Raw genomic sequence first — 72,089 nt, forward strand, 5'->3', positions numbered from 1 at the left:
CAGAAAATATGAAAACATATTTAGAAAGAGGACATTTGGGCAATTTTTTGGTACCAAACTTGCTAATATTTGCATGTTGTAGTATGAAGATACGAGCAAATGTTTATCATATTGGAAAATCGTTCTTTCAACCGGAGAAACAAAAACACAGTAATTTTCCTTATCTCAAGGATTTTATAATGTTTTGATTGAGTTGATACCCATATCATTACTGAATTGTCACATTGAAACTCCCCTTTTCATGCTAAGTCAGAAGACATTATGCATGAATATAGCGCATATGCAAAAATGGTTAATGGGAACAAATCAGGAACATTGTCAAATTGAAACACTATTCCCAACAACTTTTTTATTATTTTGTTCTTCCGTAGTTTGGACTTTTTGTTTGTTTTGCAAGTAGTCTATTCGGAATATGTTCAAGATGTCCATCATATAATTCGCACACTCGCGTACTCTGACAGTGAAGTACTGAATGACGCTTCTGCAAGTGGCTCTTTCAAGTTTTCTTATCTCACTCTTTATGTTTTCCTTCAAGTCGGGTATGCTGCGAGGTTTTGTGCTATACACTCGGTCTTTGAGATAACCCCACAGAAAAAATCAGGTTGACTTAAGAGGCATTATCTGTTATTTTGGAGAATTTTTTTAAAATGTTTGCCACGGTCAAAAAATGGATTTCCTTTAAACTTTCATATTTGATGCACCTTGACCTGAAACAAACACACATGAAATAAATTTGGGAAAAATATCCCCGTTGCCATGGTAACAGCCAAATTTTCATTTTAGGCCTATTTTCACAATTTTGGCATTTTTCAGCAGTCAATTTGTCAAGTTTTGAAGCCAGTGTTACTAATATACACAATATAAATATGATTTTTTCTTTATAAGGTATGAATAGGTCAAACCTTAGATGCCGCATTGAAAGTATAAAAATAATCACCAGATGTCAGGGTGGGTTATACCATTTATTTGAAATAGGGGTGTTTTTCAATTTTTCAAAGTATGAAAATATACCAACTTTGTATAGCTCATAAACCATATGGTAGTGCTCCGATTTCAACATCGACCACAGCATGTTGAGATGATACATTGGTCTTATGAAAAAGTTACATTTGAGCTTGGGGAAAACACATCTGTATATACAGTGTTGCCAGACATTTTCCTATTTTTCGAAATTCAACACAAATCTCACCTTAAGTTAAATGATGTGAAAATGAAACATCATCCTTTCAAGGAACATTTATTAGAAAGAGAGTTTTTATTCATATCAAATTTGATCAGTTATAATGGTCAGTGTTGTTCTAAACCACATGGGTGTTGCCATAATTGGGGTTTTATTGTGATTTGTGGATATTTTCAACTTTTTAAAAGTTATAAAAATACCAAAATGCATTTCTATAATAAAGAAAGAAACATCGACCTCGTCATGTTGAGATGATACATTGGCCTTATGAAAAGTTATTTTGATCGGGGGGGTAAAACATCAGTTTATACAGTGTTGCCAGATATTTTCCTATTTTTTCAAAATTCAACACAAGTCTCGCCGTAAGTTAAAAGATATGAAAATGAAACTTCACCTTCATATGGAACATATCTTTTTAGAAAGAAAGTTAATTTCATATTCAATTTGATCATCTGGGATGGTCAGTGTTATTTCTAAGCCATATGGGTGTTGCCATAGCTGGCGTTTAATATGACAATATTTAGATATTTCCAGCTTTTTACAAGTCTTAAAAATAGTACACACCTTTAAAATTATTGTGGAATGAACGCAATATTAAGGTTAAAAATTGACCCAAGAACACTTAGTATGTGAATTTAAATTTTAAATTTGAGTTCGGAAAATATTGCCTTCTATACAGTATTGCCAGATATTATCTCTTAATTCAAAATTCAACGTATGTTGAGCTTTTTTCAGCTTTTTTTCAGCTTTTTCAGCTATTTTTCAGTCTTAAAAATGCCAAAATACAATGGCATGCATTCCTAAAATAAAGATGTGAAAATGAAACATCGACCTCATCATGTTGAGATGATACATCGGTCTTATGAAAAATTTACATTTGAGCTTGGGGAAAAACATCTGTTTATACAGTGTTGCCAGATATTTTCCTATTTTTTCAAAATTCAGCACTAGTTTCACCTTAGGTTGAAAATGAAAGTTTATTAGAAAGAAATTTACTTTCATATTAAATTTGATCAGTTGTATAAATGGTCAGTGTTGTTCCAAACCACATGGGTGTTGCCATAATTAGGGTTAAATAGCGAGATGTGGTTATTTTGAACTTTTTACAAGTTTTAAAAATACCAAAATACCAATATATATGCATTCCTTAAGAAATATGTGGAAGTGAAACATCAACTTCACCATGTTGAAATGATACATATTTGGTCTTATGAAAAATTTACACTTAAGCTTGGGGAAAACATATGTTTATACAGTGTTGCCAGATATTTTCCTATTTTTTCGAAATTTAACACAAGTCTCACCTTAAGTTAAATGATGCGAAAATGAAACTTCACCTTCACAAGGAAAGTTTATTAAAATGAAATTTACTTTCATATTAAATTTGATCAGTTGTATAAATGGTCAGTGTTGTTCCAAACCACATGGGTGTTGCCATAATTAGGGTTTAATAGTGAGATGTCGATTATTTTATAAGTCATAAGGGTTCAAATAGCGACTTTTTCACATATTTTTTGTGGACCTGAGAGCACATCAGACATATATTGAAATTTGCGATATAATACAAATTTTATGGCAAATAATTAAATATTGATATTTTTGAAATTTAACAGATCTCAAAAGTAAATTGTATAAATTTAGTGATATGTACTTAAAGTGTATGTAGCTGGAATGAAAAGCCGTCCATATGGAAATTTGACCTTTCGTATTGACACCTAAGGTCTTTTGGGGACAAATCTATATCTTCACTATGAAAGGTCAAATTTTTCAATTAACATTAATTAATTGATTAGTGGTCGGCTTTTCATCCCAGCTACATACACTTTAAGTACACATCATTAGATTTATTAAATTAACTGTAATATGTCAAAAAATAAAAAAATCAATATGCATAATTTACCCTAAAATTTTTATTGTATCGCAAATTAAAAAAAAAAAATTATTTTATATCAGAAGGACATTCCTGGTATTCAAAATGCAATTTGGTATGTCTGATGTGCTCTCAGGTCCGACAAAAATACTGTGCAAAGGTGGGTGACCAACCCCTTAAAATACAACACAGAAAACATCAAACATGTATACTTTAAAATATATATAAAAGCCATAATGTTTTTACCAATATACACATACTAGCTAGGCTAAAATAAATTAAAATAACATAAGATTGTTACATTGCAAAAAGATGCATATAGGAGTAAGATAATGTTTAAATTACGCCTACCCCATATTATTAAAGCCCACATCCCAACTATACTTGCAAAAAAGGTATGGGGAAGAAATGGGCAAAAAAATATATAGATCCAGCAAATGTCTCGAAAGATATGAGAATAGTCAAAGACAATAACGCACAGAACCTTTTCACAGCCAGACAAATTAATGTCCAGTTACCTTGCCCGAGAGGAGCTCGCAGGAGAGTCGAAAGTATGAAGAAGAAATGACCATTGAAATGTTGCATGATATTGTTGCTAATTCTCTGTCATTCAAGCATCCCCTGCTCATTGATGACATGAATTTGTATGAGCTTGTAAAAAGGAAGCAACTAAAATTAAGCTTTCAAGATTGAAGGAGATTTATATGAACACTTTTGCAGATACTTGCAGGGTTAAAGCAAAATAAAAAATCACCAAATGTTGATAAAAGTTGTCTGAGGAAATATCCGTTTCAAGTAGAAACAGAGGACTACTGGGCACAGTATACCTATGACATGACCCCGGAGGGGTTCTCCCTGGTTAAAGGTATACGGGGATGTGCCACGGTTTTGGGGGTACCTTAGCAATTTTGGTATGTCGATTGGTGGGTTTGCAGTGGAGACAATACACCAAATTGGGTGCATTAAGGCAAAAGTGCCCATAAAAGCGCCAAATTAGGACAAATTTGTGTGCTTTTGGGTGTTTTTGTGAAAAATTGGAATACTATAGCTGTAACTTTAATAAGGTGTCATTTTAAAATTGAAAATGTATCCACATTTCACTATTAACTCCATTTATAGTGGCATCATCCATGTGGTTTATTCATGGCAGCGATTTAAACAATATAAATCCTAAAGTGAGACATACGTTGAATTTTGAATATATGTGATAATAACTGGCAATACTGTATAGAAGGAAATATTTTCCGAACTCAAATTTAAAATTTAAATTCACATACTAAGTGTCCTTAGGGTAATTTTTAACCTTAATATTGCGTTCATTCCACAATAATTTTAAGGATGTGTACTATTTTTAAGACTTGTAAAAAGCTGGAAATATCTAAATTGTCATATTAAACGCCAGCTATGGCAACACCCATATGGCTTAGAAATAACACTGACCATCCCAGATGATCAAATTGAATATGAAATAAACTTTCTTTCTAAAAAGATATATTCCGTATGAAGGTGAAGTTTCATTTTCATATCTTTTAGTATATCTGGCAACACTGTATAAACTGATGTTTTACCCCCCGATCAAAATAACTTTTTCATAAGGCCATTGTATCATCTCAACATGACGAGGTCGATATTTCTTTCTTTATTATATAATGCAATTTGGTATTTTTATGACTTGTAAAAAGTTGAAAATATCCACACCTCACAATTGAACCCCAATTATGGCAACACCCATATGGTTTATCTGGCAACACTGTATAAACTGATGTCTTACCCCGCCCCCAGATCAAAATAACTTTTTCATAAGGCCAATATATCATCTCAACATGACGAGGTCGATGTTTCTTTCTTTATTATAGAAATGCATTTTGGTATTTTTATGACTTGTAAAAAGTTGAAAATATCCACAAATCACAATTAAACCCCAATTATGGCAACACCCATGTGGTTTAGAACAACACTGACCATTATAACTGATCAAATTTGATATGAATAAAACTCTCTTTCTAATAAATGTTCCTTGAAAGGATGATGTTTCATTTTCACATCATTTAACTTAAGGTGAGATTTGTGTTGAATTTCGAAAAATAGGAAAATGTCTGGCAACACTGTATATACATATGTGTTTTCCCCAAGCTCAAATGTAACTTTTTCATAAGACCAATGTATCATCTCAACATGCTGTGGTCGATGTTGAAATCGGAGCACTACCATATGGTTTATGAGCTATAAAAAGTTGGTATATTTTCATACTTTGAAAAATTGAAAAACACCCTATTTCAAATAAATGGTATAACCCACCCTGACATCTGGTGATTATTTTATACTTTCATTGCGGCATCTAAGGTTTGACCTATTCATACCTTATAAAGAAAAAACCATATTTATATTGTGTATATTAGTAACACTGGCTTCAAAACTTGACAATTTGACTGCTGAAAAATGCAAAAATTGTGAAAATAGGCCTAAAATTGAAATTTGCCTGTTACCATGGCAACGGGGATATTTTTCCGAAATTTATCCCATGTGTGTTAGTTTGAGGTCAAGGTCCATCAAATATGAAAGTATAAAGAAAATCTATTTTTGACCGTGGCAATTATATTCTCAAAATAACAGATAGTTCCTCTTAAATCCGGAGAATGAGGTGGCCAAGTTTGATCAGTTTTGAGGAACATTATTTTTCATGGAAACGATTTTCAAGCCATTGGAGAGTCACTTTTGCGGGGTGTGGAGTCGCACCGTCCTGTTGAAACCATTGTTTTGCTCTGCTACCCCCCCATTCCATTCAAGCGCATTCAAGCGATTTGTTTTTGCACAGTGCTGACATTTTGTATGCACGTATAAGTGATAAATGGCGTTGTATCAACATGACTTACAATATTCAACAACAAATTCACATTCTTTGGTTTTATGCCGAAACGAAATCGGTCAAACTTACTCAAAAGAAGTTCAACGAACATTATCAACTCACTGGACATGCTCGAGCACCATCAAAATGCTACATAAAAACATTGTCAACAAATTCTTTAAGACAGGATCAGTACGTGATTCAGTGCGCTATGGACGTAGGAACACGCGGCGATACACGAAACATTGATAAAGTAAGACGTGCTGTATCGGCAAGCCCAAGAAGATCTGCGAATGTTCAGAAAAGGAATGACTGCTGTATGGTACTACGCGTTATGTGCCTATACATTCATCTAACATTATTTTTAAGTAGGAGGCACGAAAGGGGGCAAGTTTGGTACCAAAACAATTGCCCAAGTGTCTTCTTTCCAAATATGTTTCCAAATTTTTTGTATACCATTTCTTCTTAAAGATACAAAGGTTTAAAAAGGTATCGAGACTTTTGGGACACCCTGTATGAGCGAGCAAGGAAGGTTGTTTGCATTTGAAGTGTCTTTGTTTAAAAATATTGTCAAATTATATTTTTGTGCCATTTATTATTTAGCTTATGTATTTTTATCTGTGCAATGTATGTAATTCAGCTTTTGGCTGCGAAATGCATTTTTTTAATAAACCTTGAATGAATGAATGAATGAATGAATAATGAATGAATGAATGAATGAATGAATGAATGAATGAATGAATGAATGAATGAATGAATGAATGAATGAATGAATGAATGAATAAACCTTGAATGAAATGGATATCCTTTGTAAACTGAACATAGTTCTTGTGTATCAAAGTATTTTTATATTTATTGTGCAGAACACGTGACACGTGGATATTTAATATATATAAACAAAATCAGCACTTCATGTTTTGATTTATGGATAAACAATTTTTGGTGATTTTTGTGCAGGTTTGACCAAAAAAAGTAATTTTTGCATGGGATTTTTTTTTAAATAACTTATGCATCATGGAGGTGTATCAATTTATTAAGATGGAAGTTTGGATCAAAAAAGTCAATCACAACATGTTTCTGTGACCTACGGATTTTGACCTTTGACCGCATAAAATTCTTAAGTAGACATAAAATGCTTGTTTTAGCGATTTTGGTCATTTTTGCTAAAAATGGGCCCTTTTTCACAATTATTTTTAGCAATATCTTGCATTAACAAATTACACTTTAAAGTATTGATACACATGTCTTCTTTACTTTTACTGGAAAATTTGCAATTTGCTCAATTTTACTGGGAAATTTTGTTTGCTTTAAAATGAGCATAATTGCCGTTGTCATGGAATTTCAAGTTGCCTTCTATTAAAGAAGACCTGTATATCAATAATATAAATTGTAATTCTAATTTTCGCAATACAAGAAATTGCTCAAAATTGTGAAAAAGGTCCATTTTTGGCCAAAATGACCAAACTCACTCAAAAAGTGCACTTCATGCCTACTTATGAATTTCAAGGATGATAGATCGTTTATCTGTGTTATTTTTGTATATAGTGGTTCCTATCCAAGGGTTGCTTTCCCTGAACTCCTGGTCCTGCCTGAACGTTATTATCCAGATCCAGGTCTTCGCCCACCTGGTTCCACAACTTGTACAGGATGGTAAATCGTTCATCTGTGTTATTTTTGTATTGAATTGTTGCTTTCCCTGACCTCCCGGTCCTGCCTGGGTCCGATCAAGGTCTCAAATACATTCGCCCATCTGGTTCCACACAAGTACAGAATGGTAGATCGCTATCTATATTATTTCTGTACGAAGTGGTTCCTGTCCGTGGGTTTGCTGTCCCTGACTCTATACACATTCAGGTCCACATTGGCTCTGAATGCATTTGCTACATAACATTGGGCATTAACAGTCAGGAAGCTAAATTGCATGTTATCCAACTGGTGATATCAACACAATACTGATTTAGATCATTAGATTTCCAGATGGGCACGGAAGTTTGTGTTAAAGAGGGATCCAGTTGACCAGGCAAACTTTCAAGGACAACCCAATTAAGTAGGCTTAAAATATAATCAAGTCAATGTTCACCTCTATACCACCAAACTTTGTACAGCTCCCAACTTAATGTCTTTTCCAGATATTTATAGCGGCCTTTAAGCTGGGTTTTTACCCCTCTGTAGGCAGCACATTTTTGTTTTTTACACTAGGTATTTAGCCGTTTAAAAATAAATTATATGTATTATTGTTTATTTTAGTTGGTGTTTTTTTTAATTGGCCAAAGTTGTTTTTTGTTTGCTCATATTTAGTGGGTGAATTGTTTTCAATAAAATTTCAGCGTCTCTTGGCCCTTGGAAATCTGACGATGTATCCCTTACGCCTTTTTACTTTAAATTTAATTCTCTCGCTAAATTAAATATATTAATTTTCATTTTTTAGAAATGTCAGATAATATCATAATGGAAGAAATATGCACAGCCTACTATAAGGCCAAATAAAAAAAATCATTAGATTTTTTTCATTCTTTCAAAGAAAAAAAACCCGGAAAAATTGAAAAAAAAAATAATGTAAAACACTAAGAGTAAACACGTTTGTGAAGCTTGTCATTCATCCAAGTACAATAAATCATAATACTGACTCACTGAGTCCAGTTGTTTAGTTTTATGATTCCAATTTTATGTTTATAACTATAGAGTAAACACTAATTATTAAACATGACACAACAAACGAGCGTAGTGAAAACGGATGGCGTTGCTTGTATATGCACAACCAAGCCCATAATTTTTATGTGTGAATTGTGTATAATTTGTGTCAGTAATGCATTGAACTGAATCCGCCCAATACTCCTCTGCCGGCTAAAAACATGCGCCGGTGCTGTGCTCGTCGGCTTCGTGGGTAAATTTGTTGCGATAGTGGGTGTAACATAGTAGCAACCATGGAAGAAAGAGAAGGAACCACAACGAACGCATTCACTTTGTCCACTCCCTTTACCGACATTTAATTGACATTGTTATTCATGAGGATTTACTTTGATCAATAGAGGCCTTGCATGTGACGTATCATCCCGTAAATATGGCGGACTACTCAAATGCATTCAACAAAAGCATGATTGCAATCTACCGTGACAGTTCGTCTCGCTCATATAACCCTGCACTACGATCGAATAGGTTGATGACAACATTTGATTGAATGGACTGCACTCCGCCATAACTACGGTGAAGGACACCGGTTCAAATCCTTTGTTTGGAGCCAATCGATAAAAGAATGCAAGGCCTCTATACCCCGCGTTAAATAGGTGATTGGTATTGTACTCCATGTATTTGCATGTCTTCTGGAGCGTGTCTGTAGGATGATTTGAACTAATGACCTTCCGTGCAAGTACCCTATAGGATTTTCTCTGGTGACGTGATCATCGGTCATTGATGGCCTACATCTTTTTCTTCCATTTTGCCCAATTTTCCCGAACTTTGATGACTTTTTTCTCAGAGTTGGCAGTCTTTGGCACTGAAACGAGTTAGCTAGTTACGATTATACACATATAAACTATTAAATTAAACAGGTTCTATGTACCGGACTCAACCGGAACATTGTGCATTATTTAAGAACATTTTACATCTATTTTTCATCGAAAAAGTCACCAAAATATTACCTTATTTGCTAAAGCTGAAACTCAGCAAAAAAACGGCCGATTTTGACGACCTTTTCGATGTTTTAAAGGACATTTTCTACACAATACGATCAAGAAAACAGTTTGACTGTAGATCCCAAAACAAAGCTACTATACATGTTCAGAGCATCGGTGAAATTCCAGAATCTTACTTCCGGGTAGCGTTTGTTTGTTCGTGGATGGGTTTGTTATAGTTTTTTTCCAGTAATGATTTCGCCAAGCAACGATCGCGGTAAATGGATCATACATAAAAGGAGGTACCATTGATAGCTTTTCTTTTCATGCGTCAATAGATAAGCGGATTAAAACTTGGCCGATCAAAGTCGTTGTGGTTCCTTCTCATCTCTTTCTTCCATGGTAGCAACACAGCAAGAAATATGGCGAGAGTTTTAATGTTTTCCTGAACGACGCTGTTGTTATGAAAAGTTTTAATTTATTTTGGCTGATTTTTTCACTTTCTCTTTCATTTTTTGCACGAGCAGCACATAGATCAGCTGTAGATTGCGATGACATATTTAATATTAGTATTTGCCCCAAAATATTGGGGTTGGTTGCAGTGGCGTCGATTTCTTTTTGACATTGGGGGGATGGGGTTGGAAACAAAGTCTTGAAGTATAGTGAACCCAGCACCTTTTGGCAACAGATACAGTTAATGGTACAAATGCGCGCGAAGCTCACGAAAATTTTTGCTATTTTGTAGCTAAACAGATTAAATGTGGCTGAAAAGTGGAGTAAATGCGCGCGAAGCGCGTGAAAATTTGCACTTTGGGGGTTATAATGGGCAAATATGAGGCTAATATGGTCAGAAACCCATATTCAGGTGTCAGCATTGGGGGGGGCATGATTGTATGGATCATCCCCCCGGAAAAATATTGGGGGGGGGGGAAGATAAATCCCCCATCCCCACGGGATCTACGCCTATGGTTGGTTGACATTTTTCTTGAAAAAAAAAAGCATTAAAAGTCACTTTATAGTTTACCCTGAAGTCACACACAAAGATAGAAACACACACAGATTCTCAAATTTAGATATTTTTATTTTTATTTGCGAGGCAATGAACACTTGTTTTTCTATAATAGGTTAACTTTCAAGATTTGGCCCCTTCAACACTGCAAAACACCTTGTATGTTTGAGTGAGCATAGAAAAGAAAAGAACAGTACGGTACTCTGGTACTGTTTCCCCCCTGCGTGCGCAACTTTATGGGTACTAATTATAAAGCAATAATTTATACAATAAAAGTCAAAACTTGTCCATGAATGGCTTCAATTCGGTCGTCTTTTTAGTTTTAGGCTCTTTCAAACTAATATTTTACACAATAATAGTGACAAAATGGTCCACCAAATGGCTTCAACTGGGTCTTCATTTTCCAAAAGTTTCTAACTTCTGAGGGGGCACATCCCCCTCAAACACCCCCTGCGTCGCACATATTTTTTTCTTCTAAAATTGGCCCCTTCTCACTGCTCTAGATCCGCCACTGGCACATCCCCCTCATATACCCCCTTCCCCCGCTTCGCAGACATTACTTACAGTTTCTACATCAGCTGACTGCCCCCCCCCCCCACCCCACTTTCAAAATTGTTCCACCGCCGCGCCGCTGGTGTGAAGAGGCTTGTGGATCAACGTGTATGCGCTGTGCCTGTGCGTAATCACTACGCTATTTATAATTTTTAGCTGCGGGTACATGTGGCAGCTCTAAAGTCACCATGTCTCTCCGTTAGTCCGTCCGTTAGTCCGTTAGTCCGTCCGTCCGTTAGTAACAAACGCTAAAAAATGCTGTTACGTCAACATCGTTTGTCGCATGGCTATGGTACTTGGTGAGGGGGAGGGCCTATACCGGCCCCATACTGGAAAAGAGTTTCGTCCCGAAATATGCTAATTAGGTCATTAAAGGGGCATTACACGATTTTCAACAATTTTCTGCATTTTTGAAATTTAGATTTTTTGGATGCAAATACTCTTCTGGCATTATTTGCATCAACATCGTTTGTCGCATGGCTATGGTACTTGGTGAGGGAGAGGGCCTATACCGGCCCAATACTGGAAATATGCTAATTATGTAATTAACGGGGTATTACACGATTCTCAAAAATTTGGGAAAATTGAGGGAACTTAAGGACAATTAAGGGAAATTGTGGGCAATTAAGGGAAATTGAGAGGAATTGGGGAAAATTGAGGGCAATTAAGGAAAAAGTGGAGAAAATGAGGGAAATTGAGGGGAATGGGGGAAATTAAGGGCAATTTTGGGAAAATTAAGGGCAATTGAGGAAATTCAGGTGAATTAATTGAAATTGTGGGCAATTAAGGAAATTGCAGGGAATTGTGGAAAATTGAGGGGATTAAGGAAATTTGGGAAAATAGAGGAAGTTAAGGGAACTTTGGGAAAATGAGGGGAAATTGAGTGAAAATTTGGAACATTGAGGGAAGTTCTGGGAAATTGAAGAGAATTAAGGAAATTGAGGAAATTCAGGTGAATTAAGGAAATTGACAAGAATTAAGGAAATTTGGGAAAATAGAGGAAGTTAAGGAAATTTGGGAAAATGAGAGGAAATTGGGAACATTGAGGGAAGTTAAGGGAAATTGAAGAAAATTAAGGGAAATTGAGGGAAATTCAGGTGAATTAAGTGAAATTGGCAAGAATTAATAGAAATTTGGGGATTTAACACTTTTGATGTCAAGGCGCTTTTTTCCTGAAAATCGTGTGGACATCAAAAGTGTCTGAAATCGGTTTCCGAACACTTTCGATGTCAAGACGCTTTTTTTCCGAAAATTGTTTGGACATCAAATTAATTGCCCACAATTTCCCTTAATTGTGATGTCAAGACGCTTTTTTTCCGAAAATCGTTTGGACATCAAAAGTGTCCGAAATCGGTTTCCGAACACTTTTGATGTCAAGACGCTTTTTTCCCGAAAATCGTTTGGACATCAAAAGTGTCTGGAATCGGTGTCCGAACACTTTTTATGTCAAGACGCTTTTTTCCCGAAAATCGTTTGGACATCAAAAGTGTCCGGAATCGGTGTCCGAACACTTTTGATGTCAAGACGCTTTTTTCCCTGAAAATCGTTTGGACATCAACTGTGTCCGAAATCGGCTTCCGAACACTTTTGATGTCAAGACGCTTTTTCCCCAAATATTGTTTGGACATCAAAAGTGTCCGGAATCGGTGTCCGAACACTTTCGATGTCAAGACGCTTTTTCCCGAAAATTGTTTGAAATCAAAAGTGTCCGAAATCGGTTTCCGAACACTTTTGATGTCAAGACGCTTTTTCCCGAAAATCGTGGGACATCAAAAGTGTCCGAAATCGGTTTCGAACACTTTTGATGTCAAGACGCTTTTTCCCTGAAAATCGTTTGGACATCAAAAGTGTCCGAAATTGGTTTCGAATACTTTTGATGTCAAGACGCTTTTGTCCCGAAAATTGTTTGGACATCAAAAGTGTCTAAAATCGGTGTCCGAACACTTTTGACGTCAAGACGCTTTTTTCCCGAAAATCGTTTGGACATCAAAAGTGTCCGGAATCCGATTCCGAACACTTTTGATGTCAAGACACTTTCTTCCCGAAAATCGTTTGGACATTAAAAGTGTCCGAAATCGGTTTTTGAACACTTTTGATGTCAAGACGCTTTTCCCCCTGAAAATCGTTCCTTATTATTTCCAAATGAGTGCCCTCAAGGGTTAAGCTCACAAAACGAATTAAAGGGGAAATAACGCAATTTCCAGAATTTTTCTGAAATTTGTTTGGATGGAAATACAAGGGCCTTATTAAATGTGTGGTAATATCCCCCTCACAATTAAATTAATAGTTATTATTTATTAAACAAAGTAAGCAATTCAATTATTGTCAAACCATTAAAATGTTTCTGAATTTTTCAAATTTTGATTTTTTTTTTGGTGTGGATGGAAATACCCTTTCTGGCATTATTTTAAGATGAGCGCCCTCAAAGGTTAAGCTCACAGAGGGGTTACAGGTCAAAATAGGGGTCAAACTTAAACCTGCTTCAAAGACACCATAACTGCAAAATTGAATTCCTTGTCCCGCATCGACCGCTACGGTTACCAACGGTCCTTGTTTATTCAACATCAAGTATAAAAAATATGTTACAGGCTGCATTCACCTGTTTAAAAGAAATTGAATTGCGTGAATTTGCTTTTTAGCAGTGTTTAGTCTTTGACATTTCAAAACCACAAAATGATGCATCGTGTGGTTAAACCAAGTGGCATATTTAAAAAAAGTTTTAGCCATTTTATGGACGAATAGGCGAATTTATTATTTCTTTATTATACTCGGAATATAGTATGGTCGTTGAATTAAAAAAATCAATTTTCATTATCTAGATTAGGGGATTAATGAAAAGTTACATCTTTAGCATTTGATTGGGCATGTAATGCAAAACATGCACTTCAAAATAACTTTTTGTATTGTGGTTCTTGAGATATCTGTGTCGTTTTATGAAGATGTTTCGTTTCAACACTCTTTACATCATAACTCAAGAACCACAAGACCTACAAAAGTGTAAATATGATATTTGAATTATTCGTCAAGCCCGCTTCAAATTCAAAATAATCACAACAATTTTCACCAGAGGTCAATACTATTAACAAGATACCACGATTAGACAAATTCATAACAGCTGGCCTTAAAGCCATATTATAACATTTCTGTAAAAATAGATTAATATTTATTTTCCATAAAATGTTAGCTTTTACTGTCAGATATGTCTCATTTTAATTTTGAGCCGAACAAGTGAGGTAAATCATAGAAAATTGGAATTTACTACTAGCGCCCATGCATGTTACTCCCGCGGTTGTAATACAGTACGATCCTCTGGGTGTGTGGGTACGTGTATCCCGCACGCCGTGTACGTACTGTGCATACGTGTTCGACTAATACTTCCATCGTAATAATAAAACGCCTGTTCTGGCGTTTTATTCAAAATCTCGGATTTTGACAAAACTACAGCACCTAAAGTCTTGATTTTTGCAGAGTATCTTTATTGACTAAAGTACATTACAGTCAGAGGGCGTTCTTTTCAGCAAATGATATCGTTATGAATTCGGCAGACGGCCGAATCCGGATTCGGCTTTTGGTAAATTCATTTTACGCATTCATTACTTTTGAATTTGAGAACAAGGGATCAATGCTGTACATAATAGAGGGCAGCATATCAATATATCTGACGGTGCATCGCAGTACGGTCAACGACGATAACCGTTAAAAAATCGATATGCTGCCCTCTATTCGCTACTTGCACGGTTCCGCCATTATGCACTATGTGCGGGAGAGCCTCGAACTGGCAGCATACATGAAAGGAAGAATTATGTAACCTTACACAGAACGCTACGACTAGTTCAATGCCCACTCATGTATGCTGCCAGCCCGAGGCCCTCCCCGCACATAGTGCATAATGGCGGAACCGTGCAAGTAGCGAATAGGTAAATTATTGATCCCTTGTTCTCAAATTCAAAAGTAATGCATACGTAAAATGAATTTACCAAAAGCCGAATCCGGATTCGGCCATCTGCCGAATTCATAACGAATATAATATGGCTTTAACTAAAAACCTGCAGTGCACCTATTAGAATTTTAATATTATTTGGTGTACTGCAAAATGGGACTACATTGATCTTACAAGAAATATATCAAGGATTATGCATTTATATTTCCCTAGGTCTGGTGGTTCTTGTTTTAAGGCCAATAATATATACACATGAGGAAGTGACACCACTTATCTCAAGCCTTGGGATCTCCCTTATGATTGAATCATTGTCATTCCTCTTGTTGATCAACTTTTTTTGTCTCATTAAGTGCCATACTCCTCTTCCACTCGCCTTAAAGCCTTAATATACGATAAAAGGTTAACATTTAATTTGGATTTTCTTTGCAAAATATTATAAAATATTATTAGTATATAACTACTGACAGAAACGTTTTGTAGTTATTTTATGCCAAACTAATGTGGTAAAATGAAAGCTGATATGTTTAACTGTGGTGTTCTATGAGGGATTTATAACTATGACTTAAATTCAAACTTTCTCTGTTATCCTAAAAACACAATAAATTAGGCTGAATCCAATTAGCTGTTAATTGGGACATATGTAAGCATTATACAAATATGCTCAAAAATCTGGTTTAAAAAAAATAACCGCACTAATTTTAAAAGATCGTACATAAGGCCTATAGGTTAAAGCAATAAGTAAGTTCAATGTTCACGATTGTGTTGTTTTGTTGAAGATTCCCTTGGCCTTCGTGATATTGCAATTGACTTTCCGTGCACACTTTGCACTTTCTACATATGCTATCACAATAATGGGAAAATCACCTGACATGTTCAATTGTTCACGATTGTGTTGTTGATAAAGATTCGCTTGGCCTTCGCGATTTTCCGTGCACACTTTCTACATATGGTATCGCGATAATAGAAAAATAACCTGATTTTAATTTGAAAGTTGAAGGAACTTGAAGTCTCCTGAGGCAAATATTTAATTGGCCAATCAAATTAAGAAAAATTGGGGGATAACGCACCACTGATTGCAACAGAATTCATTTAATTAACATTCATTTCAGAAAAGCATATTAAATAACACATTAAAAGTCCCAAAAGTGAAACAGTGCCTAATTGGTATAAATCCAAAATGGCCGCTTATGCAGGTGGGAAATTTCAAAGTTGGGCAAATCTTGTTAACAACCATGCCAATGTATTACCCTGCTCATAATAAAAATTCCTTTAAAAAGGAACAGGGCGAGCAAATGAGGAAGTGTCAAGATAAAGGTGTAGTAATTTTATTGTTTGAACGGTTTCTATCATTCGCATCGATCATAATGATCTTTCAATGAGACTGTACAGTGTATGGACAGTGTAGCCTATTTGTCTAATCATTTTGACTATTTAATTCTGACCATTGTGATTAAAACATAACATTTTTATTTAATAGAATACTGGTTTCAAACTTGGTCAAAGTGTTCCTAATGACTTCCAGATAATTAATTAGTTAGCTGCTCTACTTTGCATAATTGATTTTTCTATTTATATGCTATAATAATGGGCATAATTATGCCCTCATCATCATGATTAATGTTTACATGATAGGCCTACGTCTGTTTTACATGTCAATGTCGTTCCGCGGTTATTCGTTAAAACGAAAATAATTGCACCTAGGCCTAGATAAAAACATGTATGACTGACTCGAAGGTGCTCATTAATATTCAATAACATTTTTATTTAATATAATACTGGTTTCAAACTTGGTCAAAGTTTTCCTAATGACTTCAGATAATTAATTAGTTAGCTGCTCTACTTTGCATAATTAATTTTTCTATTTAAAAGCTGACACTTATTGAGAACATTTCATTAGTTTCCGCTGAATGTTATATGCTATAATAATGCGCATAATTATGCCCCCATCATCATGATTAATGTTTACATGATAGGCCTACGTCTGTTTTACATGTCAATGTCGTTCCGCGGTTATTCGTTAAAACGAAAATAATTGCACCTATAGGCCTAGATAAAAACATTTCTTCTTTATCAATGAATGAAGAAATGAAAAAAATTATCGAAGAAATGAAAAAAAAACCCACCAAAACAAACAATCTTATTAGAGATGTGACGGCCATACTATGAATTCAAAAGTTCAAAACATTACATGATGTTCCGAAAGTCATAACAGAAGAAGATCAAAAGAAAGTTGATTAATACGGTTGTGGTTATGCCAATAATGGCCCAGAACGGTTCCGAATGTCATCACAAAAGATGCCCCATCCCATTCCAAAAGAAGGTGCTAAAAGTCATCACAAACGAAGGTTGGTGTTTCCAGTTTTTTCATCTGTTTTACATGTCAATATCGCTCCAGTTCGTTACCAAAAATACTGGCACATACCTTAAAGGTCCACCATCGTTGGCCTGGTCAACTGGCAGGTTTATGCAGGAACTAAATACCAACAATTACTAAATGTTTATACTAGGATTTGGGCAAGTAACCTTGTCTTTACATATCACTGCACTATGTTCTTTTAGATGGTCAAGACCTTGGCGAGTTGGACAATTTTATTATCATGGATTATGTTATGCTATAAAATGCTAAGCTTGTGTAACATTTTATGAATAAATCCAGATGTGCTGGTACCTCTTTAAAATCTTCTGAAAGTCACAAACGGTTTTGTCTCAGCCATTTATTAATTTCTAGAATATGCCTCAAATACCACCTTAAGATCTACGCATGACGACATCATAAACTTTTTTTATTGTCATTGCATGCAGTAGGCCTATTTAACTATTCTACTGCTAGCAACATTTGGCATTTATTGAACATTGACTTCAACGTATCTGTATACCACCACACCAGGCTCAACCAAGTTAGCAGATAAAGGGCAACCAGTTATTGACTTTTCTCCTGGTAAATTGGTCAATAAGCAAACATTCTTGGTCTGAGCAATCCCACAGCCTGGCCTCATGTTGACATAAATTAATTGAATGTGTGGTTATAGTATCATTAACAGATGCTATACGCTATAGCAGAACAACAAGCACATACAGGCAAGTATTTTACCAGTATCCATAAAACTATAATGAGGCTATTAATGTAGCCCAACTGTACGTACAATCTGGCAATACCGCTAAATCTTAAAGAAATGAAAAATATCTGTTGCAATTTTCGGATTTGCATAAAAGTAATTCTAGTTCATCCAAGTTGTAAAACAATTATTTCTTTTAATACAAACACATTCCTTGGTAAGACAACTTTATAGCGCTGTTTGAATATCAACATGAAGTAGTAATGACAAATTTAAATGTACACTATCGCCTCTGTAGTTTCCTGATTACATAGACAGCACGATTATTTTATTTTTTATTCTGCAACGCTGTGAGGAAATAAGTAAGCCAAAACCCATCGCAATAAGGACGAAAATCAGCAAAAAGGTATAGTTTGACCAGTCTTTGACATGTAGTACTTGAGTTATAGGCAAAAAGATTTTGGGGCCCAGGGCTTTTACAATTGAAATATGCTCCAATTTTATAAAACTAGCCTCAAATTGTTCCTTTGGCAAAAATAAATCAAAATAATGAAAGTTGTTTGGATGTTTTGTTACATAATGTAATATCACAAAATAGGTTAAGGTCAACACGGCTCAATGGAATTTGACCTTTTTGGCCATATTACCAAGGTAACAAACCACCTGAGATATGGCAAACTATTCTTTTTATTAAATATGAGACCATTTAAAAAAAATCAAAATCGGATAATTTTGACATTTTTGCCCCCCTGTATAGTCCAAATTTTGACATTTGTCCTTTTCCCCTATAACAATTTAACAGTCCTCGAAGTAAATTGTATAAATCTTATGATATGTACTTAAAGTGTATGTAGCTGTGATGAAAAGCCGTCTGAAAATGTTGACCTTTCGTATTGAAGATATAGATTTTTTCTCCAAAAGACCAAATTTTTTCAGGTTTTGGGGAAAAAATCCATATCTTTAATATAAAAGGTTACAATTTGCAATTGATCGTCGGCTTTTCATCCCAGCCACATACACTTAAAGTACATATCATTTATTAAGTTTATTTAAGAATGTTAAATATCAAAAGAAAAAAAATATATCAAATTTTTCATTATTTGCCATAACATTTGTATCATATCTCTAATATTTTTTTTTTTTATCAAAAGGACATTCCTTGTGTTCAGAATGCAATTCGATATGTCTGATGTGCACTCAAGTCCCAAATACTGTGCAAACGTTGCTCTCCGATTCCTTAACAGGCTACAATAACAATTTTTATGTTTAAAACTTTAAAAGTCCCATTCAAAATCAAAATCAACTATCAGCGCCTAAACTATTCGCCGTCGAAGTGATGTAATAATCGGATTAACTACCATAGCAATAGATGAATACAATAATCGCCCGAGACTACAAGCAGATTGCGCTCATCACCTGTGTATGTCTGCAATCATAGATTGAATGCAATCCCGCTCTCTCAGGTGCGAGTGATCAGCATTTCCTTGACATCTATGGTTCAATGCATAGGTACCGCGTCAACGTTGTAGTGCAAGGCGATCAATCTATTGCTATGGTAGTTGATCCTGTTACATTCTCACTTCGACGGCGAATAGAAATTATGATTACGCGTCCTATTCACGATATACAAAACCACGGGATGATATTCTCAATAACATCTTATTTATTTTGAGGGCGCAAATCCAGATTTTAAGATATGCTACAGGCAGCACACCACTAAATCCTTCCGCATTTGATAGTTCCGGTAAACATAGGTCCGTAGTTGAAACAAGTGGGTGTCCCTTGGGAGCAAGATGAGTAGCTATGATTGTTTATTATGATTAAATTAAAAGATATGCAATTGATCAATTTTCAGAACATCACAAAATGATGCATCTTCACCTTGTCAAAAAGTTGGGCTGTCAAAACTAATCCGCGTGTGGACATGGAAATTAAAGGAGGCATTCGTGCATACTGAAAATAAGGGTGGCGCTGTTCAGGTGCCCGTAGCTGAAAACAGGCGGCATAGGACACACGACACGTGACGTTCGAGGCTGGCGAAAATACAAGGCTGACAGCCCCATTCAAAATACACGGTTAGCAGTTATAAATTGAAAAACAACGTACTTACAGTGTGGTACGTTGTTTAGACGGTTTTAGAGTAAGATAATTTTGCTTTGACACCACATAACAAATTTAGAATTGTTTGTGAAGATTTCATGATTATGTGTTAATCCAATGGCGACGTCAAAATGACGATATCGCATCCACCACCGCCTGGCTGAAAAGTTTGTCTCAACTTGTATAAAAAACTCGAATGACACCAGATGGTAGAGAGAGTTACTATCTAATAAGAAATTAAAACAAAAAATTTAAACGCTACTGTCTACATACACGTTTTAATGATTGACACACATGGAAGCCGGCTAAGTGAAACTTCAACAAACAGTGCAGAACCCACAAATCAAAAGAAAAGTTTCAATAAGAATTATCTTTAAAAAAAAAAAGACAGAGTTCACAGATCAGGTGTATTATACATGTAGTATGTCCCTAATGTATTCTAACTTTCATGCAAAAGGAACAAGGCGTTTGTATTATCCTTTTAACAAATATCACTATCATATTCAATTAGGCCAAATAAAATAAATAACATGTAGGGAGACCTATATCGTTCCCGCCCTCACCGATTTTGGGAGATTTTCAAATAATTTTGTTATTTTTCTTTTTTACTTCAGGCAATAGAACACCTGTACTACTGAGTATTGTCTAATGACACTGAAAAACACGTTGGTCAGCACCATGCATGACAACAGGGAGTAAATGAAAATCAGGCCCACCCGCCTCCTCTCAACACAAAAGTTGGTAGCCATGCGGGTTACCAAATTTGTCAAAGATACCCTCTTCATCATATTTGCTCTTTCATGCAAAATCAAGGACGAAATTGGGCAAAAAATACCCCCTTTTGTGGTTTTCAATGACTAGAGTTTCAAACACCCATTTTCAATGACAGTTTCGGGAAGTTTATACGGACATACAATAGTGGTAGTCACCTCGGCTTATTATTTACTCTCAAACTCAAAGCGTGTGCCTTAGATTGTTAAAGTCTGACAAACGTTTTGGGTGCATAAACTAATACCCAACAACTTGAGGTCAATTTAATTGGTTTCATTATTGAACAGAGGTATTAGAACTCTGCCTTTGGGTATGAGATCATTGTGGCTCATAGCGTTTGTTGACAAAGGTCTTGGCTAATAATTTGATCATGCAAATGTCTGTGTATTTACCTTAAGGGCTGGGGTATGAACGTTTGGACAGTATTTATTTTGGGACATCAGAGCACATCAGACATATCGAATTGCATTCTGAATACGAAGAATGTCATTCTGATATCAAATAATTTTCATTTTTGAAATTCGCAATTTAATACACATTTTATGGCAAATCATTAAAATTGATATTTTTGATATTTAACAGTACTTGAAGTAAACTTTAGAAATCTGATGATTTATACTTAAAGTGTATGTAGGTGGGATGAAAAGCCGACGATCAATTGAAAATTTTGACCTTTCGTATTGAAGATATGGATTTTTTCCCAAAACACCAAAAAAATTAGGTCTTTTTGGGAAAAAATCCATATCTTCAATATGAAAGGTCAAAATTTTCAATTTACCGTCAGCTTTTCCTCCCTGCTACATACACTTTAAGAATATAACATTAGATTTATATAATTTACTTCGAGGACTGTTATATATCAAAATTTGAAAAATATCAAATTTTTATAATTTGTCATAAAATTTGTATTATATTGTGATTTTCAAAAATGAAAATTATTTGATATCAAAAAGACATGCTTCGTATTCAGAATGCAATTCGATAGGTCTGAGGTGCTCTCATGTCCCACAAAAAATTCTGTCGAAACGCAATAAACGCTCATTTTAGATCCCTTAAGGATGCACTTTGTGAACCACAGCCTCATCTCCCCAACTCACTCGAAACAAGTTGAGATTTATACCATCCGAAACCTGGGACTACAATAGCCAACTCTTCAGAAAAGTGTAATTTCTTTATTTTATTTATTACTCCAATCTGATTATAAGTTTTCTCCCATAGCGTAGCCAGCAGGGGAGGGGGGGGGGGGGGCAGGGGGGCCCGACAAAAAATGAAAAAAAAAAATTGCCCCTTTGACAAAAAATGGAGGGCAAAGGAAAAGAAAAGGTGTCCCCTTTCCACCAAAATTCACCGCGATCATGGGCAAAATTGTGTAAAATGAAAACTTTTACGCGTTACTCGCGCATATTGTCACAATAGAGCAATTTTCATACCGATCAGCGAAAATAGTGTAAAATACTACACTATGCTATTCATGCCATTGGAGTCCGGAGTAGCTGGTAACTTTGGGTATTTTTGCAACTACGGAAATAGGCAAGGGTTTAAGGCATGTGTTATTGACAATAATTATTGACGTCATAATATTTGTCAGTATAAGCCTTTGCATCGGGGCTTGAGATTGGAATTCCAGTTTCGTTTCTCACGAAGTAAGGGCTGAGAGTAAAATTGTACAATTATGTTTGAGAGTGGCCTTCTCTCTTTCTCCTTTTCCTTGCTATTTTCTTCCATTTCTTGCTTTGTTTATCAAAGCTATCTGGGCCAGCATGCATTTTATTAGCTTACCCTGGCTATCCAGGCTTGTGCTTTTTTTTTATAGTATGAGCTTGGAACGGTCCATGGATTTCCCATGAATTAGCATGTGTCCCTCACGGACCAACCTGGGTAAACAAACAAGTACTGTACTATTCGCTACTTGCACGGTTCCGCCATTATGCACTATGTGCGGGAGAGCCTCGAACTGGCAGCATACATGAAAGGAAGAATTATGTAACCTTACACAGAACGTTATGACTAGTTCAATTCCCATTCATGTATGCTGCCAGTTCGAGGCTCTCCCGCACATAGTGCATAATGGCGGAACCGTGCAAGTAGCGAATACTGCCCTGTATTGTCAAGTTAAAATATCGATAATGATAGATGATAGATTGAGATATTCTTTGAGAGTAAACAAAAATATGTGGGATATACCTTTACATTTAAAAAGGTAAGCCTGGACTATCCCACAATTTGCACCTTTTAGGCTTAATTTTGGCTAAAATAATTATTTCATTTCAGAATTAAAATCTAATTTATGCAGAGACAGTTAATTAATCAAGTCTGCTCCTTTTGTGGGCACTATATATACGCTGATCGTATGATGTAGTGCCTGCAAAGTGTGCTATTCTACACTTAAGCACCTTTTCTTGATTTTGGCTAAAACATTTCATGTGAGAATTTTTTCAAAATCTAAGCCATGCACAGACAGTTGGTTTAAAAATAAGTCTGCTTCCTCTGTACAGCTATGATGGTGTTTTAAAATGGTCCAACTGTAAAATTGTGAATTGTGATAGTCCGTTTTGCCTCTGGTCAGCTTTAAAAAACTACGAGGGGGTACATTCCCCTAAGATTTTAAATCCGTCAAAATAAAACGCATTTACGCCCAAACGACCTAAGCTAATCGTTGCTTCATCTTTTGCGCTCATTTTAGTGATAAATATTTTTCCCCAGCACCTTACCCCGGGGGTAGGACCGGCCATCACAGATGGCCATACAGGGAGGTGTGGCCCAATGATATTCATTTCGCTCTTGTGAAATTAATCCAAGAGCAAGTGACTTCTTACATACATACCTATTTCATTATATATTTCCATCAACATACATGCAAGCAAATTTAATAAAACAGCAAAATTGAATTTATGGCGGAGATGTTACAAGAGGCAAAGGCTGAAGCGTTAAACTACCTTAAAAGAAATATTATAGGCTAATTATTATAATACTAGAATTAAGAATTACACACAAACACAGTTACATGAATTTCACACACAAAAAAAACCAGATGTCTCAAGCAACAAAAGCAAAGTAATGGAGGAAAATAAATCACAAAAATAAATCATTTGATCAATAAGTCAGATTTACGGATATGATAAGAAACTAGTTTCAACAAAACCTAACCAATTATACTTGTATCAAATACGCGTAAATTTTCTTTCCATCACATTATGACGACATAGCCAGTGCCGTAGCGAGGGGGGGGGGCAGGTTGGGGCACGTGCCCAGGGCGCCACCTTTAGGGGGCGCCGATTCAGCATCAAATTTTTCGCGCGCTTCTCGCGCATTTCGGCACAAAATCATTTGAAAGATCAAATTAAGACCGATATTCAACTTCATTATAACTAAAATTAATTAGTGTTAGGCCTATTTGTGCAAATTTTCGCACGCTCCGCGCGCAATTGTTTCAAGGATCGGGGGGCGTCATTATGTATCCTTAGCCCTGTGCGCCACAAGCCCTAGCTACGCTACTGGTCATAGCAGTGGCGTAAGATCAAACGACACACTTAGGGGGCGCCAAATTGACCAATTCAATATCGATTCTGCCCCCCTCCAAGCGATGAAAGCACAAAATCAATTGAAAGAACATTTTAAGACCAGTATTCAACTTCTAGTAACCAAAATTAATTAGTGGTAGGCCTTATTTGTCCAAAATTGCGAGCGCTCCGCGCGCATTTGTTTCAAGAATTGGAGGCGCCCCATTATGTATCCTTAGCTCTGGGGTTGGGGGGTAGGGACGCCAATTTTGTTTCTTGCCCCCGGGCGCTACCAACCTTAGTTACGCCACTGGGTCATAGCTATATATTAGTACCAAATATAACGGTATATGACGTTTATAATTGATAATTAGGGGGTGCAACAACCCCCACACCCCTTCGTAGTCCGTGTTGCAAAATATGGCTCAGTAGTTCTAGGGTTAAAGGTCCATTAGTGATCCCAGTGCAAGTGTTAACAATTAAAATTGTTTATTAATTACTTAAAGTGAAGGATAAGTCATAGAATTGTCAATTGGTATTTTTGAAATGACAAATTTGGCAAAAAAACAGGAGAACAGCAGTATTGATGAAATTGAAGCCCGTTTAAATACATGTAGCAAGTTTGTCTCAAATATACAGCTTTCGGCTGAACCACAGCAGGCTATGTTAGCACATCTATGACAATGACAAAGATACCAAAATCTGAATTTTGATGAATTTTACGATCGTCCGAATGAACAAATCCCTGAATGGGCCTTTAACATTTTTAATAATTATTTCATGTTTAAGCGCAAGCAACGAGATGTATTTTATTTAAAACACTGAATCAACACTTCTAAATTTAGGATTAAAATAATTGTAATAATAATATTAATAATCTTATTTTAGCAGAGCTTCGGGGGTTCCATTTTAATTTAGAGCAGTAGGATACTCCCTGCTCGTGCTGTAGGATATAGCTTACAATCTGGATTTTCGCCCTCATAAAAAATCATACTATTGTGAATCTCGTCGCATGGCTTATTACATCGTAAAGAGGGCACAATATCAAAATTTCTATGGACTATGGGTACTGAAGTAACAAATAAATAACCAGATGGATCCGAGACTGTGAGACAATCTAGATTTGAACACGATATCTGTAATATAATACAAAATTTTTAATAATTGTTCAAAAACATTAGACGATTAGAGAAAACTTGTCTTCAAGTAGGGCCAAGTTTCAAATAGGATTCCAGCTGCATTTTTTTTTCAGTCTCGAAGTTCCGCAAGCAAACGTTCTAACGTCCTTCGGGCCAGAGGTGAAATACGTTAATTTTAATGTACATGTTTTGATATTTAAAATTATTATCATTATTAATGGCATCAGGGATCAGAGTATAGGAACGTGGGTATGCTTTAACATTTCTAATAATAATATCTCTCTAAGCGTAATGTATTCTATTGCTTTAATCACTGAAGCAATGATACCCAATTGGCATCCCATATCTCATACATTATCTCCGTATGATACCCAATTGACATTTTCTACCTCATACATTATCTCTGTATGATACCCAATTGGCATCCCATACCTCATACATTATCTCTGTATGATACCCAATTGACATCCCCTACCTCATACATTATCTATGTATGATACTCAATTGACATCCCATACCTCATACATTATCTCTGTATGATACCCAATTGGCATCCCCTACCTCATACATTATCTATGTATAATACCCAATTGGCATCCCCTACCTCATACATTATCTATGTATGATACCCAATTGACATCCCATACCTCATACATTATCTCTGTATGATACCCAATTGACATCCCCTACCTCATACATTATTACTGTATGATACCCAATTGGCATCCCCTACCTCATACATTATCTCTGTATGATACCCAATTGGCATCCCCTACCTCATACATTATCACTGTATGATACCCAATTGGCATTCCCTACCTCATACATTATCTCTGTATGGTATTTTTGGCATCCCTTATCTCATATCGTCGGCAGAGTGCTACACTATCGTAAGTGCATTTTGGACAATTTTACAGGAGGAGCATTTTTGTGTTTTGCGTAGCCGTTTGTTTCCATGTAGCCATAAAATTACATGGGAATGCAAAGCAATTTAATTTTAATAATATAAACTATATAAATAGTGTTAAAGTTAATAAATCGATGAATTATTTACTGATTTAGATGTCGTAAGTGCCACATACGATAGTGTTGCACTCAAATAGTAATTAGTGTGGAGTGCAACACTATCGTATGTGCCACATACGATAGTGTTGCACTCAAATTAGAATTGAATGTAGAGTGCAACACTATCGTATGTGCCACATACGATAGTGTAGCATTAAGTGCTAAATTAGATATGCGTAATATCGTCTCAAATTTCCAATATATGCCATTTTATGTTAATTAACAACTGTTAATTTATTTCGGCACATAATATTTACAATAGCAAGACACCTTTTGCCCTAATGTTATTTCTCAAGATTTATTACTGAATCTAAGAATAGAAACACCGGATTTGTCGTCTCTATTACCAGTCATGGGAGCTATGAACTTAGCCAGCTTGGTGACAACGCATACAGCCGTCAGCGTTACAGCCAGTGATGTGTTAGAGACTGTTTTGCACTTACGATGGTGTAGCATTCCGTGATTTTGTTGTTTAGGCCCAATAAAGTAGCGTATGTGGCACATACGATGGTCTTGCAGCAAATGAAAAACAAAATTAGCGTGCAAGACTATCGTAAGTGGCACATACGATAGTCTTGCATGCATTTATTAAAATTGCATTGCACTTACGATATTTTATTTTATTAATTAAAAAATAATTAAGCAGTTTTGAAACTTAAAACCTGGTTTAAAATGTGTGTTTTTATATGGCCTTCCATAATTCGTCAAAATCTCATTTTGGCCAAAAATGTCACTTACGATAGTGTAGCACTCTGCCGACGATATAATATCTCTTATTATTCGAAATCCCAAGAAGGTACAATCTATAACCCCTTCGAGTGGCGTCAACTGCAAGAGAAAAAAGGGGGTGACACTCCTCATAAAACCTGGGTCAATATTTATATTGTGGGTCCTTTTCATATCTTGGAATGCCAAGAAGGTATGACCCCCTCCCTCCCAAGACTCTAATAAAAATAATTTCACCACCCGGGTACCAGTGGTATACCACACAAGATACTGCCGAAGACATAGGGATCAGCTATGTTTTTTCTTTCATATGACACCACTCGGAGGGTCATACTCTTTTGGCATTTTGATTAACGACCCAATATATGATGCGTGTCACCCCCGGGCGGAGATAAGTTTAAACTATATTCTTTTTTTTTCTCTCTCTTTCATTTGACACCACTCGGGGGGCACACCTTGAGATTTCGAGATATGTCTATTTAGCGTGTGAGCCTGATCCCCTCAGATGGGTTGTTTGGTACCAGTACGGGGCGGGCAAAGCTGCACTGCTACCAGAGATAGTTGACATCATGGGCTATACACAAAAATGCATGATAGCAATTGAACCGGATTTGGCGGGAAAAAGTCATCGAACTTTACACAAGGTCAAATTTCAAAGTTGCTCAACTTGTGTTAAAAACAATTCCAATTCCAAAATGTGAATATTGACCCGGGTCTTATAATGAGTGTCGACCCCAGGTGGGGGAAGTATTTGTATTATATTCTTTACTTTTTTCTCTTTCAATTGACTCCACTCCGGGGTCATACATTATTGGCATTTCGAAATATGAAAAGGACCCATGATAAGAATATTGACATGAATATTGACCCGATGAGTGTCGCCCCCAGTGAGGAAATTATTATTAATATTTTTTTTTCTCTTTCATTTGACACCTTCTTGGCATATTGAGATATGAAAAGGACCCATATGAATATTCCACACCCGGGTTTTATAATGAGCGTCACCCCCGGGTGTGGATTTTTTTCTGTATTCTTTACTTTTTCTCTTTCTTTTGACACCACTCAGGGGGTCATACCTTTTGGCATTTTGAGATATGAAAAGGACCCAAAATATGAATATTGACCCAGGTCTTATGACGAGTGTCACCCTGGATGAGGAAATATTTTTATTATATTCTTTACTTTTTTCTCTTTCACTCGGGGGGTCATACCTTCTTGTCATTTCGAGATATGAAAAGGACCCATAATATGAATATTGACCCCATGAGGAGTGTCACCCTCGGTGAGGAAATTATTTTTATTATATTCTTGGCATTTGGAGACATGAAAAGGACCTATATGAATATTAGACCCGGGTCTTATAATGAGTGTCACCCCCGGGTGAGGAAATATTTGTTTTATATTCTTCACTTTTTATTTCATTTGACACCACTCGGGAGTCGTACATTCTTGGCATTTCGAGATATGTAAAGAACCCATATGACTATTGACCCGATGAGGAGTGTCACCCCCGGTGAGGAATTATTTTTAAGTAAGGTAAAGGTAAAGGAGACGATCCTGTATAAACAATGATCGGAGTGCCCATCTCTCTTTCATTGGCGATTGGGCCAGACTCCTCCATGTAATGTTGCTATGGGGGATCGCTACACCTCCTCCACAGCCGTTACCTTCCCAGCATTTAAGAATGCCGGTACTCATTTATACACCTGGATGGAGAGGAGTAATCGAGATAGAGCACAACACGATGGCGTCGCCGGGGATCGAACCCGCAACCTTCCGATTATGAGTCGGAGCCCGTTCCGCTCGGCCACCGTACTCTCACAATATTTATATATTATATTTGTTTTCTCTTTCATTTGACACCACTCGGAAGTCATACCTTCTTGGCATTTCGAGATATGAAAAGGACCCATATGAATATTGGACCCGGGTCTTATATTGAGTGTCACCCCCGGTGTGGAATCTTTTTATTATATTCTTTACTTTTTTCTCTTTCATTTGACACCACTCGGAAGTCATACCTTCTTGGCATTTCGAGATATGAAAAGGACCCATATGAATACCGGACCCGGGTCTGTGGTATATTTTTTAGTATATTCTCTATTTTTCTCTCTTTTATTTGTCACCACTCGGCATTTCGAGATACATGTATGTCCATTTTAGACCAAACGGTTGCTGAGTAAGTAAGGAAAACTGACCCTGTAGAAGGGTTGATATTTTGACCCGATCGTTTTAAGTATGTTGGCTGAGACTATTAGCTACTATATATTTCATGATCAGCGAAAATGGGGTTTTATACTAGTGCCTATCTAAAACCACAACAATTGGTAGCTATTGCTGCGTAACGTTCATCTCCAAATTTGATGAAATTTAATAGATTCTGAATTGCTTTCGATTTAATTTGATAAATATATTTCTGTACTCACTTGCTTACTTACTTGCTTATGTCGACTTGTCTAGTCGGACTCCGCTGATGGCTCTCCACACAACTCTGTTCTGCATGCAGTTCCTAATGTCTTGTTTCTCTAGTCCAGTATCCTCGATTAGTTGCTTGATGTAGTCCTTCCGTGGTTGACCCTTGATCTTTTACCATGCGTAGGCTGCCACAGCAAAACTCTGGAAGCTGCCTCTGTTTCACTCCTGGCACAGTGTCCAGCAAATCTCAGCCTTTTTGTTTTCAGCCTTTCGGAGATTGGGGAGAGATTGCCGTACAGCTCCTTATTGGTGGTGTGCGACTGCCAGGCAACATTAAGTGCTTTTCTCAGTAGTCTTGTGTAACAACCATCAAGCGCCTTCTTAAACTTTGATGTAATTGTCCAGGTTTCTGCACCATACATCAGAACTGATTCGACTGTGGTGGTGAAAAGCTTGGTTTTAAGATTTCTAGGCAGGCTGCTCTTCCATATCTTGTTCATGCTGTTGCAGGCCCTCCATGCCTGGGCTTTCCTAATGTTAAAATCCTTTTCACTGCTGCCAATCCAAGCCCCAAGGTATTTGAAATCGTCTACTACTTCAAGCTCGCTTCCATCCAGTGTTCGGATTGGGGATGCAGCCATATTACAAACCATTGCCTTGGTTTTCTTGGCGTTCATGCTGAGACCGATTGTTAGTGCTGCAGTCTCAACAAGATGGAGTAGCTCTTCGGCATCCCTGAGATTGTCGGCCAATAGTGCTATGTCGTCAGCGAAGTCGAGGTCTGCAATTGTTTGCGGGCCTATCCTCCGACTTTTCCTTGTTTTTAGCGTGAGCCCTAGACGATCTTCATTCCCATGTAGTGCTTTCCTGAGAGCGTAGTCGAGGACTGTTACAAATAGAAATGGTGCAAGTGTGCCCCCCTGCAGTACTCCAGCCTGAATTATGAAGTCGTCGGTGATTCCATCTGGTGTGGTAACATGGGCAACCGTGTTCTCATAGGTGCTTCCAATAGCCGCCACAAGTTTCTCTGGTACTCCATATGCTCTTAGGATGTCTAGCATTTTCCTTCGATGGATGGTGTCAAATGCCTTTTAAAATCGATGAAGACCAGTGCCGCTTGCAGATTGTTGTTGTTTATCTCTTCAATAATTCTTCTCAAGGCCAGTATTTGTGACACTGTTGACCTTCCAGGGCGGAAGCCATGTTGGTTCATTCGTAGTACAGGATCCAGGAAGGGACGAATTCTGTTGAGTAGTAGTCTGTTGTAGGTCTTTGCCACTATGGATGATAAACAGATGCCTCTGTAATTCCTTCCCTCTCTGAGATCACCGCTTTTTGGAATTGGGATGAGATTGAGTATTGACCACTGCTCAGGTTTCCTACCATTCATTAATGCCTCATTACAGAAATAGAGTATGATGTCATCAAGGTTGCATCTCTTTAGAACTTCTGGTGTGATTTCATCATCACCTGCACTTTTTCCCTCATTGATGACCTTCTTTGCTGCCTCGTACTCTTCCTGATCGAAAGCATCTGTTCGCATGTCAAATTCCCGATGCACCTGCTCTATCGGCTCATCCTCATTGGTGATGACTGGTGGATTCCCAAGTAGCTGCTGGAAATGGGAAAACCAAGAATGCAGTCTCTCACTCTCTGTGTCCCCTTTGATCTGACCTTTTTTGGCAGTTCTCCTTCCACTGATCTCATTTATCAGATCCCATGCAGCTTTGTGCTGGCAATTTTGATCTGCTTTCTCTACCTGGCTGATCTTTTGTTTCAGGATTTCTTGATCAATTTTGTCATATGTCTCTTTTAGGTGGTTCTTCCTTGCTTGTAGTTCTGATCTTGATACACTGGTGCATTCGTGGATATCCTTCACATATGCTTTGTGCACTTCATTCCGGGCACTCTCTGTTCCGGAATCAGTCCAGATTGTCCCCTTATGGCGTTTGGGGGCCTTTGGTATCAGTTCTTCTGTAACCTCCCTGTTTGCCTGTATGAAGCATTGATATGTGGATGTAGCATCTTCATCACCTTCACTTTCATGTTGCAGAGCACTGAATCTATTCCACACTTTAACAGCATACAGGTCTTGTAGTTGCGTGTCTTGTGCCAAAACCTTCGAGTTGTACCTGATCTTCCGTGGTGGTGTCTTGCCATTCGATCTTAAGCTGAGACGTACTTTTGCTGTAACAACACGGTGATCTGATCCGATGCTTGCAAAGGAGTTGTAGGTGCAACAATTGAGAAAGCTATTCCTCCACTTCCTGCGTACAAGGATGTAGTCAAATTGTGCCTTAAAACCAGATGGTAATGTGCATGTCCATAACCTGGATTTTTTCTTACAGAAGTTCACATTTGCTATTTCCAGTTCATTCTCTATTGTCAGTTTGTGCAGCAATTCTCCATTTCTCCAAGGGGAATTTGTAGTGCTCTTTGCCAACTCTTGCATTGAAGTCGCCCATTACCATAAGGAAGTTGTGAGCTGGAACTTGTTTGATGGACTTGTCCAGTAGCATATAGTGTTCTTCTGACTCTTTCTCATCAGACACATTAGTTGGGCAATATGTGACAATGATGGTGGTTTTGGGACTTCCTCCAAAGGTAGCACATATTATCCTTGGTGTTATGCATATACAGGAGAGAAGGGTCTTCTTTGCCTTGGCACTCATTAGAATTCCAACACCTCCAACCGCTATGCCTGCTCTATTTCTCCATGCTGATGATGATACTAGTTGATATCCATCAAAGAGGTCATGATGTCTGATTGGTTCATCAGGGTGGACTATTTTGTGTTCCTGTAATCCAATGATGTCTTGGTTGTAACGCTTAGCCAAGCCACATATTTCCTCTTGAAAGTAAATACTTCTTAGTGTTCTTGTATTCAAGGTGGATACAAACATTGATTGCTTACATCTTGGTAGGTTTTCTTTCCTTGTTCCTCCCCTCTCCGTGCACACCCGTCCGTGAGGCTTTAAGGTGCTCACATCATTAATATTAGTAGCTAATACAGATTCAGAACTTGGATTTAAGGTAGGGGCTTTAACCCTAGTGCGTTTAGTTGTAGCCATCATTTAAAGTCTTTCAATTGCTCCTATCAACAGTTGTCCAGTGGCCGTTGAGAATGTGCAGTGCACTGAATTCTTCATCCGCCCTTTGCTCTTGTCGCTAATGTCTCCAACCATAGCTCCAAGTATATAGCTCAGGTCTCAGGACTCCCTGATTTTGATCACTGGCTGCTGGTTGAACTCATCTCAGGCACTCTTTTGCCGTTTTGAGCCTGAATCTCTACTCCGCCTAAGATAGTGATCTATCTTAACTATTTGCCCATAGCTGGGGCAAGCGTTGGTGAGCACCAGAGCGTATCCACACGCCGGTGGGTCATGCATACTGCACCTCTAGGGCCGCTTGCTGCTCCGAGATCCCCTACATATCTGCCTGGAATCGCAAGATATCCAGTTACCGGTAGTGACCAACGGGGAGGTTATGTAGGAGTCTTGAATAAGGAGAGGCTGTGTACTGGCAGGAGAAGACTTACGCACACTGCTTCTCTTTTCACCTTTCTGTTAGCCAGCGGCAAGTTGGGTTGCTCAGCAGCATAGGAGTGTTTCAAGCAAGCAGTCTAGAAGTGAAGCTAGGAGAATGATAGGAGAATAGGAAGGGTAGGTATGAAGGATAGGGAAACAGCGGCTACAACTACATCTACAACTACAACTATGTGCACTAGACGCATCACTTAAACCTGTGACAATCTTGTCACCCACCACCAACAAAACTCACAAAACCTGTTAAAAGTGGGTGACCCGATTGATAGCCTCATGCCCTCATCCCCCTGTTACCCTATTAAAATGTCAAATTTTGGTATCAGGTGAAAGCTCATATTTTTCTCATTAACATACTGAAATAAGGCGTTCCAAATCGTTATATCTCCGAAGAAATCATCAAAACTGTCGAATTAGTCTCCACTGTGTATACAACAAACACAAAAACGTTTTTAAAACGTTTAAATAAGTTATATTTTGGCTTTTGGTTTAGGTAAAAACGTTTTAATAACATTAAAATGTCGGGTTATATAAAGGTCATGAAAACGTTTTAAAACGTTTTGTATGAAAACACACTACAACAATATTTCTAAAATGTTTTCAAAAATGTTATTGTAAACTATTTTTGCAAACATTTTTTGCCAAATATTTTGTCAACACTTAAATAACATTATGTTAAAATAATTGCCCCCAGCAAACACAGAAATGTTCTTAAAATGTTTTCTTCAAAACGTTTTAATAACATTTAAATGTCGAAAGGTCATAAAAACGTATTTAAAACGTTATTGCAAATATTTTGGGCAAACATTTTTCGCAAAATATTTTTTCAACCCAAAAATAACATTCTGTTTAGAATGTTTTGTATCAGGTTTTCAAAAAATGTTTTTGGAATGTTATTAAAACGTTTTTATACCCTTTATATAACCCGACATTTAAACGTTTTCTGTAAAACATTTTGTGTTTGCTGAGCAGTAGATTATCAAAAAATGTTTTTCAATGTTATGAAAACGTTTTATACCCTTAATATACGCTTTATATAACCCGACATTTAAACGTTTTCTGACAACATTTTATAACCTTTTGCGAATGATGTCGACAACGTTTTGTGTTTGCTGGGATAGTACCACGTTTAAAACTAATTCGACAGTTTTTTGATGGTATCTTCGGAAACCCACCGTTTTGGAACTCCTAATTTCAATATGTTAATGAGAAAAATGTGTTCTTTCATTTGATATCAATATATTACATGATCATTATGATTATCATTAATAAACATGATAAACGCTCTGTAGACTACCAGTATCACGCTGTATAAATGCACACACATAAAAACATAAACACATAAAAACAGTAATTAGTCACATTTACAAAGAAACATTGAAGTGTTCTTTTTGCTGAAATGCTTGAAACGGACGAGATTTTATGTTATAAGTAGGTTTTTAAGAATTCAATTTTCCAAATATATCGGGTCACCTTCCTTTAAGTCCAAGGATACAATAACACTTTTCTTTCATGATTTCTTTAAAATAAAAATAAATATTTTCCAATTCACAATAAGGCATGCAATTAAATAAGACGAAAACTACAAGTTCTTCGCTCCAACGAAATTATATTTATTTAAGTAGTAAACTTACAGACAGTAATTTTGATTTCAGCAAAGTATAAAGTGACGGTGATAAGGAAGACGTACAAGAAGCTGTCACTCTGCTAACTCCCAAATCAAAAGAGATTGCATTTGCACTATATATTATTTATTATACCTTAATTCACTACAATAATATTAATACATTACCAAATGTATCTGTACGGATGATATTGTGTCAGTAGCGTATCAGGCGAAGGGGGGGCAGAGTTTTAAGCAATGATTTATACATAGTGAAAACTGGTCCACGAGTGGCTTCAATTGGGCCAATTTACGGCTTTTTCAAACAAACCTTTTACACAATATGAGTTCCAAAATGGTCCACCAAATTGCAAAAGTTTCTCACTTCTCAGTTGTGAAGTTGATTAATTATACTTTACTTAATGAACATATGACATCACAAGTGCAGTTTAAGCAGTTCAGTTTTGCTGTTGCCCTGCAAGACTAACGCACGGTAAGTGGCACTTAACAATAGTCTTACATTCTGTACTCGTTTTAAGTTTCAGTGAAAGACAATCGTATGTGCAGTGGAAAATACTTTAGTAAGACTATTGTAAGTGCTACTTATGTTAGACTTGCAGACAAGAGCAAAACTAAACTGCTTAAACTGCACTTACGATAAGAGATTTAGCGCTTTTCACTGCTACTTAAATAAATTGATTACTGATCCAAATAGTTTTCATTTTGTAAAACACAAACTTGCTTCTCCTGTAAAAAGATGACAACTGCGCTTACACTATGATTGTCTTGCATTCTTACGACGATATGATTTCTCTCTTTTTTCTCTTTTTCAACATGTATAATATTAAAACGAATACAACAATTTTTTTAATATGTCTTACTAACACCGTGTATTATTTAAATTCGTTTTAGGCGACGAATAACAAACCCTGTTCTACGGGCTTCATTGCTACTCAAATTAAATGATTACTGATCCAAATAATTTTCATTTTGTAAAACATTATTGCTTCTCCTGTAAAAAAAAACTGAACATGCACTTTGATAGTCTTGCATTCTTCCGATGATATATAATTTCCCTCCTTTTTTCTCTTTTTCTATGCATAACATTATAAAGAATGTAAACACTTTTTTCTTTAAAATATAATATCTAGCACGATGCATTATTTAAATTCGTTTTAAAGGATCTGGAATGAGCGTTTGGGCGTTTCGACAGTATTTTTGTGGGACATGAGAGCACATCAGACATATTGAATTGCATTCTGAATACGAAGAATGTCTTTCTGATATCAAATAATTTTCATTTTTTGAAATTCACGGTATAATACAAATTTAATGACAAATTATTAAAAGTTGATATTTTTCACATTTTTGATATATAACCTCGAAGTAATTTTATAAATTTAATGATATATTCTTAAAGTGTATGTAGCTGGGAGGAAAAGCCGACGATCAATTGAAAATTTTGACCTTTCATATTTTTTCCCCAAAAAGACCTATTTTTTTTGGTGTTTTGGGGAAAAAATCCATATATTCAATACGAAAGGTCAAAATTTTTAATTGATCGTCGGATATTCATCCCACCTACATGAACTTTAAGTATATATCATCAGATTTATAATGTTTACTTCGAGTACTGTTAAATATCAAAAATATCAATTTTTAATGCTAATGATTTGCCATAAAATGTGTATTACATTGCGAATTTCAAAAAATCAAAATTATTTGATATCAGAAGGACATTCTTCGTATTCAGAATGCAATTCGATATGTCTGATGTGCTCTAATGTCCCACAATAAATACTGTCCAAACGTTCATGCCCCTTCCCTTAAGGCGACGAAAATAAATCGTGTTCTATTGGCGGACGAATCGGTCGATTGGAAGATGCTGTGTGAAAAACGGAAAGCTTGAATAAATTTTGCAAACATATTTTGAAAAATAAAATCGATCGGAACCGTAGAGCAGGGTTTGTTTTCGTCGCCTAAAGTAGTATTCTTTTTCACTTACACCATATTATCTATTATACGCTCGTACCCTTCACCATAATACCCTTAATGCATTACCAAGTGTATCTCTAACTAATCTCTACCTCCTGTCTTTAATTATATAACCTGAATCATATTTCTTTGTCCAAGTCCTTTAGCGAAAGTACAAATTTTATCGTCGGCAGAATGCAACCCTATTGTAAGTAAGAGTTTTGGCAAAATTTAGATTTTGATGTATGTTGAAAGGGCAAATGAAAGCCTGCGAAGTTGGTCAATAATGCTTTACTTAATGAAATATGACATCGCAAGTGCAAGCTGTTCAGTTTTGCTGTTGCCCTGCAAGACTAACGCAAGGTAGACTACAATAAAAGACTACAATAGTCTTCTATTATGCACTAGTTTTAAGTTTAAGTAAGACAATTGTAAGTGCAGTGGAAAATAAATTAGTTTAGAATGTAAGACTAACGTAAATGACACTTAATTTAGACTTGCAGGCAAGAGCAAAACTGAACTGCTTAAATTACGATAAGGGATTTAGCACTGTTGGTTGCTACTCAGTTGTATCAAAACTGATGGAATACCGATTATTCTGATAATTTTAATGTATTGGTTATTATTACGATACATTTGATATAATGATATCATGTTAATTGCTACTACTTAATTAGTATAATTTAAGATATCTTAACATACAGGCTGAGTCAAAAAGAAGTAAACTCATGTTTGAGGGGCTGCAAGGAATCTGCTAAAAATAAAAACACCACTGGAAAGAGCAAATTCTGCACGTCTAAATAAATAAAAGAATTGTTGCAATTGCTTACAGCAAGCTAAAGTTATACTCATTTGAATACAACCAACCATTTTTGTAGCTGCACACGGCTGATTGATTTTCATCCATTTCAATTTCGACGAAAGTGCTAACAGGATTTATTGTTGAAAAGACAACTTTTGCTTTTAATTAATATTCAACAAAGTCCATGACGGTACGATAGTGTGTAGGGATACCAATTCAAGTCTTTACGAACGATCCGGCAGAGGCTTGATTGGGGAATGTTGGGCCGGGATGTTGGGTAAAGGATTGAGCTGATCTTTGGTCTTGCTGTAACGCATGTCTAACTCTAGCAATGTTCACTTGTTATCTAGCAGTTCGTGGTCTGCCTGAAGCTTCTGGCTATCTGTTCCGTAGTGTCCCATGCACATTGAGCTTGTTCACATTCTTATATACTGCTCCCTTACATAAAACCCGGTTAGCTGTAGGAAATTGGAGACGAAAAGGACGCTGAACTACTCAGTGGGACTCTTAGTTTCATGATACTTCGTCGCCGTGCGGTAAATTGTGGTGCCATGTTGTCATTTGGCCCGTTTTATTATAATGTAGTGCAATGAGGTAAAATTCATATTGAAAATAGCCCTTTAACATGTAGATATTATTGATCGAAACCAGACCTGCCACAAAACTTTATTTGCATTGAATATCGCGCCTCACCAATTAATATAATAGGTAGACTACTTGGGAAGTGAAACCGTGTGCAGCTACAAAAATGGGTGGTTGTATTCAAATGAGTATAACTTGAGTTTGCTGTGAGCAATTGCAACAATTCCTTCTTTTATTTAGACGTGTAGAATTTGCTCTTTCCAGTGGTATTTTCATTTTTAGCAGATTCCTTTCAGATCTTGAGTTACAGCCCCTCAAACATGAGTTTACTTCTTTTTGACTCAGCCTGTAGGTCTACACAGTGAGACTAAGCTAAGTTTCACCACAAACATTGTGTTAAGTTGAAAATGCAATTGCAATTGAGCCGTATTGTAACATTTCCATAAGAATTAGAATTGCTTATTCTTTTTCACAAAATGTTAGTTTTCACTGTTATAGATGTCCTCTTTTATTTTTTGCCAAACAGATGAGGCAATCGCTATTTAATACCAGTGCATTATGTCGTCAATGCGAACCACTCCGTCAACATGATTCGGGTCGGTTCTTTTGATAATATTATGACTGTCCCACACGCGTACTTATTTCTGCAACCATTATGGGCCGCAAAACGCTAGCCCTAACCTGACACTAACCTTAAGGGTTAAGTGCCCAATATGGTTGCAGCGGCCCATTGGTGGCGAAAAGAAATTAAGCGTCCCGCACGTACGTACACTCATAGAAATTGTTCGTTGGCATTACTCAGTAAGTTGATGTAAGTCGTTGCGTCAACTTTCCGAGTAATGCCAACGCGTACAATTTCGAGTAACGCTGACTATACTGCAGTTACTGTCCGTTTTCCTATACACAATACACAGTGCTCTTACCATTGACGCGTGACCCATACGTTAGAAGTATGGGGATTTGCCTAGTTAACGTCGCTGTGTGAAAAATAACCGGCCAATATTAAAAGTACTCTTCTAAAATTCTAGAAAATATAGTTTTGTAACATGTCCTAAATTTCTAGCCAATTTAGATGTTTGGAAATATGCGTACTTTGGTGTTGTAGTGTGTGGTACAGGTAATAGTACATTGCCTAGTTAACGTCGCTGTGTGAAAAATAACCGGCCAATATTAAAAGTACTCTTCTAAAATTCTAGAAAATATAGTTTTGTAACATGTCCTAAATTTTTAGCTAATTTAGATGTTTGGAAATATTCGTACTTTGGTGTTTTAGGAAGGATATGTAAACGACAGATAACACCAAAAAATATGAAGAAATTATTTCCAAACCGTGTTAAGTCAACAATCATTATGTTGCTCATTTTCAAGAATGCTGGTTAACAAAAAGCAGACCATTGTCTCATTTCGTGAACAAATGTCCACATACCATTGTTTCCTTGCGTTTCCTTTATAATCGGTTACCCAACTGAAGCTATAAATACTAGCTCATTGCGATACCGCACATATAAAACAGACACATGTGCACAACCAGAGAAGATCTGATTTAATCAGTTGAGCTGTTTTCAATGAGTATTATCTTGGTTTAATAGCTTTTAATGGGGTTTAAGTCCTGCAAAGGTCGCGGTGAATTCTACTGTAGACATGACTGCATCATGCTCGATATCATTATGTTGGTCGCACTCATTTGCACTTACTTTATTGAGTTGTTACAACTCAGAAAATGAAACCAGGTTAGCATAATTTTCTAGAGGTGTGCTATAGTATACAAAATTTTGCACTGATTACAAAAATAAATATTTGAATACTGCTAATTGTGCAGAAAATGATCCAATTACGTGAATTAAGTAACAAAGTACCAAATTGGAATAACTCAAAACAATAAGTAAAACAATTGTAGCTCAACACCGAAAATCTCGTAAGTACCAGTAACTTAATATGAACGAGTTACACCAACTTACATGTTGAGTTACAATAACGCAACTAATTGGTTCTTTGAACCTTGTTTATTTTCTAAGTGCCCTGAACTTGAATTCAGAAGTTGGCATTACTTATAAAGTTGACGCAACGACTTACATCAACTTATTAAGTAATGCCAACAAAGTTGATTAGTTGACGTAACTTTTGAGCTTTTTCAGCATTTTTTAAGTTCGGATAACTAAAATGAATTTTGTTTTGGCAACTTTTACACTATTTTTTAGTTGTCCAAACTTACTCCTTTTGAATTGCGCCAACAAGGCGAACAAGTCATTTCTATGAGTGTACATAATAATTAAACACCTTGTTCAATTGTCTTATACAAAATCTCGGATTTTTACAAAACTACACCACCTAAAGTCTTTTTCAGGGCTATCTTTATTCAGGGTTAGTTTATTGAAGCACGCATTTAGTTTGCTGAAGTACGTTACAATCGTGTAAAAACAGAATTTTGAAAAATATTGAGGGCGTCCTCCTCAGCAAAACCGCTCCTTCGTACAGCATGTATTTTGTGCAATTTTGTAAATTCATGTCGCACACCGCCTGCAATATGGCTTTAACTGGTGCTATATTTACATAGCAGCTATTGAATCAACATGTTACACATTGTATTTGTAAAAGTTATGATTTTTTTCACATTACTACTACCGGTACTTGATTACATTCTCAATATAGGCAGGCCTGCAATGCAACTTCACCCATGGGAATGTTTAACTGATTCTGACACCAGAAAATGTGGTATAATTATTATCGGGACTACTAAAAATTTCTGTTCCTCCGCATCTCAACCATACTTTGTCGCCTGCAACAAGCTCCAACACAGCTGTATTACTGCATGTGTCACGATCTTCCTGATTGCCACCCTGATACACGCTATTGATGTAAGTTTCATTCTTCATTAGTTTAATGGTCGCCTCGGCAGGATCCCCTTTTACCACAGTCATAATAGTGTAGGTAAACAGATAGATGCCTGTAGACGGACAGGTGTATCGTCCTAATTGGGCGTCAAATCCATCTCCAACATTGGTGAATACTACTTCAAAAGGCAAAGCGACACCAAATGAGGGTGGTTTGAAGGTGGTTTTTCTTGCAGCCGAAAATGCCATGTTTTCAGTACGCTGGTGCTGCTGTAATAAATCAAAGGACTGATTATAACATTATTATTATTACACAGCCGTGACGTTCTTACAGGTTCTTACACAGCCGTGACGTTAGTCACGGCTGTGTCTTTTTTCTTACAGGTTCTTTCTTCTTCTTCTTCTTCTTCTTCTGTCAATTTTTACATTGCTCTAGCACTCACATGCTTACATTGATTTTGACCTAACTTAGTCACAATGATCATTCACCGTGCCCCTACAAGTTACATGAAGCTCATGGGGTCAAAGGTCACGCAGAGGTCATAGGGGTCAAAAACGTGATTTCAACTAAAAATGCATCTTCTCCCACAACTTACGTAGGACAGCAACGCCACTAGCACACATGCATTGATATTACCCAGTGTCTATGTGGTGTACACAGATTTGGGGTCAAAGGTCATTAAGGGGTCACTTCCGGTATAAAACGAAATACCTTCAAAAATTTTTATTAGCTAAACAAACTATAGGGCAGTAACGGTATGTTCACATCTGAGTTGCAGTTACCTAGTGTATATGTGATTTTTTTTTTTTTATGGGTCAAAGGTCATTAAGGGGTCACTTCCGGTATAAAACGAAATAACCTTTAAAATGCATCTTCTCCCACAAATTACGTAGGACAGTGACGCCACTTGCACACATGTATTGTAATTACCTAGTGTCTATAGGGTGTACACAGATTTGGGGTCAAAGGTCATTAAGGGGTCACTTCCGGTATAAAACGAAATATTTTTAAAAATTTTTATTAGCTAAGAAAAACGTAGGACAGTAACGGTATATGCACACATAAATTCTGGTTGCCCAGTGTATATGTGGTATTTTTTAATTTGGGGTCAAAGGTCATTAAGGGGTCACTTCCGGTATAAAACGAAATACTTATAAAATGCATCTTCTTCCACAAATTACGTAGGACAGTGATACGACTTGCACACATGCATTGGTGTTACCCAGTGTATATGGGGTGTACACAGATTTGGGGTCAAAGGTCATTAAGGGGTCACTTCCGGTATAAAACGAAATATCTTCTAAAAATTTGTATTAGCTAAGAAAAACGTAGGACAGTAACGGTATATGCACTCATAAATTGTGGTTACCCAGTGTGTATGTGGTATTTTTTAATTTGGGGTCAAAGGTCATTAAGGGGTCACTTCCGGTATAAAACGAAATACTTATAAAATGCATCTTCTTCCACAAATTACGTAGGACAGTGATACCACTTGCACACATGCATTGGTGTTACCCAGTGTATATGGGGTGTACACAGATTTGGGGTCAAAGGACATTAAGGGGTCACTTCCGGTATAAAACGAAACACCTTCAAAAAAATTTTATTAGCTAAGAAAAACAAAGGTCAGTAACGGTATGTTCATATATGAATTGTGGTTACCCAGTGTATATGTGGTATTTTTTTATTTTGGGTCAAAGGTCATCAAGGGGTCACTTCCGGTCTGAGACGAAAAACCTTCAAAATGCCCCTACTGCCACAAGTAACATGGCATAGTGATGCCACATGCAAATGTACATTGACACTAGCCAATGTCTATGGGACTTTCATATATTTTGGGGTCAAAGGTCAATAAGGGGTCACAGCACGGCTGTGTTCGTGGTCTTAGACCACAGCTAAGTCTAGTTTCTTCTTCTTCTGTCAACCTTTACATTGGCTCTAGCACTCACATGCTTACATCAATTTTGACCTAACTTGGTCACAATGATCATTGACCGTGCCCCTACTTGTCACATGAAACTCGTGGGGTCAAAGGTCACGCAGGGGTCACAGGGGTCAAAAACGTGATTTCAACTAAAATGCATCTTCTCCCACAACTTCCGTAGGACAGCGACCCCGCTTGCACACATGCATTGTTATTACCCAGTGTCTATGTGGTGTACACAGATTTGGGGTCAAAGGTCATTAAGGGTCACTTCCGGTATAAAACGAAAAACCTTCAAAATTTGTATTAGCTAAGTAAAACATAGCACAGTAACGGTATGTTCACATATGATCTGCAGTCACCCAATGTATATGTGGTATTTTTTTTACTTGGGGTCAAAGCTCATTAAGGGGTCACTTCCGGTATAAAAAGAAATACTTTTAAAATGCATCTTCTTCCACAAATTATGTGGGACAGAGACGCCACTTGCACACATGTATTGTTATTACCCAGTGTCTATGGGGTGTACACAGATTTGGGGTCAAAGGTCATTAAGGGGTCACTTCCGGTAAAAAACGAAATATTAAAAAAAAAATTTATAAGCTAAGTAAAACATGGGACAGTAACGGTATGTTCACACGTGATCTGCAGTCACCCAATGTATATGTGGTATTTTTTATTTGGGGTCAAATCTCATTAAGGGTCACTTCCGGTATAAAACGAAATACCTTTAAAATGCATCTTCTTCCACAGATTCTGTAGGACAGTGACGCCACTTGCACACATGCATTGTTATTACCCAGTGTCTATGGGGTGTACACAGATTTGGGGTCAAAGGTCATTAAGGGGTCACTTCCGGTATAAAACGAAAAACCTTCAAAAATTTTTATTTGCTAAGAAAAACATAGGACAGTAACGGTATGTTCACACATGAATTGTGGTTACCCATTTCATATGTGGTATTTTTTTATTTGGGGTCAAATGTCATTAAGGGGTCACTTCCGGTCTGAGACGAAAAACCTTCAAAATGCCCCTTCTGCTACAAATAACATGGCAAAGTGATGCCACGTGCACACATACATTGACATTAGCCAATGTCTATGGGGTTTTCATATATTTTGGGGTCAAAGGTCATTAAGGGTCACAACACGGCTGTGTTCGTGGTCTTAGACCACAGCTAAGTCTAGTTATTATTATTATTATTATTTTTATTATTATTATTATTATTATTATTATTATTATTATTATTATTATTATTATTATTATTATTATTATTATTATTTTTTTATTATTCCTCGCGCCGGTAGGCGCGAGGTTATGGTTGGCTAAGCAGGTCATAACGTGTACTAATACGTGTATTCGAAATTTCGAATACGCGTAATGGAATAAACCAATCAGCGTTTAGATTCGAGAACGTGGGTTACAATTTCGACCTCGTGAGACTGCCCGCATGTGATATCAACGCAATTGGCACTTGTCCTCGTGCACTAATAACAAACTTAATAATCAAAAGGCTTATAATTATTATAAGAATAAACTATAAGAAGCGGGAGAAGAATATGAATGAAGATTATTTTGAAACGGACCCGATATAGCATTCATTTCTACATACTTACAAAGTATGATGTTTTGCATAACTTTTATTTTGCATAAATAAACACCGCACGATGTGTGCATACTACCAAATTACTGACCCTCATCATTTATTAGACATAATCATCCCTGAAAACAGAAACATACAGTCATGCAGCGTACACTTAAGTGTGAAACATGTGTTTGAACCTGAGGTAGGCCTAGTTTCAGGTTTGAACATGAACACTAACTTATGCAGGATACACCCCATGCAGCCTACGCCTATACGGTAGGTCTGACCAAACACGGAGAACTGAGTTGAAGGTCACTCTGTATATTTGTCTTGTACCTGACCAGCATGCAAATCCCTCAGAATTAATAGACAACCGCAGGTCAAGGCTGTGTATGTCTTGTTCGGTATCGGCCGCTTTAGGGGCAGCATACGGTCACTGTTCTAATATTCTCTACTTTCAAAGAATAAGTCATATTATATGTAGCCTAGCCTAATACTTTAGGATTCAGTGTGGAGACACTGAGATACAGATATTGCTAATTCATTTGTTACATACACTATCCGCAGTTTAAAATGTTTTTATTCCATAACGGAAAAAATGTATTCCACATAGAATAAAGTTGGTACTATATAAGAGTGGAGTGTATCCTATCTATTTTTTGCTACATCAGAAAATATTTCAACACGGAATAAATGCATTTTAATTCCCCCAAGGGAATTTTTGAAAAAGCATTTTGTAATAAAGGAAGCCGACTTTATTCTCTGATCTTTTAGCATGTTCTGTTCATTCCCGTCATTTCTTACAAAAGCGGCGTGATGTAGCACGGTGAGGATTAAAATTATCTCAGAATTTTTATCTGCAGTGAACGAGGTTGTTTACGTGCCTCCATTTAAATACACGGGCTTTAAAATTTCCCTCCCACGTTCTCGAAACTCAACGCTGATTGGTCTGTTCCATTGCGCGTATTCGAAATTTCGAATACACGTATTAATGAACGTTATGATCTGTTTAGCCAACCATACGAGGTATTAGTGTTTACTTCTGAATCGAACGTGGGGACATGGGGAAAGCCTGAATATAGTAAATTATATTTACCTTCATTTGAATATTTATGATACTTTCATCAAAACAAATATTCAAGCGATGATAGTGTGTAATATAAAAAATATAAAATGTCACTATTTTCAGAGAAAATAGTGTTTTTAGACAAAACGATATTTTGTTTTCTGCATAGAGGTTGATTTACTAATTGCACTGAGCATGCGTGGTGATAAATTGGCAAGAAATTCTTTCTGTTTGGGGTGTTTGATAAAATTCCCTTTAAAGGGAAAGCTTCCTGGAAAGCTTAAGCAACATAATACGTCACTAACTTTGTCCGATCGGGCTCAAATTTGGTGGGTGGAATCCTTGATACGAGGGGAATATATGCCCGAAATAAAATTGAGGTCAAGCGAGGTCAAAGGTCATTACGGAGGGGTCAAATTTCAAACTTTGTCCGATCGGGCTCAAATTTGGTGGGTGGAATCCTTGATACGAGGGAATATATGCCCGAAATAAAATTGAGGTCAAGCGAGGTCAAAGGTCATTACGGAGAGGTCAAATTTAAAACTTTGTCCGATCTGGCTCAAATTTGGTGGGTGGAATCCTTGATACGAGGGGAATATATGCCCGAAATAAAATTGAGGTCAAGCGAGGTCAAAGGTCATTACGGAGGGGTCAAATTTCAAACTTTGTCCGATCGGGCTCAAACTTGGTGGGTGGAATCCTTGATACGAGGGGATTACATGCCCGAAATAAAATCGATGTCAACCAAGGTCAAAGGTCATTACGGAGGGGTCAAATTTCAAACTTTGTCCGATCGGGCTCAAATTTGGTGGGTGGAATCCTTGATACGAGGGGAATATATGCCAGAAATAAAATTGAGGTCAAGCAAGGTCAAAGGTCATTACGGAGGGGTCAAATTTCAAACTTTGTCCGATCGGGCTCAAATTTGGTGGGTGGAATCCTTGATACGAGGGGAATATATGCCCGAAATAAAATTGAGGTCAAGCGAGGTCAAAGGTCATTACGGAGGGGTCAAATTTCAAACTTTGTCCGATCGGCCTCAAATTTGGTGGGTGGAATCCTTGATACGAGGGGAATATATGCCCGAAATAAAATTGAGGTCAAGCGAGGTCAAAGGTCATTACGGAGAGGTCAAATTTAAAACTTTGTCCGATCTGGCTCAAATTTGGTGGGTGGAATCCTTGATACGAGGGGAATATATGCCCGAAATAAAATTGAGGTCAAGCGAGGTCAAAGGTCATTACGGAGGGTCAAATTTCAAACTTTGTCCGATCGGGCTCAAACTTGGTGGGTGGAATCCTTGATACGAGGGGATTACATGCCCGAAATAAAATCGATGTCAACCAAGGTCAAAGGTCATTACGGAGGGGTCAAATTTCAAACTTTGTCCGATCGGGCTCAAACTTGGTGGGTGGAATCCTTGATACGAGGGGATTACATGCCCGAAATAAAATCGAGGTCAACCAAGGTCAAAGGTCATTACGGAGGGGTCAAATTTCAAACTTTGTCCGATCGGGCTCAAATTTGGTGGGTGGAATCCATGATACGAGGGGAATATATGCCCGAAATAAAATTGAGGTCAAGCGAGGTCAAAGGTCATTACGGAGGGGTCAAATTTCAAACTTTGTCCGATCGGGCTCAAACTTGGTGGGTGGAATCCTTGATATGAGGGGATTACATGCCCGAAATAAAATCGAGGTCAACCAAAGTCAAAGGTCATTACGGAGGGGTCAAATTTCAAACTTTGTTCGATCGGGCTCAAATTTGGTGGGTGGAATCCTTGATACGAAGGGAATATATGCCCGAAATAAAATTGAGGTCAAGCGAGGTCAAAGGTCAAGTTATAAGAAAAATCATAAAATTTGGGTCCCTATTTTCAAGGTTACCTATTTCTCCAATGCTTAAGCAATGAAATATACGTCACTTATACGTTGAACACGGATCGATTGGCGCGAGGTTCATATTGGTGCGTATGCACCAAATATGTATCTTGTTATTATTGGTGGTGGTGGTGGTGGTGGTGGTCCGAGTAGCATTTTAATTGTGTTCTTTTATCGCTCGGGATTTTAAAAAAAATAGTGAATGCGAAGAACCAATTTTGCTCCAAAAACAATAGCAAACAAACTTAAACATTTTGTCGAAGTTTTGGCTTATAACTTGAGAAAGGTACACCACAGATATAACAAACTATACTTTTTCTGAATCCTTATGACCAGAGAAATACTGTGGTATACTTTGGGTTTTTTCAAAAGATTGAAGCAATTTTGAAATTTGGCCCCTGTATGACCTTTTCTACCTTTCCACCAAGTATTAAGGGTAGACAGGGTATTGTTGGTCGAAACAGCCAAAAAAAATCGATTTTTATTGTCTAAATCAATATATTAGTGAAAAATAACACTTTGATGTTTTGCAAAAGTTCATTCTACAAATCATATACGTTGAAAACTTGCTTAATTTATTGTTGTTAATGAGTTATGTACATTTTACAAAAGTGTTGTTGTTTTAGCCCTCTTTACAACATAACTCAAGAACCACAGGACCTATAAAAGCATTTCTGTGATATTTGAATTCTTCTACACGCTCGCAAGGAAATGAACAATGCAATTTTTGCCGAAACTCACTACCATTCGCAAGATGTTGTGAACTACCAAATCGCAACACTTTAAAATTGTGTATTACCTTAAGTATTCTTTTGGTATGATGTTAGGCAAATTCACTATAATATGAGCACAATAATCACTATTGACCACAAGAGCCTCATCCCAATGGCATAGTCCAATAACTTCAATTACATACTCATAGTTCAAAATTTGACCTCAAGTTTGAGTTTTTGTACCCAAATCTTCAAAGGTCATTCAATGAATGTATAAATGTATTGGGGTTAAAGAACTGTTCCCCTGATAGATGAGCATGTTGTGGATCCTAGTGAACATGGTGAATGTGAACTCCAGGAAAGCATCTTAATGTCTAAACAGGCTTCAGATATTGTTCGGGGCCAGTGGGGGCACTTCAGTATAAAATGTACAAGGGTGTAGGGCTGACAGTTTTACAGTAAGGGGCTGTCGGTGAGAGCAAAATTGGGTGACAGATCAAATAGAAATAATTATATGGGGTTTTCGGGTTAAAATGAGTGACTTGGAGGTGGTGGGTCTTTGGGAGCTGACCACAAACCGGTAAAGGGGCTCTTTAGAAACTGAAACAGCGAACAACCTTTGGAGCTCCAAACAGTCAAAATCAATTGTCGTTCTTGGCTTTCTGGTTGAATATCGCTGAAAAAACTCACAAATGTGAGGAATTAGCAATTTAGGAATCTTTTAGAGCTGAAATTATCAAAATAAAGGATCTTTCGGAGCTATATTTTGGTCAATTTTAAGGGATATTTCTGAGCTGCGAAATCCAAAAAGGGGGTCTTTCCCGGGAGGGGCATACCCGTATGGTCATTTGAGTTAAGTGCCCCCCGACTAAAACAGGCAAGAGTTAGACTAATCAACCTGTCTGAGTGTCAACGCTACAACAGACGGCCAACAAAAATATAAATTAGTATAAAAAATAATTATGCAAAAGTTGAGGAAACTTACTAAGTAGTATCCCCGTCCAAGTGGTAGTTCCAGGCCAATTCCGAATAGGTGAGGTATAAACACACGTAGTGCAATTAGGAGTACTATTATAATAGTAGCACAAACTTTGTGGTTTCGACTACGATAGAGCATAGAAGTAGTGGATAGAGCCAATCCAAAGTCTGAGTGATATATTGTACGTAGGTTTAGAGCAGGGGGATGATACTAAATTCACGGTTTTTTGTATTAGGAACGCATGCCTATGACGATTTTTGTTGGTTTGCCCTCAACAAAATGAGGTCAGGTATTTGTTTGTTTTATTTCTTCTTATTTCTTCTTACTTAGCAGTGTACTTCGGGTATATAAATGCGCTTTTATAAATGCGCACGTGACATCTACAAGTCGCCATATCGTATTCAACGATGTAAGGTACCCGGATGTACACAAACTCCCCATGCAAAAGTATAGACGAAAGTGACAGGCCGCAAGGAAAATTGTTCTTGCAAAATAGTGGCATTTATTGCAAAGGGCAAAATAATTTTACCCGAAAGATAAACTCTTTATTTGCGTTTTCCATTACGGAAAAAAAGAAAAGCTAGATATAGCTAATATAAAAACTTATATTTTCATTGTTTTGTGCTAAATGGGCGTGCCAATTGCCCATATCGATGACGTAATGGGATTCTTACAGGCATTAAAGGGCATATCTATTGCAAAAACAAGTTTAACTACATTCGAAGAGAATAATTATTACATTAGAAGTTGACACTCGTTGCAATTTTTTTATTCGTATTTCTCCTGAAAAAAGAGAAATTGTGTTTGTTAATTCTGCCTCGTACACCTATTTACGGTCCTTCCCCCGCTTGAAGCAAAATTGATTTCCATGGCAGGAGACTGGTGACGTCACATTAAATGAAGAGTCATGTTATATACACAACCCTGGATATGAGCTCTCTTGACATTCAGTCATGTGTATAATATGCGACCTTGTTCCACGAGAAATCGGGAAGGTTCGAACAAAAGGCCACTGAAATTGTTTATTTGCATAATAAATACAATATCGATATACATCACGCTCAAGTTCTAAAATTGCACCGTAAAATTGGTCTAAAATGTTTTTTATTGTTTTGGCCAAATATTTCTTTAAAACATGATATACATATAAATAGTAATACGGTATCACAATTTACTAATATATAAAAAAGAAGCGGATGATTTTATCCATATGTTTAAAAACCATCAAATTTGTAACACTTGATTAGACTTTTTTTCTAAGGACAACAACAGTTTACGTTCTGTGCATTGAGAGCATTTACAGTCCCTTCTTTCAAAGCAGGCACATCTCATTTCATGACCTCAACACGGGTGATGGAATTCAGTTTAAAATCTCCGCTAAGGCCGCTTCGTAAATCAAGCCAACAGGGATACAGCTATGGCTGCCATTGAGGTGTAGGAATGCGTGAAATTGGATTTGTCTATAGATATGTCAACTTGGCAGCGTTAATACATTCTGATGTGTAATCGATCAGCAAGAGCATTCAATTTACTTAAATGAAGCGCCTAAAGTCAGGTGGATGATAAAGAAGTGTACATCGACAGCTAAAGCCTCCTTTATAGACACCTTTATTTGAAACAATGGTACCACTTTTATGGCAAATGAAATCGGCATCAAAGGAACAATGCGTTACGTACTATTGCTTCTCCCTCGATATCAATTATCCTTGCAAATTAGCATCGAACCTCCAGTCAATGTTCCTTGCCAGTGCTAGCCACGAAACAAGGTCACAACAGTAGCCACTCCTCAATGGTCTTCATTTCAGTGATTGACATTGAGTTTCAATGATGTAATGCAAATATGGCACTGACCATCTGGTCACGTGGGCATTTATAAAAGCGCATTAATATATATACCCGAAGGACACTGCTTAGCCCATGTGATTGAAGTCACCACATATTATGGTGTTGAAGAAAATAAAAACGCCCTCTAGTAAGGTCACGACGGCTGGAAAGGGGTCAACTTCTATGATACCATCAGGCACCAGTGATTTGGGTTTTTTTTTCCAAAAAGACTTCTTCTTTGATAAGGGAATGATTTTTTTGTTGCTATAGTAATGTAGAAATTAGCAATCTGCACTAATCAGACTTAACTCCTGGGATGAATTATTGATTTTATAAGTAGGTAAAGAAAATTACACAATATTGACTACGGTTTTTGTAAACCTACGTTAAATCCACACCATTGATTTACACACAATTAAACAATGCAAAATGCAAACAAACATTTTTAATTGATAATGCCTTATTCTTCACCAATCTCCTCACTGACAGAACCTTGATATAACCTATATACAATATAACAAATATTAATGCAACTGGAACGATCTTTCAACTGGCAAAGATAACCTTTGACCTGTAATTTATTACAGGTCAAAACATATGATGTCATCAATGGTGTGTAAAACTACGATGTCAGAGTAAACCAATAAAACCACCAATGAACCAAATTTTTACCAAGTCTGACTGGTCACATGTTGCAGTGACGTGGCCTTGAAATCGCGTGGGCTAGCTTTTTAAGGTTCGTTAATACCGGGTACCATTGGTTTTCTTTGGGTTTTTCTTTTCATTTATCATGCAGCATAAAGCTGTCCCTTTTATAAGCAACGCCACAAAGCTACATCATTCTATAACCACTCACAACGAACCTCTCCTTTTTACAAACAACGCCTCGTAGCTCATTTTTCTTTGCTCATTGTAGACATTGTTCTTTCTTTACATTTTTCTCAATTTCTATACCACTGTTTTTACTGTCTTTTATCTTTTCATTTACAAGCAACGCCGGGAAGCTACACCTTTTTAAAATCACTCACAACTTCGACCACGCGAAGCTCATCTCTCCTTTTTTACAAGCAACGCCGCAACGCCGTCGTTCTTTTTCTTTCCTCATTCGTTCTTTCTTTCCATATCTCTTTCTCCATTATCATTGTTTCATCACAATACTATCATGATTATATGCCTACTATAAACATTCTAATTCCATTCAATCATGCAGTTACTGTAAATAATCTCAGGTCCTAATAAACACATAATAAAATATTTACAAACACAAAGTGCAAAGTACCAAAATTATCAAGTTTAATGCCAAAGTTGTTTACAGAACAATGTCCTGTTCAATGATCACGAATTTAAAGTATACAGAGGCAATGTCGGGCCATTGTTAAAGTACGCAGATGAATCAACAACCAAATTCAATATTTTGGAGCGGTTATAAAAACGAACCTGCAAGATAGTCTTTGGCACTAATTATAATGATGCGCGTAAGGTGTGCCACCTTGAGGAAGGGTCATTGTCGATGGTTTGCCGAAGTAAATTAAGTTGGCTTAATAAGTTGTATTTTGACTATTTTCGCTCGAACTTCTTATCTCCATTTCGCCATTGACCTGACTTGACCTTTCGAGGGAATTTAGTAGACTTTCTTACCCGTTGTTTTTGTTATCCTTTGAAAAGTGAACTTAGACGTAGAGAGTGCGAAAATGCCCACCAGCGGTAATCGGGTTTTTTTTTCAGTTCCCATTTTTTCTGATCGTGTGGTTCAGCGGTTCCTGAAAATGGGAAGGGTAATGTCACGGGACACTAACTTAAAAGGGCACTTTGTGATCTAAAGCATCATCCCCCACATTTCTCTAAAAAAGTTGAGATTTTGACACCACTGGAAACCACAAATATTTCATGCAGATTTACTCGTTTAGCAAAAATATCGTGAAATTTGAATTACGTTCTGGTACACCAGAACGAAATTACAACACATTGTCTATGGAGCAGTGTAATACACATACATGATCAGCAAACGCAAAATCAGAATCAACTGAACTATTGCTCCTTCGGTTGTGCTACGGTACGATCCTTTGAATTGTGTGCACAACCATCCCGCACGCCGTGTACGTACTGTGTTATGAACATCGCATATGTGTTCGACCAATATTTCCATTGTAATAATAACCCGTCTTAATAAGACGGTTCATTTCCCGGATTTTGATGAAAACTACAGCACATAAAGTGTTGATATTTGCAGGGTATCTTAGTTTACTACTTAAGGTACATTACAAACGTGTAAAAAACAGAATTAAAAAAAAATATTGAGGGCGTCCTCTTCAGCAGGAATTATTATTATTATCATTATTATTATTATTATTATTATTATTATTATTATTATTATTATTATTATTATCAATATTATTATTATTATTATTATTATTATTATTATTATTATTATTATTATTATTATTATTATTATTATTGTTATTGTTATTGTTATTATTATTATTATTATTATTATTATTATTTTGTCACTTTGGCCTAACATCAGCTGATTTATGTTTACAGACCAAGCATATCAGTGTACCCTGAACTCAAATAGATAAGACGAGTGGGGTGGCGAATTCAAATAATTGTTATCTTATGTCATTACCTTTGTTTCAGCAAGAAACGGCAAAATAATAGATTGATGTATTTACATGACTTGACTGTGATTAAATGCTATATTTGTTTTTCCCATATTCACGGCCTAGTACCGAGGCCACATTTCCATATCGTCCTGCTGACTTGCAACTGACTTTAATACTATGACCATTCTTGCATTCTAGGCATTCTTGCATTGTTTGTGATGTTTCTAAAATGTGGGAAATAAAAATATGACTTAAACAATGATATTATATGTAAAATTGTCTGATTCTTTACCGTAAATAATCCTTTTAAATTTGATTCATTTACTTGCCGAAAGAAAAATATCCTTTCCGAGGCGCCACCACTTGTAATGTAAGGTTGACACTACGGTATGCATACCGAAAAAAAAAACAAGCGCCTCTACACATACACCCCCATTACATTATAGACTTTATTGAGTCGTAGTATCCTCTTCTTATTACTTTATTAACAAAAAAAGAGGCCGGTCGACTGCATATCCGTCTTTACACGCTTTTCAATACGGAATAAATGCTAACCTCTCGTGACATTCCCATTGAAAAGCGTGTAAAGACGGATATGCAGTTTACCGTTCTGATAAGGTTAAGCCAATTGGTAAGCACAAAACCCAGGACATGGCCAACATGCCAGTGCAAAACAACAGCATGGACCAATGCAGGGAAAACAAAGCAAAAACAAAAAATTACATACAAGAAATGCATAAAAATCATTTAAAAGAGCCAACAAACATGATTAAACAATGTTCAATTTGAAGTATTTGAGGTCATCCCAAAAGGGCTCTTTCCTACAATTCTATGCAAATAATCAGTTTGCACAAATTGGTACTTAGTTTAAGCCTTAAGGTTGGTCTGAACCCTGGAATTATGGAAACTTTCGGGCCTCATAACTGCTAAATTGTTGGTGTAAAATATATAAAAGTATACATATTTAGAATGTCAAAGACTTGATAAGTTCATCTGTGAGGTCAAATTTGGGCCAAAATGCCATTTTTGGCCCAAAATCTCAAAAATAACGTTTTTTTGGCACACTTCTTTTTCGTGCAACGTAACAAAAAAATTCTTGGGCCAATTTTTTTTTATTATTCATTTTTAAATTTAAAAAAAAAATGAAAAAACGGCTCCTCACTTTTTATACAGTCTCATACCAAGAGCTCTGTATACCTGTGAACAGTAACTTAGGGGACCTCTCACGCACACGGATCGGCCTCAGACAACAGACTTTTGATTTAGGATATGCAGGATATGAGCTACAGCAGTGGACGCCGTTCACCGGTATTTCTAAAAGGTTGCTAGAATAAAAAAATAATAATGCTATTTTCTTGCACATGCTGAGGAAGCCTGATTACCTTTTTAAAATAGCCGAGTGGGAGGGTTTTCAATGAAATATTTTTTGTGTAAATACTGAAGCATCATAATGTATAACAAAATATTTGAATATTAACTGTACATCATATATGACGATTCGTGATACCCAATGGTGCTAAAGTTTATGTGGTATCAGAGGATGTATAAAGGCATTCCCATAACCCAATGGGGTTTCTGACCTTGGTATGTCTGCCTTTTGTACACATGTGGACAAGTTGACCATACCTTGCATTGGGATTGTGTGCAAATATCTGGTGTTTTCATCCTTTTATTTAACATTCAAAACATTGAGACTTGTGAATAAAATTAATGCAGTGGGACAATATGAATGTTTCCTGTAAGGAAGTCAAATATAAGTTATAAGTCTCAACTATTAGCTCGTTGGCTGCAGTTTTAAAATGATCATTTTGTGTGTGTGGCAAATGGGACTTTGCCTTTAAAATTAGGTTATACTGATCAAATTTCCCAATCATAGTTTATTGTAGGAATGCCTTTAAGCCTCCTCTGATGTGGTTTAGAAACCAGAGAATTTTATTTCAATTTTATATACGCCAAAATATTTTCTGAATTTAGTGGAAATTAACACTGAATTGATGGTGAAAATTTTATGTAACTTTTACGTAGGTTCCCACTAAAAATTACTGTTTTTATGGGAATCTAATCTCCAATATCTGGAAGAAACTTTTGGGGACCTACGTGAACTTCTCCTATAAATTGCAAAAAAACCCAGACCGTGTATACACGAAAAATGGTAGGCTCCATTATACTGACACATAGGAGTAGCACTGTGCAGCCGCGCGGCGGGTCAAAATCGACATAATGTATTGTGCAATGTGCATGTATGAGAGGCCCATTTATTGTCGGATTTCTGTATGTAGAACACGCAGTTATTAACAATTGAGCGCTATTAATACACATTAATGTTTTTAAGCAAATATAATTCCAAAATATGGTACGTTTTCTGTCTTTGCTTGTCACGTGGTAAGGCTATGTTCAAGTTGCGATTATATGTTCAAAAAAGTTTCAAGATGGATACCAACAAGTCATGTGGCCTAGGCGCATTCAGATTTCACGATAGCGGTGCGGCGTGAGTTCGAGCCCCACCTCTGCCAAACTAAATTTCCCTTTAAAAAAAATCATATTATGTTAGGGAAATGTGGCTGGGAGAATACGCGGATTTAGGGTTTCTCTACCGGAAGTCAATTTGTGCCGAAATTCCTTCCCATAATGCAATATGCGTATTGCATAACAAAGAATATTGATTAACCTGTATCTATTGTTATGCAAAACGCTTATTGCATTGTGTGAAGGAATTTCGCCCGGGAATTTCGGCACAAATTGACTTCCGGTAGAGAAACCCTAAATCCGCGTATTAATGTATGTATGACGAAGAGTGGTGTGGATATGAGCCTGCTCTGCCAGTGCTGTAGGATAGCTTATAATCTGGATTTGCGCCCTCTGAATAAAAAAAAAATACTATTGTGAATCTCGTCTCATGGTTTGTTGCATCGTAAAGAGGGCATAATATCAGAATTTCTATAATTGAAGTGATATAATTCGAACTTTTAAGCGTTATTATCAATATGGGTATTTTAATTACCCGAGACAGAGCCCAGACTCTAAATTATGGAGTCTAAATTTGAATACGATTACTGCAATATAAAATGGATTTTTTAATTATTCAAAAACATTAACCATTATTAGATGATTTGTTTTGCCTTACTGTAAGGACCAGATTTGGAATCATTTTAATGATTTAAAAATGTTGATTAGAATTACATTCGCAGCCATCAGACTGAATTACAGTAATTAGGGGCTCGGATACGAGGAATGTCCGTCTAATATCAAATAATTTTTTATTTAAAAAAAGTTCGCGATACACGTTTTATGGCATATGATTAAATATTGATAATTTTAAAATTTAACAGTCCTCGAAGTACTAGGCGGCGATAATGTGCAGACTCGCCTTATAGCCGGTTTCTATTGTTCTAAACAATATGGAATGCGGTTCAACCGCCACTAGCTGCCGGTTAACCGGCTGTTGAGTTTTAAAGCCACCCATAAACTATTATCAGCTAACACACTATGCATTACAATCTACCTAAATGAGCAAAAACACGAAAACGTAAGAAGCCATGTCCATGGGGTAAAATGCCCGAATCGAACGAAATGAATGTTATTTTCCCACTCACACAATGTCACTACAATAATTTCCACAAGTATTTTAAAACTTTGGTCAGAGATCACCCCTCTAATCCTAATGGCTAGACTACTCCGTAGTCCACTTGCCCATTGTGCATACTCTGGATATTGCATTTAAGCTTAAAACTCCGATTTAATTAATTTGTGCACAATTGATAGATTTTCACAACTGATCATCTTTTCAGTCACCGTACTCCCTCTGTTTGTTAGCTTCCCAAGTGGACTACTGACTTTGGATTGCGGTTTACATGCTTAACACGGCTGTCTATGAGCTTCTATGGATGAGATTGTCGGATTCCTGGCCTACTAAAATTGACCATGATGTAATGCATCTTTAAATGGATCTGGCTTGTGATTGGTCGCACAGATCTCGTTATGGTTTAAATACTCCGGGCACCTGCCATTACCATTAATAACTTCATGGTACACAACTATGCGGCCTTTGTGTTGGCGGGAACATGAGCGCGTCTTGTACCATGCTTGTATTTCCAGGCTTTGTGCGTGCGGTTAAATTGGATCGATATTGTCCATAGTCGATTTTTAACTGGGATTTATGCGATTAATAAACTGGTAGATTCTAAAATCAGAATTGTTCAGTATTGAAGTGCTAATATAATTATGACATTATGATGTTGCATTCAATAATATTAGCCTACGTATACTTTACTTTTACTGTCACTAATATAATTATATAAACTTTTTCATAACAATTTTATACTAGTATTTTGATGTATATCAGTATAATTTCGAGTTCAACTGAATGCTTTCATCATGATTAATAACATGTTTTATTTATCAAAAATCGACTATGGCATAGTCTACCTAATGGCACAGTCATATAACCTCAATTACATAATCATGGTGCAAACATTGACCTCAAATTGCAGAGTATGGGTTTTTGTACCCAAATTTTCAAAGGTCATTCAAATGCTTTGGGGTTCAAGAACTGTGCACCTGATAGATGAGCATGTTGTGGATCCTAGTGTTAACAATACCACTGCTGAGGAAATGAATTAGCAGTGATATCCAGGTACCGTAGTTTGTTACCAGGGACTGCGCTACCAACCCCAGGCACTCCTCCTGATTGCGCACCAGTTTAGACTAACTGAAATGTGTAAAAAACAATATTTCAACTGTAAATCCGTGGGAGTGAAAAGAATGTGCACATTATCACAATCAGTAGACCGGGTTGGTTGTAACAATTTACCTATTTTTGCTCATAGCTAGCAATTCTGTGATGGGATAAAATATTTATTGGTACCTGCTTTAAGGTTGAAGCATTATTTAATTATCCCAGTTATTAACATGCATGTATGTCATACCATGCGCGTATTTTTTTTTTGGTGGGTCTTTGGGTCAAAGTAGGGGCGGCCAAAACGAAGGCGGAAGAAGAAGGGGCGGCAAAAAGAAGGGCGGCGGAAGAAGAAGGGGCGGCAAAAAGAATTAGTAAAGAAAAAATTAGAAAAAGTATAAAAACTGTGAAAAAATGGTACTATACAATTTTTTTTTTTTTTTTTTGCTCTACACTATTTGAAACCACCGGAAAAAATTGGGTCAACCTTTTCGGGCTGCCGATGAAGGGCGGCAAAATTTAAATTTCTTCAGCCCCCGGGGTAGGAGCGGCCACGGTATGCCACTGCATACTGTTAAAGGGAACAGTCAGATAAAAGTGGGCATGGGCAGGATAACAGCTGAAATATAAGAAAAAAGGCAATGATCTTCCTTAAATTAAGTTACTTTATTAGTTTATCAATATTAAAGAATGTCTACAAAGTAAAGTTTTAATATGACAACCAGATGACTGAGAGAAATGAGAATGAAATGCATGAAAACGTACATGAATTTTATTTGGATTTCAACTGATTTTCAATATTCTTACTAGCAGTTAAAAGTGACATTTGTGGACAATATGATCTAAATGATGTCTATTAAACAATAAAAATATTAATTAGAAGCTGTTGGGAAAGAATATGGCATGTTTTTACAATATACATATCAAACAAACTTTTTTTTTATTAAGGGTGATTACTTGATATGCACCAAATTGTCATTCTCATGAAGTAAACACCTTTTGTTTATACTTCGTATTCACCAAGCTGTCCTATGATAATATGCAGTCCAACCTGATCTGGCTATTTGGAACCAAGCAGGGGCCAGATGATAAGTGAATTATGTGTGCATTGAATGTCTAAAGTGCTTAATTTGTGAGGACGAAAGATTACTCAATATTTAGTATTAGCACTAAAAGATGGTATTTGAGTGCTTTGTGCAAGACAGATTTATCCTTTTAAATGATTTTGATTACAAAATTTAAGGGATCTAAAATGAGCGTTTATTGCGTTTCGACAGTATTTTTTGTGGGACATGAGAGCACCTCAGACCTATCGAATTGCATTCTGAATACGAAGCATGTCTTTCTGATATCAAATAATTTTCATTTTTGAAAATCATAATATAATACAAATTTTATGACAAATTATAAAAATTTGATATTTTTCAAATTTTTGATATATAACAGTCCTCGAAGTAAATTATATAAATCTAATGATATATTCTTAAAGTGTATGTAGCAGGAGGAAAAGCCGACGGTCAATTGAAAATTTTGACTTTTCGTATTAAAGATATGGATTTGTTTCCCAAAAAGACGTAATTTTTTTTTTTGGTGTTTTGGGGAAAAAATCCATATCTTCAATACGAAAGGTCAAAATTTTCAATTGATCGTCGGCTTTTCATCCCACCTACATACACTTTAAGTATAAATCATCAGATTTCTAAAAAAATCAGATTTCTAAAGTTTACTTCAAGTACTGTTAAATATCAAAATATCAATTTTAATGATTTGCCATAAAATGTGTATTAAATTGCGAATTTCAAAAATCAAAATTATTTGATATCAGAATGATATTCTTCGTATTCAGAATGCAATTCGATATGTCTGATGTGCTCTAATGTCCCAAAATAAATACTGTCCAAACGTTCATACCCCAGCCCTTAAAAGGGTCAAACCTTTTAAAATGTTTTTCCTACTAAGATCACACAGAGAGGATGGCCTGTATATTTTTAAATTTTGTATCATGGGAATGACAGCAACCCCTCGTTCCCATGATACAAAACAATGCATGCAAAACACCAAGCTGGTATTAATATCATACAAAAACAATTAATTCAAAATGTATTGAATTCAACACAAAGAAAACTATGTGAAGAAATATTTGTGGTTTGCCTAAAGTGAAAGAACAACTAAAGAGAATAAAACATTTTTGTTTGGCACAAGATGATCATTGTTACCATTCAAACACATGTTTTGTTATTAAAGGTTATATTTAGTTCAGTACGAATCTAAACTTCAGTGAACAAAAATTTAACTTCATTAGGTACAAATGATTGAAACTTCATTATACACCAATGTTATTCATATTTGATCCTAGTGTCAAAAAATCTTTCTCTGGGCCTCAAGGAAGAACATATGATTAATTGTGTTTTCAACTGATTTTGTGCCCCTGGTTAAAGAAGAAATAAAACAAAACTAAAACCCAATTGGCATCCCCTACCTCATACATTATCTCTGTACCAATTGACATCCCCTGCCTCATACATTATCTCTGTATGATAACCAATTGGCATCCCATACCTCATACATTATCTCTGTATGATACCCAAATGGCATCCCCTATCTCATACATTATCTCTGGTTGATACCCAAATGGCATCCCCTACCTCATACATTATCTCTGTATGATACCCAATTGGCATCCCATACCTCATACATTATCTCTGTATGATACCCAATTGGCATCCCCTATCTCATACATTATCTCTGTATGGTACCCAATTGACATCCCCTACCTCATACATTATCTCTGTATGATACCCAAATGGCATCCCCTACCTCATACATTATCTCTGTATGATACCCAATTGGCATCCCATACCTCATACATTATCTCTGTATGATACCCAATTGGCATCCCCTATCTCATACATTATCTCTGTATGATACCCAATTCACATCCTATACCTCATACATCATCTCTGTATGATACCCAATTGGCATCCCCTATCTCATACATTATCTCTGTATATACGTCTAGCCCTTTTCTATTCACAGATTATCCATTGTATTCCTTTTGTTTGAGGTTCGTTGCCTCGACCATTACCTAGAGTAATGGAGGTAGCTAGCTGCCCAGAGACCGTTATCAACACAATAGCTCAAGATAACGGTCTCGGGCAGCGAGCTAAACAAAAGGAATACCATGGACATTCTAGAAACACTATGGAAAGGATCACAACATACATGTAGAATCTGAGTTGGTTACTATTATTTGGGAAAAATGCATTTACAGCTCGATTTAAATGCAAATGTTACATGGCAAGAGAAAATTATAGAGGGCTCCTGCAGTCCGTATAACAGTAATTAAATTTTAATTAGCATAACGAAATAAATATTCATAAATAAAAAGTAACCGTTTCGTTGAATGTAAACTCAGTACATGTATATAAACTTGCCATCGGTTTTTAGAAGGGAATCGGCCTTTATCCCCGGGCCTTTATCCTTGCCCAACCCAAAAACGCTCAACGGTCCATGCAAATTAGCTGCTAGGCAAGAACCCCGGATACTACCCGACCAGGGGAGCGTCGCAAACTAACCTGCGGTACTCATTACAAGTCAAGAGGCTGTGGGTGCAAAGCCTTACTGTGACCTACCCATAATGGGGAGCACCATTGGACACAACGTTACTAGGTCTTTCAAATATCTGCTTGTACTCACATTTTTCTAAGATATAAATTTCATGGTGTTGAAACAGATTGTAGTCCATATAATTTGCATTATTCATTAATTATTTGAATAACAATGGTCACGGGGTGAATAAACTCCAGCGGATTAAAGCAAGTGAATAACCTACCAAACCACATCAAAAACAATTGTCAATTGAGATCAATTCTGTATTGATTTGATTAAATCACTTGCATTTGTCATTAAATAGACTCGCACGCAGGACACATGGGAAGAATATTACACTATCTCGAGGTGTTTTTATTTTGGGAAAAAACCCACAACTTTTACAAAATAATACATCAGTTTTTTCCATTTTGTTTTTTGGAAAATGAATACACTTTTACAACAAATTCGTTTATTTTTGCTCGCCGTATATGTAAGATAAACGGTTCAAAACTCGACCCCTTCGGGGTCTCGCCTTCCGAGCGACTAACATGCTCACCATACCTCAACAAGACACCGATTATCTATGGTAATGGTCTGTTTCTCACCCTTTATCTACTACATAATACCCAATTGGCATCCCCTGCCTCATACATTATCTCTGTATGATACCCTATTGGCATCCCCTATCTCATACATTATCTCTGTATAATACCCAATTGGCATCCCCTGCCTCATACATTATCTCTGTATGATACCCAATTGGCATCTCCTGCCTCATACATTATCTCTGTATGATACCCAATTGGCATCCCCTACCTCATACATTATCTCTGTATGATACCCAAATGGCATCCCATATCTCATACATTATCTCTGTATGATACCCAAATGGCATCCCCTATCTCATACATTATCGCTGTATGATACCCAATTGACATCCCCTATCTCATACATTATCTCTGTATGATACCCAATTGGCATCCCCTGCCTCATACATTATCTCTGTATGATACCCAATTGGCATCCCTATATCATACATTATCTCTGTATGATACCCAATTGGCATCCCCTACCTCATACATTATCTCTGTATGATACCCAATTGGCATCTCTACCTCATACATTATCTCTGTATGATACCCAATTGGCATCCCCTACCTCATACATTATCTCTGTATGATACCCAATTGGCATCTCTACCTCATACATTATCTCTGTATGATACCCAATTGACATCCCCTACCTCATACATTATCTCTGTATGATACCAAAATGGCATCCCATACCTCATAAATTATCTCTGTATGATACCCAATTGGCATCCCCTATCTCATACATTATCTCTGTATGATACCCAATTGACATCCCCTACCGCACTCGTTATCTCTGTATGATACCCAATTGACATCCCCATACATTATCTCTGCATGATACCCAATTGGCATCCCCTACCTCATACATTATCTATGTATGATACCCAATTGGCATCCCTACCTCATACATTATCTCTGTATGATACCCAATTGGCATCCCTACCTCATACATTATCTATGTATGATACCCAATTGGCATCTCTACCTCATACATTATCTCTGTATGATACCCAACTGGCATCCCATACCTCATACATTATCTCTGTATGATACCCAATTGGCATCCCTACCTCATACATTATCTATGTATGATACCCAATTGGCATCCCCTACCTCATACATTATCTATGTATGATACCCAATTAACATCCCTACCTCATACATTATCTCTGTATGATACCCAATTGGCATCCCTACCTCATACATTATCTATGTATGATACTCAATTCACATCCCCTACCTCATACATTATCTCTGTATGATACCCAATTGACATCCCCTATGTCATACATTATATCTGTATGATACCCAATTGGCATCCCCTACCTCATACATTATCTCTGTATGATACCCAATTGGCATCCCTATCTCATACATTATCTCTGTATGATACCCAATTGGCATCCCTACATCATACATTGTATCTGTATGATAACCAATTGCCATCCCCTACCTCATACATTATCTCTGTATGATACCCAATTGGCATCCCCTACCTCATACATTATCTCTGTATGATAACCAATTGGCATCCCATATCTCATACATTATCTCTGTATGATACCCAATTGGTATCCCCTGCCTCATACCAATTTTAAACCGATAATGTAAGATTTGCTTAACTACACCCCATCTTTGCAGTAATTTAAAGTATATTGTATCAATTTTGCATTAATATTAACTACTTCTTTTCATTTGCCATACTTGATGAAGGTAATACTTACTTCACTATGTCTAAGAAAAGTTTTCAAATCTCAAATCTTAATACATATCGCAAATTAGCGCTTTTGTCCGGGCTGTTCGCATCATTTTGTTAAGCTGCCTGACTACATGTCTTCTTTAGGATTCTGAATATAATAAAACAATTACCTTTTTAGGGGCATTCCCCGCTCCTAAAAAAGGGGTCATTTTTGGGGGAATTCCCATGTCTTCTATAGGGTTTTGTGAATAATGACACCCTTTTGGGGGGATTACACTCCTAAAAAGGGGGAAATGTGAAAAGAAGACACGCATGAAGTTTTACCATTATCAAAACAAAATGGGAATTCCCATTTTGAAAAACAAAAATCTTAAAAATGTTTTGGAATTCCCAGTGTCCCAAATTTTTGCCAACATTTTTGGGAATTCACAAGCCAAAAGGGGATTTTTTTCTTATGAATTCCCATGTCTTCTTTAGGGTTGAGAGAATAATGACCATTTATTTTGGGAATTCCCAGTGTCCCTAAAGAAGAAAGAAAACAGGCCTTACTAAACTTTTTGGCAATTCCTAAGTTAAAAAGGGTGTTTTGACAATTTTTGAAGGAATTCCCAGAGCAAAAAAAAAATGATGACAAATTTTGGAAATCTCATGTTTTCGTTAGTGGGAGTGCCTGGAATAGTCCAATTAAAATATTTGTTTAGGTTAGCTCCTACTTTTACACAAGTGTTCAAACTACTCATGACCGGAATTGCAGCTGCTCCCAGCATAAATGTACCCATTTTCCTTTCTCGTATTTAATTCAATCACAAAAATGCAGTGATGGGTATTAACTACAAATAGGTCTGATCCTCCATGAATACATATAAACAATATTGCATTATTTTATTGTCGAAATTGCCAACAATATTTCAAAATCAACAAAGGTTGTAACATTGAGGTACATTTTTAAAATTCAAAATATGGTAAATTTGGAAAATACCTAAAAAATTTAGGTGATTTGGGGGAAAATGTATATCTTCAATACGAAAGGTCAACATTTTGATGGATAGCTTTTCCTCCCAGCTACATACACTTTAAGAATGTATCATTAGATTGATACAATTTACTTTGAGGACTGTTAAATGTCAAAAGTATAATTTTTTAACATATACTTTGCCATAAAATTTGTATTATACCGCGAATTAAAAAATATATATATTTGATATCAGAAGGACATGCCTCGTATTCAAAATTCGCGTGAAATATGTATAAAAAATAGAAAATGACAAATATTTTAAAACTTCCAAAATAATTACACAATTGTAAGAAATTTACATAAAATGCCAAAGAAATTGCTAAATCACAGGAAATATTTTAAAAAAAATGCAAACAGTTGTAAAATCACAGGAAATAATCTAAAAACACCCAAAAATTTGTAGCGGTTCCGGGATACATTTTTAAAATGTGCCAAAAATTGTGAAATCACAGTAAATATTTCAAAATTGGCAAAAAATTGGTAAAATCACAGAAAATCGTTATGTATTCTTCTCCCGTGCATTATTTTCGCGAACTACCCTTCATAGCTCAAATTATATAAACCTGCACGCTAAACAATGCATTATCTAAAACCCGCACGCTAAACAATAGATTCTAGATAATACGTGCACGCTCAAATACTAGAAATACTACTTTCACATAACTATATAGTAGAGTTAGGTTGCGTTTTCGACACAGAGATCACATAACTATATAACTGTCTGTTCGACATATATACCATCAAAAAAGTACGAATATACATTCTGTGGTGTTAAAATGGTATAGTTACAAACGGTGTTCTATTTTGCAAATATCATTGTCATAAAGTATGATTGATGACCTCAAATAAATCAAACATCAAATGAGAATAATCGAGCTTCTATTAATTAAAAAGGGCCAAAAACAGGTGGATCATAATTATACAAGATGACACCATTGCAAAATATTCAGCATTTTACAAATGAAATACATGTAGGCCTATATCTAAAATAACATGGCCGGGCCCGGGAAACACACACTAGCGCATAATATCATGATCATGCTTTATAATACTGAACAAATTGTAAAATCCCAATGTCGTGTGTTTTAATATAAGTAAATTTTAAAGTTCAAATTATAGAGCTATAAAGTCCAGTTGATATTGATATGTTTTTTCTCTCATCTCAATTCACCGTAGTACTAGTCGGACATCTAAATCGATCGTTTCCAGGTGAACTGGTTCAGTGCTCTCCTGAGACGAATATATTAGGTATTTTCGTCTCAGGTGCTCTCTGTGTTCGAAACCACGATATTAAATGATCACAACATAAAGTCCATTGGTTACAAACCATACGTGAATAAGTTACTAAAGTATGACGTATGGCGCAATCGATACCATTGATAGCTAACTTATACAGGGATTGATTTTCTTTACCAGTTAAATGCTACCTAGCTGGTCAATGGCCTGACGGTGTTTTTAAAATGTAAGATATTTTCCCTAATATTAAAACTAATATAATGAATGCAGCAATTAATATTGCCTATTGTTTTAATACACTCAAAGTGTATGACGGATAATGAACTGAGTGCAATGCATTCGTCAAGATAATTGCACTTGCCATGGAGTTATTGCATTTAGCTCTCGCGCCTATCGGCTCTCGAGCTAAATGCAATAACTCCACGGCGCGTGCGATTATCTTGACGAATGCATTGCACTCAGTTCATTATCCTTATCCTAACTCCATCGCGATATTGTTTGTTTTTGCATCTTGCCTTAGATTTCTCGGCAGTGTATTCAAAATTGATTACGTATGTCCTGAGCCCCATAATGTGCGCTACCTCTAACCATGGAGGTATATAAATAAATGGAGAATGATCTAGCCAAGCATCTTTTGTACTACGTTGGTTATGACCAATTATTGTTGAATAGGCAATTTCAGGGGATATTGATTATGCTAAGCTGATTACATTGTTAAGTCTGTTTCACTGGTCATTTCTTTCAATGGGGTGCTAAATGCAGTTACTTATAATGTTTATTGGAAAGTGCTCATGTTTCAGAAAATTTAATATCAAAATGTCATTTTCGCCAAAAAATTGCATTGAAATCAGTCTTTTTGAATAAAATAAACACCCTATCTGTAGGCCCATATCTGTGGTCATATTGTGACCCCCAACATTTTGGTCATGATTCTTGAAAAATTAAATTAGGCTATGACCCCTATTTTTCTTTCCAAAAGTTATGACCCCCCGGTATAGGCCTATTTGGAACCCCCTCCAAAGAAAATGATGGCCCCTAATAATATTAATAATCATTTAGGCCTAAATACTGATAATTATTTATTATAAAATGAGAAGTTTAATGATGTTGAAAAGATTTTAGCTGAATTCCGAAGTACTTCCGGTAAATTTTACTCGTTCTTAACTCAATTGGCCCAAATTGGCCCAACAGAATTTTTTCACAATCGGAAGGTAAAAACGTTTTGCTTTCATTTGCACTATATTTGAACTCCCTCAGACCCCCTTAAAAGCTTAATATATGAACATGAAAACTAAGTATATTTGTCAAGTTACGGCACAACTAGTGTTGAAAACAGTTTCATAACTTGAGAACAGAACATCCAAATTTCATCGGGTTTTCGCACAATCATACATTGAAACTATAAGCTATCAAAACTGGCGACTTTGAACAGCTAATTGACTAGCTGACGTCATTATACAGTCTCTTTTACAAGCCTTCCGGTACGGGTCAATGTAGGGTCAATTCCTATGAGGAAATTTTGGGAGTGACGATCAATGAACCATGGTAGAGTCTCATAACCATCGTGGAGATCAATAGCTTGGCTGAAGTGGCTAGTCATTCAAGTTTGGTGACTCATTGAATAGAGGTAATAGGATAATCTCCACTTAAGAGATTAGAATTCTGGCGATCATTCTCCATTTATTTATATACCTCCATGCTCTAACTATATATTATATAGCTTGTGGGATAGGCTTTTACGACGGGAATTCATAACAATTAGTAGGTTTTTAGCGGGTTCGCCGTCGGGTTGAACTGTTCTAAACTTGTCGACGGCGAACCCGCTAAAAACCTACTAATTGTTATATATATAGCATTTACGTGGTTAAGGTTGGTCTGAACCCTGGAATTATGGAAACTTTCTGGCCTCATAACTTCTAAATTGTTGGTCTAAAGTATATAAAAGTATACATATTTAGAATGGCAAAGACTTGATAAGTTCATCTGTGAGGTCAAATTTGGGCCAAAATGGCACTTTTGGCCCAAAATCCCAAAATAATGGTTTTTGGCCCACTTCTTTTTCGTGCATCGTAACAAAAACATTCTTGGGCCAAATTTTTTTTTTTCACAATTTTTAAAAACTAGATCAAAATATCTAGGACCCGTTTTTTCATTTTTTTGAATTTTGACCAATTTCACCAAAAATATTTGAATTTTGGGCCAAAATCGGGCTTTTTATGATTTTTTGAAAATCAGCATTTTTTGACCATTTTTGGCGCAAATTTATCAAAGTTGGTCGAAATTCAAAAAATGAAAAACGGGTCCTAGATATTTTGATCTAGTTTTTAAAATGAATAAAAAATTTTTTGGCCCAAGAATTTTTTTGTTACGATGCACGAAAAAGAAGTGGGCCAAAACCGTTATTTTTGATTTGGGGCCAAAAAAAGTGCCATTTTGGCCCAAATTTGACCTCACAGATGAACTTATCAAGTCTTTGCCATTCTAAATATGTATACTTTTATATACTTTGGACCAGCAATTTAGAAGTTATGAGGCCCGAAAGTTTCCATATTTCCAGGGTTCAGACCACCCTTAAGGTCCAGTTCGAGTAATGCTTCTTTGTAAACTCATCCCATAAGGCTGAGATCACATAGAAGTATACGGTATACGGTATTCGCTATACGAAATACGCTCATTCGATCAGGCTGAGTTCATATAGGAGTATACTATATGAACTCAGCCTGATCCGTCGAATGAGCGTATTTCGTATAGCGAATAGCGAGTATAGGACAGTTACCAATTTTCTTCGTCTAATCAAATGCTTGTAACTTTACTTCTTGAGGTCACATTGTATTCAATGAGGTGTCATAATGTGCAGAATTAGATAGTGCATCTATTAAAAACAAAGAGTTTTTACCCACATATGGTTTAGTTTTAAAATTAGGACGGTATACGCTGCACTCAAATCGAACACGCACGATTCCCACTATACTATACTATACACAGGTATACGGCCTTTCCGAATAGTCAATAGTGCCCTCTTATGTGACCCGGTACTATGAAATTACCTTGCTCGATTTAAGCTATACGCGTGCACCTGCAAAACGTGCACCGTATACCCGAATAGTATACTTCTATGTGATCGCAGCCTTATGGGTCTTCTTGGTCTAGATAATATAAGCAAATGTGCTGGGATTGGCTCGGATGAGCGACTGTACAGTTACAATGTTTTTTCATCGATGCACCGGCCAAGGATCGTACAATTTGTTTCAATTCCCCGCGATCCACGAATACAAATTCGTCTTCAAAATCCATCGGTTCTACGGACGCCATGTTTGTTCGGGTTTATTCGTTCGTTTACTCTTTATTCACTTTGCTTTGTATTCCCATATTTTGTCAATCGTTTTATCCCCCGTTTATATACATTACATGTAAATGCACTAGCCGGATATGCTCATCTCGGGTAACATTAGGAACGTTATACAAAATAATCTACAAAGACATAAAATCTAAAAAGAAAATTAATCTATGGAAAAGGCACGCTTGTATTTTCATTTCGATCAAATCTTTACAGTTCGGATTTAATTCTAAATAGAGAGCTTGCGGAATGAAGTTACTTTAACTTTAACTTTACCGTCTAGAGGATTATAGAGGATTATGTATTCAAAAGCACTCTGCCATTAAAGCCGCTTGAAGTTAAAGTTAACGCCAGAATCTATAGTGTGCCGTAAATTATGATGAAATACGTCATACTTTAGAACAATAGTTTGCCTATTTCCTCATAGACTACATAATTACCACTTATGTATTATCTAGTTAATAGACCAATTATTGGAAATCTAATTTGGTTTGGGTAAAAAACATGCTACATGTTGATGAAAATTACTGATTGAATTCAATCAAAATCAATTTTGTTCCAAACGTCACACTTGATATATAATTTTGTGTGTGCTCATGACGTACACCAAATCAGCTTGCGGAGCCAAGTTTTTGGCTTGACTTCAACGCCAAGGGGATTAAGTTCCCGTAAAATGGTCTGGTTTTACTTGAGCCAGCAGTGTACGATACTTCTGGAAGAGTAAAGCAGGTGCATAACATTTTTATATATAACATGTCATAGGTTGTGTCTGGTAAGAGAGAGAGAGAGGGGGGGGGGTAGGGAGGAGGAGAGGGAGGGCATTGGAAGTGGACAGGGAGGTGTTTTGCTGGTAGCCAAGGGGGGGGGGGCTCCCCCGTGGGACATCTTCTTTTCCTTCTTGACCCTTCCCTTTTGGATGCGGGCCGCCGTGATATTTTACGCTTTTAGGCCTTTTTCTGCCATTTTAAGCCCATTTTGTAAAAACGTTCCCTTTGAGAATCGGCCCACGCCCTCCTAACAGAAAAACCCTGACAAAATCACTGGGGAGGGGGAAACAGGAGTGCGAGTGGGTAATTATAGGAGGGTCAAGTTTGAGAGAGCGAGTACAGATAGAGGGAGAAGGAGGGAAAATAAGGAGAATGTAGGGAAGGGGAAACAGGAGGGAAGGGGAGAGAGATTCAGAAGGAGGGGAAAGAAATAAAGAATATGTATTTCATTAGGCTTTGCGAAGTAAATTGGAATATGGAATTGACAAAGCTGACGAGCCTTTATTAAATAATATTATATATATATATAGGCCTATAACTATCGTAAGAATATTAATTGAAACGTATAGGGCCTAGCTAGTTTCAAAATAATATGATAAGGAGATTAACGCTGGGTCCCGACATAATCCATGTTGAGTGGTATCGCGAGTTCATTCATGTTTACTCAAACGAAGCTCTTAAGGTAGAGTCTTTTGTCTTGAAGTGGGACTAATCAACGCTCTGCAGGGTCTATTGTTCTATTGTTTCCGATTAGAGCGCTGACATATTGGAAAATGTTGCCAATCAATATTCATGAGAGTGTACATTCAACGTCCAGTTTGCGAAATTGGGTGAGTTGTGTTTGGTAGGTGTGAAATACATCTGACTGGGCGTTTTAATTACGTAACGAATAAAGGCATTGACATCGTCGAATGGCTGCCCAGTGCTGTTATGTGTTTAGTTATTATATAGGCCTAATAATTATTATTAAATGTATTCATCATTCCTTTCTTTTCCATTCTCTGTACTTATTCTTTCCTAGGCCTACACTTTATCACTCCCTCGCTCTCATTGTCCCCTCTCACCCTCCCTCTCTTATTCCCCCTCTCTCATTCTCCATATCCCCTCCTCTCCTCTTCCTCCCTCCTCCCCTCCCAAGACTTCTCACAGAGGTGAATCTGCCCCTCCCCAACCCCCTCCACTCTTTGTGTACGCCACTATTTCTATACCAATCTCCTTCTTAAAATAAAATTAAATGGAAATTTCTTAAAAACAACCATTATAGGCCTATACTTGAACTTACATGTATACGTATAGCGATTACCATTATAGTGTAATATAGATATATGGACTGGATATGGCAGCCTTCATACATTCTAATGTGTAATCGATCACCAAGAGCATTCAATTTATTTAAATGAAACGCCTATCGTCAGGTGGGTGGTAAAGATGATTGCATCGACAGCTAAAGCCTCCTTATAGTCTTCAGACCCACACAAGCACACATTT

The 72,089-nt window shown here is 36.6% G+C and overlaps 2 protein-coding genes across 2 annotated transcripts; both read right to left on the bottom strand.

The window, feature by feature from the left end:
• Positions 1-25,551: 25,551 nt before the first annotated feature.
• LOC140140147 (uncharacterized) lies at positions 25,552-32,850 on the bottom strand. The gene is made up of 4 exons (XM_072162007.1): positions 32,248-32,850; positions 30,964-32,075; positions 30,200-30,844; positions 25,552-25,570 (listed from the first exon to the last, which is right to left on the bottom strand). Exons 1-4 carry the CDS (start codon positions 32,848-32,850, stop codon positions 25,552-25,554), a joined length of 2,379 nt encoding a protein of 792 aa, XP_072018108.1.
• Positions 32,851-40,966: 8,116 nt separating this feature from the next.
• Positions 40,967-41,362, bottom strand: LOC140140156 (caprin-2-like). The gene has a single exon (XM_072162018.1). The coding sequence runs from the start codon at positions 41,360-41,362 to the stop codon at positions 40,967-40,969; it is 396 nt and encodes a 131-aa protein (XP_072018119.1).
• Positions 41,363-72,089: the final 30,727 nt, after the last annotated feature.

This window comes from Amphiura filiformis, chromosome 2, assembly GCF_039555335.1.
Source record: "Amphiura filiformis chromosome 2, Afil_fr2py, whole genome shotgun sequence".
Lineage (NCBI taxonomy): Eukaryota > Metazoa > Echinodermata > Ophiuroidea > Amphilepidida > Amphiuridae > Amphiura > Amphiura filiformis.

Excerpts from the sequence above, each read along its gene's own strand:
- LOC140140147 (XM_072162007.1), bottom strand. The coding sequence starts at position 32,850 with ATGGCTACAACTAAACGCACTAGGGTTAAAGCCCCTACCTTAAATCCA. Across the intron at positions 32,076-32,247 it reads CAGCTCACAACTTCCTTATG|GCACAATTTGACTACATCCT; the intron begins GTAATGGGCGAC and ends TCTGGTTTTAAG. Across the intron at positions 30,845-30,963 it reads CATGGCTTCCGCCCTGGAAG|GAAAATGCTAGACATCCTAA; the intron begins GTCAACAGTGTC and ends CATCCATCGAAG.
- LOC140140156 (XM_072162018.1), bottom strand. The coding sequence starts at position 41,362 with ATGGCATTTTCGGCTGCAAGAAAAACCACCTTCAAACCACCCTCATTT.